This window comes from Stegostoma tigrinum, chromosome 7 (assembly GCF_030684315.1).
Source record: "Stegostoma tigrinum isolate sSteTig4 chromosome 7, sSteTig4.hap1, whole genome shotgun sequence".
Lineage (NCBI taxonomy): Eukaryota > Metazoa > Chordata > Chondrichthyes > Orectolobiformes > Stegostomatidae > Stegostoma > Stegostoma tigrinum.
In genome coordinates, this window is record NC_081360.1 from 104,301,051 (window position 1) to 104,361,998 (window position 60,948).

At 44.1% G+C, this 60,948-nt stretch overlaps 2 protein-coding genes across 3 annotated transcripts; both read left to right on the top strand.

The window, feature by feature from the left end:
• The first annotated feature begins 11,913 nt into the window (after positions 1-11,913).
• LOC125454203 (C-X-C chemokine receptor type 2-like) lies at positions 11,914-48,000 on the top strand. Of its 2 annotated transcripts, none has more exons than XM_059647605.1 (5): positions 11,914-12,035; positions 18,573-18,735; positions 27,516-28,868; positions 31,531-31,636; positions 47,968-48,000. In XM_059647605.1, the coding sequence occupies exon 3, from the start codon at positions 27,519-27,521 to the stop codon at positions 28,575-28,577; it is 1,059 nt and encodes a 352-aa protein (XP_059503588.1). In that variant the 5' UTR covers positions 11,914-12,035; positions 18,573-18,735; positions 27,516-27,518; the 3' UTR covers positions 28,578-28,868; positions 31,531-31,636; positions 47,968-48,000. The 2 variants fall into 2 exon arrangements, with proteins under 2 accessions (XP_059503588.1, XP_059503589.1); XM_059647606.1 differs by having other exon boundaries at positions 11,922-12,035; positions 18,551-18,735.
• Positions 48,001-48,034: 34 nt separating this feature from the next.
• LOC125454201 (C-X-C chemokine receptor type 2-like) lies at positions 48,035-57,545 on the top strand. Its single transcript, XM_048534728.2, has 2 exons — positions 48,035-48,160; positions 54,530-57,545. Exon 2 carries the CDS (start codon positions 54,532-54,534, stop codon positions 55,609-55,611), a length of 1,080 nt encoding a protein of 359 aa, XP_048390685.1. The 5' UTR covers positions 48,035-48,160; positions 54,530-54,531; the 3' UTR covers positions 55,612-57,545.
• Positions 57,546-60,948: the final 3,403 nt, after the last annotated feature.

Consider the following 60,948-nt stretch of genomic DNA (forward strand, 5'->3'; position numbering starts at 1 on the left):
CAGTGCGGCGCTCCCTCAGTACTGACCCTCTGACAGTGCAGCGCTCCCTCAGTACTGACCCTCCGACAGTGCGGCGCTCCCTCAGTACTGACCCTCTGACAGTGCGGCACTCCCTCAGTACTGACCCTCCGACAGTGCGGCGCTCCCTCAGTACTGACCCTCTGACAGTGCGGCGCTCCCTCAGTACTGACCCTCCGACAGTGCGGCACTCCCTCAGTACTGACCCTCCGACAGTGCGGCGCTCCCTCAGTACTGACCCTCCGACAGTGCGGCACTCCCTCAGCACTGACCCTCCGACAGTGTGGAACTCCCTCAGTCCTGACCCTCTGACAGTGCAGCGCTCCCTCAGCACCGACCGCCGAAAGTGCGGCACTGCCTCAGCATTGACCCTCCGACAGTGCGGCACTCCCTCAGCACTGACCCTCCAACAGTGTAGCACTCCCTCAGCACTGACCCTCCGACAGTGCGGCAATCCCTCAGCACTGACCCTCTGACAGTGTGGCACTCCCTCAGTCCTGACTCTCTGACAGTGCAGCGCTACCTCAGCACTGACCGCCGACAGTGCGGCAATCCCTCAGCATTGACCCTCCGACAGTGCGGCACTCCCTCAGCACTGACCCTCCAACAGTGTAGCACTCCCTCAGCACTGACCCTCCGACAGTGCGGCACTCCCTCAGCACTGACCCTCCGACAGTGCGGCACTCCCTCAGTACTGACCGTCTGACAGTGCGGCACTCCCTCAGTTGTGACCCTCCGACAGTGTGGCCCTCCCTCAGTACTGACCCTCCGACAGTGCGGCACTCACTCAGTACGACCCTCCGACAGTGCAGCGCTCCCTCAGCACTGACCCTCCGACAGTACGGCACTCCCTCAGTCCTGACCCTCTGACAGTGCAGCGCTCCCTCAGCACTGACCCTCCGACAGTGCAGCACTCCCTCAACACTGACCCTCCGACAGTGCAGCACTCCCTCAGCACTGACCCTCCGACAGTGCGGCGCTCCCACAGTACTGACCCTCCGACAGTGCGGCACTCTGTCAGTACTGACTCTCTGACAGTGTGGCACTCCCTCAGCCCTGACCCTCTGACAGTGCGGCACTCCCTCAGCACTGACCCTCCGACAGTGCGGCACTCCCTCAGCACTGACCCTCCGACAGTGCGGCACTCCCTCAGGACGACCCTCCGACAGTGCGGCACTCCCTCAATACTGACCCTCCGACAGTGTGGCCCTCCCTCAGTACTGACCCTCCGACAGTGCGGCACTCCCTCAGGACGACCCTCCGACAGTGCGGCACTCCCTCAATACTGACCCTCCGACAGTACGGCACTCCCTCAGTCCTGACCCTCTGACAGTGCAGCGCTCCCTCAGCACTGACTCTCCGACAGTGCAGCACTCCCTCAGCACTGACCCTCCGACAGTGCGGCACTCCCTCAGCACAGACCCTCCGACAGTGCGGCACTCTGTCAGTACTGACTCTCTGACAGTGTGGCACTCCCTCAGTCCTGACCCTCTGACAGTGCGGCACTCCCTCAGCACTGACCGCCGAAAGTGCGGCACTGCCTCAGCATTGACCTTCCGACAGTGCGGCACTCCCTCAGCACTGACCCTCCAACAGTGTAGCACTCCCTCAGTACTGACCCTCTGACAGTGCGGCACTCCCTCAGTACTGACCCTCTGACAGTGTGGCACTCCCTCAGTCCTGATCCTCTGACAGTGCGGCACTCCCTCAGCACTGACCCTCCGACAGTGCGGCACTCCCTCAATACTGACCCTCCGACAGTGCGGCACTCCCTCAGTACTGACCCTCTGACAGTGTGGCACTCCCTCACTCCTGATCCTCTGACAGTGCGGCACTCCCTCAGCACTGACCCTCCGACAGTGCGGCACTCCCTCAATACTGACCCTCCGACAGTGCGGCACTCCCTCAGTACTAACCCTACGACGGTGCAGCACTCCCTCAGCACTGACCCTCCGACAGTGCGGCACTCCCTCAGCACTGACTCTCCGACAGTGCGGCACTCCCTCAGCACTGACCCTCCGACAGTGCGGCACTCCCTCAGCACTGACTCTCCGACAGTGCGGCACTCCCTCAGTACTGACCCTCCGACAGTGCGGCACTCCCTCAGTACTGACCCTCCGACAGTGCGGCACTCCCTCAGTACTGACCCTCCGACAGTGCAGCGCTCCCTCAGAGCTCATCATTTATTGCTGAATCAGAGGTGGGAGTTTCGTTCAGCCAGACATTTCCGAAACCATTTGCTTTCAGAGGTCGGATTGTGGCTGCCTACCTTAATAGTGCCTCCCTCAGACAATTAGTGAATCCTTCAGAAACACTGTGGCGTTGAAACTGGGAGGGACTGTCCTGTTTTATGTCTGTAAGATTGACACCTATTGGCCAGGCATAGCAGGACAAGTACATGTGTTAATGTCATGATCGAGTGGTGCCAAATGCCACGTTGGACAGTGATCCACACCGAAGTGAATCTTTGGAAAATAGGATTGTGTGTGGGCCATTCAGCCAGTTAATCCTCTTCCTGTATTCCCCATGATCACAGCTGATCATTCACTTCAAAGCCTTTTGACTGAACTACTCCCTTATCTCTATACATAATTATTATTTCGAAATCTTTCAATTTGTACAAGCTGGATGGGATCCTGCTGAACAGGAATATGCCCAATATCCTTGCTGGGATGTTTGCTGATGCTATTGAGGACATTTTAATCTCATTTGGCAGAGATTTGCAGCACGGAGTAGATGTCAGCATCGGGAGCAAGGTCCAATCAGATACATGAGGAATACTAGGATTCTTTTGCAGTAGGAGAAGACATGGGATATGTCTGAGGATAAAATACAGCACACGGTAATGGGGAATTATACTCCCCATTTCAAACAAACATCAAAGGATCAATTACACTCAACTGTGAGGAAGGACATACTTTAAAATCTCAGCTGCGAAAGCAATTCTGACAGTGCAGCACTCTCTCGGTACTGACCCTCCGAAAGTGCTGAGGGAGAGAGCCCTGTCATAGGGTCAGTACTGAGGGAGTGCCACACTATCAGAGGGTCAGTACTGAGGGAGTGCTGCACTGTCGGACGGTTAGTCCTGAGGGAGTGCCGCACTGTCGGAGGGTCAGTACTGAGGGAGCGCCTCACTGTCAGAGGGTCAGTACTGGTCAGTACTGAAAGAGAACTGCACTGTCAGAGGGTCAGTTCTGAAAGAGTGCTGCACTTTCAAAGGGTTCGTACTGAGAGAGTGCCGCACTGTCAGAGGGTCAGTACTGAAGGAGTGCTGCACTTTCGAAGGGTTAGTACTGAAAGAGTCCCGCACTGTCAGAGAGCCTGTACTGAGGGGAATGCAGCTCTGTCGGACAATCAGCCATGAAGGAGTGCAGCACTCGCCAAGTCCATGGTTGAGCATTTCATTGAGATATCAAAACTGTACCTTATACTCAATAAATAGATAAATATTTACAGCAGAGGAAGTTCTGAAGTGAAAGCAAAGAAATTGTGTCAGTTTCAGCTTGCTCCAGTGAGGACCTGCCCACATGATGAAGGGTCTCTTGTGGGGCCATGGATATTTAAATTTTGATGAGTAAATTCAACATGGAGGAAATTATGAATGATGGCATTATGCGTAATGGCAACCTCTGTGATATTCGAAATTGTTGTAGAAATTGCTGTGAAACCATTTGTTCCAAGCAAGACCAGAGAAATGCACTCCGTGGTCGCAACATAAAGATACATTTCCTAGCGTATAGGATGACCAATTAGAAACTAGACTGACATTAGGTTTTTAAACAGAAATCTCTCTTCCTTGCAGGTTCCTTCATGGGCACAATAATCAATTTATTATGAAAACAAAACATATTCAATTCTCTTTGAATCATTGATTTATATACATAGGCATATTGAAGCATAAATGCTGATCCCTGCGATTATTTCCAAAACCCACCTGCAAACAATACTCAAACACAGATAACTCTTTTGTTGAAGAGAGAAAATAAAATCACATCTCTTGGCAGAGGTTTGTTTTCTGAGAAAGCGCTTTGGCCAATTACTTATTTGGAAGAGAAAAGGATTAAGTGTAGATCAGTTTGGAATGTGTTGTGCTGATGTTCAGGAAATGCAAACCTGAGGTGTGCTTGCAATCATTTTTCTAAAGAACAAGTAGGTTTCACCCTGAGCTGATAGAGAGGACTTTTGCTTCAGAAATGGGCTGAGATCAGCTGGGAATATTCATTCAGAATTGCTTTCTCGGCTGAGGTTTTAAAGTATGTCCTTCCTCACAGGTGAGTGTAATTGATCCTTTGATGTGTGTTTGAAATGGGGGGTATCATCCCCAATTGCCATGTGCTGCATTTTATCCTCAGTCCAGCTGACCGAAGTTCATCCTTTTCAGCTGCACAAGCCAAACAGAGACATGCCAGGGAATTCCTGGAAGCCTGGTATTCCAAATGGAACTCCATCAACAAACACTTTGAATCAGACCCTGTGTCTCACCCCTGAGGTACACCGCTCACTGCATCTTGCCAGCCTGAAAAAGGCCCATTTATGTCTACCCTTTTCCTGTTAGCTAGCCAATCTTCTTCCACTGTTAATATGCTGCCTTGGCACCATTCGCCTTTATTTTCTGAAATAACTTTTCTTGAAGGAACTTATGAAATGCCCTCTGAAAATCCAAGTCACTAATCTTTTAAGGCAGAGGTAGATATGTTCCTGGTAGACAGGGCCATCAATAATTATCAGAAATAGGTGGGAATTCAGAATTTGAAATGCAAACAGATCAGCCACAGTTGTATTGAATGACCTGGTAGGCTTGAGCGGCCAAATGTTCTATATCTGCTCCTATTTTGTACTTTCATGCGTACACCCACAAGGTTCTCTTTATCCACGTCACGTGTTACCTCCTGAAAAACTCTAATAGGTTGATCGTACATAATTTCCCGTTCACAAAACCATGGTGACTCTGAATGATTATTTTGAACTTTTCCAAGTGCCCTGCTATAACTTCTTGAACAGTGGCTTCAGATTTTTACCTATGACAGATGTTAAGCCTATAGTTTGCTACTTTCTGTCTTCAATGTAATGAGACTATCCCAAATCAAGTGAATTTTGAAAAATTAAAACCAATGTAAACAACCATCTCTTCAGCCACGTCTTCTAAGACCCTAGGATGAAGTCCAACAGGACCCAAGCACTCGTCAGACCCCAGCTCCAACAATGTACTCAGAACCATTTTCTAGTGATTATGATTTTCTTGAGTCATAGTGTCATAGATTGATACAGCACGGAAACAGACCCTTCAGTCCAACTTGTCCACATCTCAATCTAACCCAGTTCCATTTTCCAGCATTTGGCTCAAATCCCCCTAAACCCTGCTTGTTCATGTACCCATCCAGATGCCTTTGAAATGTCACTGTACCTGCCTCACCACTGCCTTTGGCAGCTCGTTCCACACACACACCACACTCTGTGTGATAAAGTTACCCCTTGTGCCCTTTTTAAATTTTTCCCTTTTCACCTTAAACCTGTGCCCTCTAGCTTTGGATTCTTCCACCCTGGGAAAAAGACCGTGGCTATTTACCTTATCCACACCGCACATGATTTTATAAACCTCTATAAGATCACCTCTCAGCCTTCGACCAGTTCCTCTGCCATTTCTATTTTTATAATTTATTGATGCTTCTTGGGGTGTCACATGCATCCTGTAAGGAAAAGACTGGTGTAAAATACCTGTTCAAGTCATCTGCCATTTCCTTACTTTCCATTACTAATTCTCCAAACTCACTTTCTACAGACCAGTGCTCACTTTGCCAATTCGTAGACATTCTGACAGTCTTTTTTTAAATATATTTCTGGCTAGCTTTCCTTCCTACTCAAATTTTTCCCACATTATTAGGTTTTTGGTCATTCTTTGCTGATTTTTGGATTCTTTCCAATCTTCTGACTGGCCACATGTCTTCTGCACAGGTTCCAAAACATAGGAATCACCTATACTATAAGAAATGGTGATGACTGTGGGAGATGGAGATATATAATCACACAAATATGAAGGAGGTGGAGTGGTGTTAATGTCTCTGATCTCGCAATCTAGAATCCGAGGTTAATGTTCTGGGGAGTATGGTTTCAAATCAATTTATGGCAAAATGTGAAATTTGACTTCAATAAGAAGCTGGCTGAATGATGGCCATGTAGCCACTGTCAATTATCATAAAAATCCATCTGGTTTACGAATGTTCTTTAGGGAAGGAAATCGGCCGTTCCTTATCCTGGCTCACATATGACTCCAGATCCCCACTCTTAGCAATAAATGTCAACTTAGCCATCAAACTCCACATCCTGGGAACAAATATTAAAAAAAGCAGTTTATATTTTCAACAGGGCCTCACCAAAGACAGCTTTCTTTTTTGAAGAGAGTGTAATGTATGGCACAGGACATGGGAGTAAGAAAACCATAATGGTACAATTACATTCCAGTCATATCTGTCAATGTCCCAGTATAACCAATGCACCCAGCAACAGCACTGCTGTGGAAAGTAATAATTTACGCCCATAAAATATCAGCTATCACTTTGTTATCTTCAGTTTTGGTTGTGATGGTCGTTTCATTTCCACATATTGGGTCCAGTCTCCAATGGCAGGAGCAAATTGGTCGAGATTTCCAAATAAAGGTATGATGCCAAAAATGATTACTCCAACTGAAAGAGTTTGTTACAAGCAAATTTCCTTCAGGAGCGCGCTGTTTCCTATCGCTGCCGCTGAAAGAATTCCACAGAGGCCGGTATCCTGTCACCAAATCACCCTATATTTATGCATGCACAGTACATGGACTCTGACCAGCTAATTCGGAGCCAGCATCTAGAGTGAGGAGAATCCCTGGTGATATCTGTCAGCCAGAGCTTCCTGAGTGGCCCCAGGTTAACAGCCTCAATCAGGAACTCAGAATCAATGACACCCACCTGGCCAACCTCATTCCAATCACCACAGGTCTGGTCACTCATCAGTAGGGGTCATCATTCCAAAACAATCATGCGTCTGGGCCATAGTCAGTCCTGGGTGTCTGCAGTAAACAAGTTGGGGAAATCAATTCTGGGAATTGGAGGCAGTGCATTAGGAAGCAGAGAAGGCAATAATTGTAATGGTGCAATTGTAATTGTGCAACTCAACATATAGGGTGGCAGACAATACTGCACGGGAGAACGTGGGATAGGGTTACTGCAGAGGGGCTGGTAGTCATCGATAGTTAATACCAATTCAGTTTTGACAAGTGGCAGAACATCAAGATAATCGACATAAATGACTTGTAGGCCCAGTGCTCAGGAGTAATGTTGGGAGATGAAGACTGTCGTAAAATAGTTGGATAGAAGTGTGGGAAATTGATAGATTTGACAGGAAGTGCAAGGAAGAAAGGACCATGAAACTTTGGAAGGTCACCTACCTTAAAAAGCAGAATCTGAAACTCACTCTACAAAATGCAAACAGTGCTGCCTTCCAGTGTCATCCCAATTACAGGAGTCCTCTGGAAATAAGAAATCATAGAACCCTATAGTGCGGGAAAAGGCCATTTGGCCCATCGAGTCTGCACCAACCCTCAGATCCCTACTCTATCCCTGTAACCCTGCATTTACCATGGCTAATCCACCAAGCCTATAAATTCCTGGACATTACAGAGAATTTAGCATGACCAATCCACCTAACCCGTGCATCTCTGGACTGTGGGAGGAAACCAGAACACCCAAAAGGGACAGGGATAACATGTAAACTCTACACATAGTCAATGAAAGATGGAATTAAACCTAGGTTCTTGGCGCTGTGAAGCAACAGTGTTAACCACTGAGTCACCAAGACACCCTATTGTTTGCCACTACACTTGGAGTGGGTATAGTAGGGTGTTTTTTTTTCCCATTTGAGGATACAGGCTCTCCTTTTGCATGCTGTGAGGCCCTTCGAGGTACAAGTGCATTGATCAGATATAGGATATCTGGAAGCATAGCATTCTGCATGTGGAGTAGAAATCCTGACCACGAGCTATCTTGGCCATCTCATCAGTCTTTATAAATTGGCCATAGACTTCTCCATGAAACAGGTGACCTTAAAAGTTTCAGCTGTGAGCCATAACTCACAAAGACAATCCAGGATTGCATTAGCTTACATGGGCATAGAGCTGATTTCCTCTCACATTGGCTGTAATCAACATTCTCTTAAATGCATCTCTGCCTTTCTGGGCAATGTTGTGGGGAGATGATGAGAAGGCAGGAAAAGGTGGTATCAGTTAACAGTCTTACAGGAGTTACAATCACCTAGTATATCTGGCTGACATGGCTTCAACTACATACATTGGAATGAGATTATAGATTCATACAGCAAGTAAAACATGACCCTTCGATCTAACTCATCCACGGCCAGCCAGAAAGCCGAAATTAATCTAGTCCCATTTGCCAGCATTTGGCCCGTATTTCGACAAACCCTTCCTATGCATATACCCATCCAGTTGTACTTTGTACCAGCCTCCACCACTTCCTCTGGCAGCTTGTTCCATACACACACCACCTTCTGCATGAAACGGTTGCCCCTTGGATCCCTTTAAAATCTTTCCCCTTTAACCTTAAACCTATGCCCTCTAGTTTTTGACTCTCCTATTCCCTGGGAAAAAGTCCTTGACTATTGACCCTATCCATGTCCCTCAAAATTTTATAAACATCTAATAAACATATAAACATCAGTTAACTCAGCCACATTAGGGGCATTTAAACAGTCCTTGGATAAGCATATGGATGATGATGGGATAGTGTAGGGGGATGGGCTTAGATTAGTTCACAGGTCGGCGCAACATCGAGGGCCGAAGGGCCTGTCCTGTGCTGTATTGTTCTATGTTCCATGTTCTATCAATAATGTCACCCCACAACCCTCGATGACCTAGGGAATGTAGCCCCAGCCTCTTTAGCCTCTCCCTGTAGCTCAAACCCTCCAATCCTGGCAACATCCTTGTAAATATTTTTTGGCACTCTTTCATGTTTAACATCTTCCCTATAGCAGGGAGACCAGAATTGAATGCAGTATTCCAAAAGTGGACTAACCGTTGTCCTGTACAGCCGCAACACAACATCCCAACTTCAATACTCATTGCACTATGTCAAACCCAATGTAAGGCGTTTCATGAACCACCCTATTAATTGAGACATATAAAATAATCAGAGGGTTAGATAGGGTGGATAGGGAGAGCTGTTTTCCTAGGATGGTGACGGCGAGCATGAGGGGGCATAGCTTTAAATTGAGGGGTGAAAGATATAGGACAGATGTCAGAGGTGGTTTCTTTACTCAGAGAGTAGTAAGGGAATGGAACGCTTTGCCTGCAACGGTAGTAGATTCGCCAACTTTAGGTACATTTAAGTCGTCATTGGATAAGTATATGGATGTACATGGAATAGTGTAGGTTAGATGGGCTTGAGATCGGTATGACAGGTCGGCACAACATCGAGGGCCGAAGGGCCTGTACTGTGCTGTAATGTTCTATGTTCTATGTTCACTTTCAGAGTCTTCCATCTCCCATTGTATTAAGGAATCTGCTAAATTATTCATTTGTGAATGATGCAATGGTTTTTCTACTTAATAACTAAGTGCTTCGTGTCTGATAGGGTCCTTTTAGGAAATTATTGTGCAAGATTAAAGCACATGGGATTGGGGGAAGTGTATTGAGATGGATAGGAAACTGGTTTGCAGAGAGGGAACAAAGAGTTGGAATTATTAGATAACAAAATGTGCAGCTAGATGAACACAGCAGGCCAAGCAGCATCTCAGGAGCACAAAAGCTGACGTTTCGGGCCTGGACCCTTCATCAGAAAAGGGGGATGGGGAGAGGATTCTGAAATAAATAGGGAGAGAGGGGGAGGCAGACTGAAGATGGATAGAGGAGAGGATAGGTGGAAAGGAGAGTATGGGTGGGGGCGTGGGGTGAAGATAGGTCAGTTTGGGGAGGACGGACAGGTCAAGGGGGCGCGATGAGGTTAGTAGGTAGGAAATGGAGGTGTGGCGTGAGGTGGGAGGAGGAGATAGGTGAGAGGAAGAACAGATTAGGGAGATGGGGACGAGCTGGGCTGGTTTTGGGATGCAGTGGGGGAAGGGGAGATTTTTAAGCTAGTGAAATCCACTTTGATACTATTGGGCTGCAGGGTTCCCAAGTGGAATATGAGTTGGTTCCTTTTCAAATTGGCAGGCGGTAACTGGTGAGGTTACCCTTACTGACTGAGCCTGAAGTTAGATTCTTCACCCTTTCTGTACTCTCTGTCCTATTACTTGTTTGAAAAACTTTAGTAATGTCTGCCAAACCCTCCCCCACTTTCACATTTTCCATACTTTTCTATACAATTTAATCTATTCCTCCACTCCACCCTGCACCATTTAGTTTAAAGCCCTGATCGGAGCCCTCATTATACGATTTACCAGAACTCTGGTCCCAGTATGATTCAGGTAGACTCCATTCCCTCCTTCCCAGTACTGGTGCTGCAGTCCGATGAATTCAAAGCCATTTCTTCAAAACCAATCTTTCAGCTGTGCGTTTACCCCTTTAATCTTCTTGGGCCAATTAATTCGTGGATCGGGTAGTAATCCGGGAATTACCATCTTTTTGTTTCTGCTTTCTAATTTAGCACCGAGCTGCTTGCCTTCCCTCAGCAGAACCTCTTTCCTCTTTGTACCCATGTCGTTGGTAGTTACGTGGACCCCAACAATTGGATCTTTCCTCTCCCACTACAAGTTTTTCTGCAGCCCAGATGAAATATCCTGAACATAGGCACCAGGTTGGCCTTTGGGACTCTCAATCCTGGCCACAGAGAACAGAGTCTAGTTCCCTGATTATACTATCCCTGATTACACTATCCCTGATTCCTGTTGCATTTCTCTTGAATATTGAATGGTGAAGCAGGTTTGAAGGGACAAATGGCCTACTCTTGCTTAAAAGTTCCATGTTTTTATGTACTCTAGAGTATTTATCCAGTCTTTGGATTGCTGATACTGGGAACATAACCCATACACTGTTGTCCTCAAATGGTATACCATGTAAAAGGGAGTTCAGAACAAGGTTCACAAGAGGAAAAATCAGCAGATTTGTCAATTTCATAGGAAATTACATTCGGTAACAAACACACCTGAAGTTAATAAACACACTACAGAAGGGACATCCTTCACCATATGATTTTATTTACAGCACACAGCAAAACATAGTACATAGAACATAGAACATAGAACAATACAGCGCAGAACAGGCCCTTTGGCCCTCAATGTTGCGCTGACCTGAGAGCTAATCTAAGCCCCTCCCCCTACACTATCCCATCATTTACTAGGGGTCATGAGTTCAAAGTGAGAGGAGGAAAGTTTAAGGGAGATATGTGTGGAAAGTTCTTTACACAGAGGGTGGTCGGTGCCCGGAACGCGTTGCCAGCGAAGGTGGTAAACGCAGACACATTAGCGTCTTTTAAGATATATTTGGACAGGTACATGGATGGGCAGGGAGCAAATGGACACAGATCCAGAGAAAATAGATGACAGGTTAGACAGAGGATCTTGATCGGCGCAGGCTTGGAGGGCCGAAGGGCCTGTTCCGGAGCTGTAGGTTTCTTTGTTTCTTTGTATTATCAAGACTGTTTAAATGCCCCTAATGTGGCTGAGTTAATTACATTGGCAGGCAGAGCGTTCCACGCCCTTACCACTCTCTGAGTAAAGAACCTGCCTCAGGAACATATTCTCGCAGAATTTTTCCCAGACCTCTTGAGTCACTTTTCTTTTAGATTCTGCATTTTCTTCTTTAAATTTCATCATACCTTGCAACACTCTTCCCATTTTACAGAACATCGATTGCAATTTGACAGGAGTCACACTGGACACCACTTGTTATTACACAAAGTTGAGCTGGTGTCAACAAACATTGTAGAAACATTCTCGAAGCCTATGAGTTGTTTTCCTGCTTGTGTCTGGCATGCTAAATGGTGAAGCAAATCACTTTACCAACCTACAGATAACATCAATCATCTTGTGAGAAGGTATGTATATTTAATCGAATGTTCAATCCAATGCCATTGACAGACTTTTTTTTGCTTTCTGTGCAATGTTTGTTGGAGAATTCTGCAAATATGTTGACATTTTCTGATTTGATTTAATTTGGTTTAGAGATGGTTGGTGGATCAGTGACAATATATAAGATTAAATAATTAAATATATTAGAAATGGAGTGTAAAAATATTTCTGAAGAGAATCAAGAGAATAAAGAAAATGTCCTTATGCTCATAAGATGATATTTTTTGGCACTGCATACTGGATCTAAATAATAAATATTTATTCATACTGTTCTACTTCCATTTTGACTGAAATATGAGAAAAAAAGAAACTTAGGTTAATCCATGTCTTTTGTAATTCTCAATTCATCCCTGACAGCCTTACAAGAACATTATTACATTGAGAAAAAGACACAATGTTGCAGATAATGGAAATCAGGCAAAGAAGTACAAAATGCTGCAAATACTCAGTAGGTCAGGTCGCTTCTGTGGAGGGATTGACAGAGTTCAAGTTACATATTGGTGATGTTAACTTGTTTCTCTTTTCGAAAATGCTGCCTAACCTGCTGAACTCTAGCATTTTCTGTTTTTATTAAGTGTATGTACGAGCAAGGAGCAGGTCTCGGCTATTCAGCCCTTCAAACCTGCTTGGCTGTTCAATAAGATCATAGCTGAACAGAGAAAGTCCATGGAAAGTCTTAGTCTCAATTCCCTGCTACACCCAATAACCTTTCATCCCCATTTTTAATTTGTTACATTGACAACCAAAGCAATATGCACAACAGTGAGATAAATGACCAGTTTATGGCTTGCAAATTGTTTTCAAAATAACTAGGAGGCTAATGTTACTGCTGTGATCAAAGAAAGGTTGGAATAATGGCAGGCCAGTCAGTTTGGCCTTGGTAGCGGGGATGCTTTTAGAAATCATTAATCAAGATAACCTTAACGTCACTTGGGCAAATACAGGTTAATTAAGGAAAGTCAATATGTGACTTTTTCTGGACAAAATGTACTTTACTAACTTGCTTGAGTTTTTAATAAGGTAACTGAGATTAATGTAGATGACCTGATGTGCAAAGTGTATGTTCCCTACACAGAAGAAGTGCGCTGTTATAGGAGCTAGCTGCTGAGATCTAGTTGCATATGTGAGTTGTACTCTGACAGAGGGAGTTTAATTTGAATAAATGTGAGGTGTTGCATTTTCTTGAAACAAACCAGGGCAGAACTAATATGTAAGTGGCAAGGCCCTGCAGAGTATCATCAAACAGAGAGACCTGAGGTTTAGGTACTTAATTCTTTGAAAGTTGCATCGAAGGTAGTCAGAGTGGTTGAGAAGGCATTTAGCACGCTTGCTTCCATTGCTCAGACATTGATTGCAGGAACTGGGACATCATGTTGAGGCTGTGCAGGACCTAGGTGAGGCCACTTTTGGAGTAATATGTACACTTCTGGTTGCTTTCCTACAGGAAGGATATTACTAAATTGGAGACGGTTCAGAAAAGATTCACCAAGATGTTGCTGGGGCTGAAGGGTTTGGGTTATAGGATAGGCTGAGATTTTTTCACTGGAGTGTCAGAGGTTGAGGGGTGACCTTATCGAGCTTTATAGATAAGATGAATAGCAAAGGTCTTTTCCCTAGGATGGGGTTGTGGGGGTTAAAAAGTGGATGGCATTTGTGTAAGGTGAGAGGTGAAAGATTTAAAAGGAGCCTTAGGGGCAACTTTTCCACACAGATGATAGTTTGTATGTGGAATGAATTGCCAGAGGAAATGGTAACTGCAGTTAGTTAAAACATTTATGATATATTTTGTCTGATACGTGGATAGGAAAGGCTTAGAGGGATATGGGCCAAACACAAGCAAGTCGAACTAATTTAGTTTGGGAAACCTGGTCGGTATCGATGAGTTGGACGAATTAGTTTCTGTGCTGTATGACTCTATGAATCTATGACCCTATTGAACTTTATCTATCACTACTCAGCCTACTTGCCCAATTTATTGAGATCCTTGTGTAATCTTAAATAATATTCTTCACTGTCAACGACATCACCAATTTTGGTGTCACCTGAAAACTTACAAACCATTCCTCCTCAATTCTCATCCTAATGTAATTGACAAGCAATGGTGAACTGATTCCTGTGGAACACTGCTGGTCACAGGCCTCTGGTCCAAAACAGAACCCTCCACCACCACCCTCTGTCTCCCACCATCAAGCCAATTTTGTATTCAATTGACAAGCTCAAATATATCACTGCCCAAATATATCAGTTCACCCACCTTCTGAGAGAGCAATGTGACCGATCCCACTCAGCTCTGCTGCTGAAATGAAGAATTTACCTTCTCGGCAGCCCCCTGGTCCTCACTCTCACTGCTCCCGCTGATGCTGCAAAAATGGAGGTCAAGACAAGTCTCTGTGGCGTGTTGATAAGGAAAGGCTTTTCTTTTTCTTTTTTTCTATCAACACAAATTATTAAGTCAAATTCTAATTCCAACATTTCTGTTCTGTTCTAATTTAAGTATGATTTATATAGTGGAGCATTTTGAGATCAGTGAACATAATTCCATATGTTTTAAGAGATTTATGGATAGGATCAGACAGGCCCTTGAGTGAAAGTGCTAAATGGGGGGATGGTGAATTGTAACAATATTCGGCAGGAGTATGAGAAATTAGATTGGGGATGGCTGTTCGAGGGTAAAACCACATCTGACATGTGGGAGTCTTTTAATGAATACATGATTTTTGTTTTTTGGTTGTGTTTTTGATTTTTGTTATCACATGTATTTTACAGTAGGGATACAATGAAATACGGTGAAAAGCTTTCATTTGACTCCATGATTGGGTGCCATTTTGAATGATTTAAGAATAATGGGAAAAGAAGAAAGATCTATGTTAAAGAGGGTCCGTCAGCCCTGAACCAGTTCCTTATCATCACCTACCCAATTATCGTCAACACTGAACCCAATCAACATTAAAGTTGCCGATTCTCAACACTGCTGGGCCAATAGGCCTCCACCACCAGTTTGCTGCCACATGTGCTGGGCCAATTAATATCAGAGTTGTGTCTCTCGCCACTGACCCCACCTCTTCAAGCTGCCCTGATGCCTTTCCATCACTGCTTCACCACCACTCGAGGTCCCTGTAGCCCTTGATTCCTTGTGAGATCAAGAATTTGTCGATCTCTGCCTCGAAGGCATCCAACGTCCTGGCCTCCACTGCACTCTGCGGCAATGAATTCCACAAGCCCACCACTCTCTGGCTGAAGAAATGTCGTCTCATTTCAGTTTTAAATTTACCCCCTCTAATTTTAAGGCAGTGCCCACGGGTCCTAGTCTCCCCGCCTAATGGAAACAACTTCCGAGCGCCCACCCCTTCTAAACCATACATTATCTTGTAAGTTTCTATTAGATCTCCCCTCAACCTTCAACCTAAGACATACAAGATAATCAGAGGATTAGATAGGGTGAACAGTGAGAGCCTTTTTACTCGGATGGAGATGGCTAGCACGAACGGACAGCGCTTTAAATTGAGGGGTGATAGATAAAGGGCAGATGTCAGAGTTAGGTTCTTTACTCAGAGAGTAGTAAGGGTGTGGTATGCCCTGCCTGCAATGGTAGTAGACTTGCCAACTGTAAGGGCATTTAAATGGTCACTGGATAAACATATGGATGGTAATGGAATAGTGTAGGTTAGATGGGTTTCAGATTGGTTTCACAGTTTGGCACAACATCGAGGGCCAAAGGGCCCGTACTACACTGTGATGTCATATATTCTATAGAGGATGGAGTATTATTACAGGAACAAGAGTGATTATCTCAAGCATAAGTTGCTGCCAGATACTGGCTGAAATCCACCAGGACCATCTAGGACTCACCAAAATGAAGATGTTGGTGAAAATTTATATCTGCTGGCCAGACTCAGAATCCAATATAGCTTTGCTAGTTGGGCAGAAAGTCAACAAGGACAGAAAGTATCACTAGCAGCTTTCCCCCAGACTTATGACAATAGCTGGGTAAACACTACACTTGGTTATGCTTGGACTATGTAGGTCCTTTCACGGGGTCAATGCTCTTAGTCATTGTGACTGCCAATTCAGAGTGATTGGACATGTATAGAGCTCATTCATCAAACATGGGAATGATGATAGAAAAACTGTGAGCACATTTTGCAATACTCGGACTCCTGGAAATATTGGTCACAGGTAATGGGCCACTGTTGACCAGCAGGAAATTTGAGTATTATCTATAGTCAAATAGAGTTTGACATATAAGGACAGCTCTATTCCATCCATCATCCAATGATCCTGCAGAAAGAACAGTTCAAACTTTAGAGGTAGACTTGAAGAAGCAGCCTACAGCTACTAGTTACCAAACTGCCTCAGTTCGCATTTGATTATAGGACCACACCTCACGTAACTACGGGGATACCTCCAGTTGTGGTGCTAATGGAGGGAAAACTCCGCACCAGGTTAAATCTAATCTTCCTGGATCTTGGGAGGGTGAAATGGCATCAGGAACACCGATGTCAGGCACAAAACTCCTCTAAGAAAGAGAGACAGTTCACTGATGAGGATGAATTTGGGTGCAGGAACCATGGGAATGGCCCCGCGTGTGTAAGAGGATTAGTCAATGCAAGTTTAGGATCAGTAATGTGCAGAGTTCAGGTAAGAGTGATGGTCCTGAATGTGCATGTGGATCTATGTATGTTGCAAAGTCACTGACGTTCTCGAACAAAATGTGACCAGCTCCTCGGAACAGTTCAAACGACTGTCGAACCGGTGAGTTCTCTGTTTTTGTCAAGTGTTGAAAACACTTCTGAATCTGAGATGGACATGGTGGATCTCACCTAATCGATGTCCTTGCTGCTGGAAGAAGCATGACTTTCTCTCAACATGCTCTGGGCACCAGAAGTGAGCTCCTGCCTGTCATGTACCACCTGTACCCAACGCAGAGAAATGTCAGACATTCAAGAGCTGGCTCCAATGGAGCTGGATTACCATTAAGCACTTACCACGTGTAATTAAAGGGTGAGTTGGTGGCAGAATACCAGCCTCTGGAGTTATTTCAATAAGGTTAGGGACAGGTATGCTGATATCAAGAAGGAAGAGGTGGTTTGTGCCTTGAAAAACAAGATCTGATTGGATGGTCTGTTTGGATGTATCTCAGGATACTGAAGGAGACCTGGTGAGAGATTGCTGGGCACTGACAGAGATATTTATATCCCTTTTTAGCCACAGGTGAGGTCCAAGACACTGGAGGTTAGCCAATGTTGATCCTTTGTTTAGGTGGAGCAACAGGGAAAATACAGTAAATTTTAGGTGATTGAGCTTTACATCAGAGATAGGGAGATTATTAAGAACAGAATCTACTTGCATTTAGAAAATAATTGATTTATTAAGTATCGTAAGGGTGGCTTTGAGTCGGGAGGTCTTGTCTCTCAAAGTTGCCTAAGTTTTTTAGAGGAAGCGATGAAGTTAATTGATGAGGATAGGGAAACAGAAATCATCTCCATGGACTTTACTAAAGCATTTGACAAGGTCTTTCATGGTAGGGATCCATAGCCCGTTGGTGATTTGAATACAAAATTGGCTTGGACATAGAAGACGGAGGATAATTGTGGAGACTGTTTTTCTTACTGGAGGTCTGTGACCAGTGGCGTTCCACAAGGCTCAGTTCTGAGACCTCTATTGCTTGCAGTATATACAAATGATTTGGGCAAAAATGTATGTGGTATGATTATTAGGTTTGCAGATGATCAAAAAAATGGTGGAGTTGTGGACAGTGAGGAATGTTGTCAAAGGATTCAGCAGGATATAGGTCAGTTGGAAAGTTGGTGGGGAGAAATGGCAGATGGAGCTTAATCTGGCTAAGTGTAAGGTGATGAATTTTGGGAGGTCAAATGCAAGAGGATCTTGGGTGGAAGTGCAAGCTTCATTGGTTGGGGCATTGGGTATAAAAGTTGGCAAGTTATGTTGCAGTTGTATAACGTTTAGTGAGGTCACATGTGGAGTATTGTGTGTAGTTCTGGTCATCACGTTATAGGAAGGATGTGGAGGATTTGGAGAGGGTGTAAATGTCAAAGATTAGGGACATTGGTTTAAGTGAGGAAGGAAAGTTTAAAGGAGATGTTCAAGGCAAGATTTTAGAGAGAGAGTAGTGGGTGCCTAGAAATTGTTGCCAGGGAAGGTGGCAAAAGCAAATTTGATAGAAAGGTCAAAGAGGCATTTAGACAAATCACATGAGCAGGCTGATAACAGAGAGATATGGACCATGTGCAGGAGCATGGGATTAGTTTAGAATAGTATCTTGATTGGCATTGACATGATGGGCTGAAGGGCCTGTTCTTGTGCTGTACTGTTCTATGTTCTATATTTTATGATGTTGCAAGTCGTCATTTATGGTAATTTGCCCAGTTTTATTAAGAGCCCTTGAGTCAGTTCTTACGTAGATTCTGCATTTGTTACTTTAAGTTACGTAATATGTTGTGACACACTTCATCCTTTACAGAGCACCCAATTCTATTTAACAGGACGCACTCCGGACACTTCTGTCACTCTGTGGCAATATCTGTGTTCATGTCTCCAAACATTATAGAAGCTCTGAGCGAGCCGGCTGGTGTCTAGCAAGTTAGATGGTCAAGAAAATTATTTTTTCAGCTTACTCACGGGAAACATCATTCACTGTCTGAGAAGGTATGTCATTATAAATCAGAAGTTTAATTGAACTGATATTGTGAAAAAGATTACTTGTGTTCATCTTTTTTGGTCCCTGTTTTATACAGTAACGTGAGTGGGCAATCAATAGGAAAGTAAATAGAATCATGAAATGATTAAAACTCAAAAGGAGGCCATTTGACTTATTATGTCCTCGCAGCCTCACTGAAAGAACAACTCATGTTCCCCGATAGATTGTTTCACCTTTGATGCTTATCCAGTTCCCTTTCCAAAGTCATGGTTGAGTTGATCTCCATTCCACTTTCAGGCAGAACATTTCATTTCTTAACCAATCACTACGTAAAATAACTTTTCCTCATGTCACTTCTGTCACTTTTGGGTGGCACGGTCGCTCAGTCACTCGCACTGCTGCCTCACAGCACCAAGAACCGGGGTTTGATTCCACCCTCGGGTGACTGTCTGTGTGGAGTTTGCACATTCTCCCCGTGTCTGCGTGGGTTTCCTCCCACAGTCCAAAGGTGTGCGAGTTAGGTGGATTCGCCATGCTTAAGTTAGGGGTGGAGGTTTAGATAGAACGTAGGATGAGGGCAAAAGTTCAGCAGAACATTGTTGTGCTGAAGGGTCTGTACTGCACTGTGCTGTTCAATGTTCTAAATTTGCCAGGACATAGATGCTTCAGGCGGGAGAGAGAGAGAGCGAGTAAAAGGGGTGGAGGAGTTGCATTACTGGTCAAAGAGGAGATCACAGCTGTGTTGAAGGAGGGCACTATGGAGAACTCGAACAGTGAGGCAATTTGGGCAGAGCTCAGAAATAGGAAGGGTGCAGTAACAATGTTGGTGCTGTACTACAGGCCTCCCTACAGCGAGCGTGAGATAGAGGCACAAATATGTAAACAGGTAATGGAAAGGGGTAGGAGCAACAGGGTGGTGCTGATGGGAGATTTTAATTTTCCCAACATTGACTGGGATTCACTTTGTGTTAGGGGTTTAGATGGAGCAGGATTTGTAAGGAGCATCCAGGGGGATTTTTGAGAGCAGTATGTAAGTAGACCAACTCAGGAAGGGGCCATACTGGACCTGGTGTTGGGGAATGAGCCCGGCAAGGTGGTTGAAGGTTCAGTAGGGGTTTACTTTGGGAATAGTGATCACAATTCCGTAAGATTTAGAATACTGATGGGAAAAGACGAGAGTTGTCCTAAAGGAAGTGTGCTGACCTGGGGGAAGGCCAACTATAGCAAAATTTGGCAGGAGCTGGGGAATATGGATTGGGATCAGCTGTTTGAGGGTAGATCCACATTTGATATGTGGGAGGCTTTTAAAGAGAGATTGATTAGATTGCAGGGCAGACATGTCCCTGTGAAAATGAAGGATAGAAAGGGCAAGATTAGGGAATCCTGGATGACAGGTGAAATTGTGAGACTAGCAAAGAGGAAAAAGGAAGCACACATAAGGTCTAGGTGGCTGAAAACAGATGAAACTTTATAAGAATATCGGGAAAGTAGGACCAATCTGAAACGAGGAATTAAGAGGGCTAAAAGGGTTCATGAAATATCTTTAGCAAACAGGGATGGGAAAATCCCAAAGCCTTTTATTCACACATAAGGAGCAAGTGGGTAACTAGAGAAAGGGTTGGCCCGCTCAAGGACAAAGGAGGGAAGTTATGCGAGGTGTCAGAGAAAATGAGTGAGATTCTTAATGTGTACTTTGCGTCGGTATTCACTGCAGACAAGGACAGGACGGATGTTGACGTTAGGGATAGATGTTTGATTACTCTAGGTCAAGTCGGCATAAGGAGGAGGGAAGTGTTGGGTATTCTAAAAGGCATTAGGGTGGGCGAGTTGCCAGGTCTGGATGGGATCCATCTCAGTTTACTGCGGGAAGCAAGAGAGGAAATACCTGGGGCCTTAACAGATATCTTTGCAGCATCCTTGAGCACAGGTGATGCCCCAGAGGACTGGAGAATTGCTAATGTTGTCCCCTTGTTTAAGAAGGGTAGCAAGGATAATCCAGGAAATTACTGACCGGTGAGCCTGACGTCAGTGGTGGGGAAGCTGCTGGAGAAGATTCTGAAGGATAGGATTTGGTTACCTTTGGGAGAAAATGGTGTTATTCGTGATAGGCAGCATGGTTTTGTACAGAGAAGGTCATGTCTTAGCAACTTGATAGAATTCTTTGAGGAAGTGACAAAGTTGATTGATGATGGAAGGGCTGTGCATGTCATATACATGGACTTCAGTACGGTGTTTGATATATGGCAGGCTGATGGAGAAAGTGAAGTCGCATGGGGTCCAGGGTGTGCTAGCTAGATGGATAAAAAACTGGCTGGGCAACAGGAGTCAGAGAGTTGCAGTGGAAGGGAGTTTCTCAAAATGGAGACCTGTGACCAGTGGTGTTCCACAGGGATCTGTGTTGGGACCACCATTGCTTGTGATATACATAAATGATCTAGGGAAGGTGTAGACGGTCTGATTAGCAAGTTTGCAGATGACACTAAGATTGGTGGAGCAGCAGATTGTGAAGGAGAATGCAGCAGAATATAGATAGACTGGAGAGTTAGGTGGAGAAATGGCAGATGGAGTTCAATCCAGGCAAGTGTGAGGTGATGCATTTTGGAAGATCAAATTCAAGGGCGAACTATACAGTAAATGGAAAAGCCCAGGGGAAAATTGATGAACAGAGAGATCTGGGTGTTCAGGTCTATTGTACTCTGAAGGGGGCAACACAGGAGGATAGAGTGGTCAAGAAGGCATATGGCATGCTTTCATTCATCGGATGGGGTATTGAGTACAAGAGTTGGCAGGTCATGTTACAGTTGTATCGGACTTTGGTTCAACCACGTTTGGAATACTGCATACAGCTCTGGTCGCCACATTACCAAAAGGATGTGGATGCTTTGGGGAGGGTGCAGAGGAGGCTCACCAGGATGTTGCCTGGTATGGAGGGCGCTAGCTATGAAGAGAGGTTGAGTAGATTAGGATTATTTACATTAGAATGGCGGAGGTTGAGGTGGGACCTGATTGAGGTCTACAAAATCATGAGGGATATAGACAGGGTGGTTATCAAGAAGCTTTTTCCCAAAGTGAGGGGCTCAGTTACTAGGGGTCATGATTTCAAGGTGAGAGGTGAAAAGTTGAAGGGAGATATGCGTGCAGAGGGTGGTGGGTGCCTGGAACGCGTTGCCAGCGGAGGTGGTAGAGGCGGGTATGATAGCGTCATTCTAGAAGTATCTAGACAGATACGTGAATGGGGCAGGGAGCAGAAGGATACAGATCCTTGGAAAGTAGGCTAGATAACAAAATGTGGAGCTGGATGAACACAGCAGGCCAAGCAGCATCTCAGGAGCACAAAAGCTGACGCTTTGGGCCTAGACCCTTCATCAGAGAGGGGGTTGGGGAGAGGGAACTGGAATAAATAGGGGGAGGCGGACCAAAGATAGAGAGGAGAGTATAGGTGAGGAGGTAGGGAGGGGTTAGGTCAGTCCAGGGAAGATGGACAGGTCAAGGAGGCGGGATGAGGTGGTAGGTAGGAAATGGAGGTGCGGCTTGAGGTGGGAGGAAGGGATGGGTGAAAGGAAGAACTTCCTCCGTTACATTGATGACTGTATCGGCGCCGGCTCTTGCTCCCCAGGGGAGCTCGAACAGTTCATCCACTTCACCAACACCTTCCACCCCAACCTCAAGTTCACCTGGGCCATCTCCAACACATCCCTCACCTTCCTGGACCTCTCAGTCTCCATCTCAGGTAACCAGCTAGAAACTGATGTCCATTTCAAGCCCACTGACTCCCACAGAGATCTAGAATACACCTCCTCCCACCCACCCTCCTGCAAAAATTCCATCTCCTATTCCCAATTCCTCCGCCTCCGCCGCATCTGCTCCCAGGATGAGGCATTCCACTCCCGCGCATCCCAGATGTCCATGTTCTTCAAGGACCGCAACTTTCCCCCCACAGTGGTCGAGAATGCCCTTGACCGCGTCTCCCGCATTTCCCGCAACACATCCCTCACACCCCGCCCCCTCCACAACCGCCCCAAGAGGATCCCCCTCATTCTCACATACCACCCCACCAACTTCCGGATACAATGCATCATCCTCCGACACTTCCGCCAACTACAATCCGACCCCACCACCCAGGACATTTTTCCATCCCGACCCTTGTCTGCTTTCCGGAGAGACCACTCTCTCAGTGACTCCCTTGTCCGCTCCACACTCCCCTCCAACCCCACCACACCCAGCACCTTCCCCTGCAACCGCAGGAAGTGCTACACTTGCCCCCACACCTCCTCCCTCACCCCCATCTCAGGCCACAAGATGACCTTCCATATCAAGCAGATGTTCACCTGCACACATGCCAATGTGGTATATTGTATCCATTGTACCCGGTGTGGCTTCCTCTACATTGGAGAAACCAAATGGAGGCTTGGGGACCGCTTTTCAGATCACCTACACTCGGTTTGCAATAAACAACTGCACCTCCCAGTCGCGAACCATTTCAACTCCCCCTCCCATTCCTCAGACGACATGTCCATCATGGGCCTCCTGCAGTGCCACAATGATGCCACCCGAAGTTTGCAGGAACAGCAACTCATATTCCGCTTGGGAACCCTGCAGCCCAATGGTATCAATGTGGACTTCACCAGCTTCAAAATCTCCCCTTCCCCCACTGCATCACAAAACCAGCCCAACCTGTCTCTGCTTCCCTAACCTATTCTTCCTCTCACCCATCCCTTCCTCCCACCTCAAGCTGCACCTCCATTTCCTACATAACACCTCATCCCGCCTCCTTGACCTGTCCATCTTCCCTGGACTGACCTATCCCCTCCCTACCTCCCCACCTATACTCTCCTCTCTACCTACCTTCTTTTCTTTCCATCTTCGGTCCGCCTCCCCCTCTCTCCCTATTTATTCCAGAACTCTCACCCCATCCCCCTCTCTGATGAAGGGTCTGGGCCCGAAACATCAGTTTTTGTGTTCCTGAGATGCTGCTTGGCCTGCTGTGTTCATCCAGCTTCACACTCTGTTATCTTGGATTCTCCAGCATCTGCAGTTCCCATTATCACTTGGAAAGTAGGCGACAGGTTTAGACAGAGGGCCTGGATTGGCGCAGGCTTGGAGGGCCGAAGGCCCTGCTCCTGTGCTGTAATTTTCTTTGTTTTTTGTTTTATGTAAAATTGCCCATAGTGTTCAGGGATATGTACATTAGGGGGATGGATCTGGATGGGAAGTTCTGAGATTCATTGTGGACTTGTTGGGCTGAAGGGCCTGTTTCCTCACTCTATGGGTTCTGGTTCTTATACCTGAAGTTGGTACCTTCTGGTGTCCTTCCACCAATCAAAACAATTCCTCTCGATCAACCCTGCCTGGACCCTTCGTGAATATGAAGATTTTGGTCAAACCTTCTCACCACCATCTCTCATAGAAGGAGTGTATCAAAAACCTTTCCAATTGATCTCCATTAACTGAAATGGTACATTGCTGGGATCATTCTCATAAAAGTTTAAAACATTTCCATCCTTCTTAATGTGTAGTGCCCAGAATTAGACAATACTTCAGCTGAGGTTGAACAGCTTTTTATTAAGTTTCACAGTGCCATCTTTGCTGTCGTAGTCTGTACTTCAACTTATCAAAACCTGGGTTCTGCCTTTTTAACAGTGTTCTAAATCTTGCCTGTCACTTTGCAATGACTGGTGCAGAAATACCATCAGATCCTTCTGCTTCTGCATCCATTGTAAGTGAAATGAACTGCCAGAGGATGTAATGGATGCAGCTACAGTTACAACATTTATAAGGCATTTGGACAAGTAAAAGGATAGGAACGTTTTAGAGGGATATGGACCAAATGCAAGCAAATGGAATTTGTTTAGTTTAGGAAATCTGGTTGGCATGGATGAGTTGGATGGAAAGTATGTTTTCCAAGCTGTGACTCCATGAGTTTATTTCATATTGCCTCGCCTTGAACTACCCAACAAAATGCATCATTTCACATTACAGTTCAAATGCTCTCTCTGTCCATTCCACCAAATAGTACATGTTATTTTGCAATCCATCACATTATTTCCAAATGTTGTAACACCTGCAAATTGTAAAACTATGTCCTGCACATACAAATACCGCTCATTATCTGTATCAACAAAAGCAGGGATCGTGCCAATAATCCATGGGAACACCATTACCTGCATGTACTTTTATCCAGACCGAAAAAAAGTTCACTGCCACTCTCTGTTTCCAATTATTTATCTAATTTCTGGTGAGCTCTAATTCCTAACCTTTTAATTTTTTGCTGACAAATCTACACATCATGTCATCAAATATCTTTTGGAAGTCCATACACAACGTCATCTGGTTCATTACCCTGAGCAGGTATCTCTGTTACCATAGCAACCCATGAGAGTTCAGCGTTCACAGTCACAGTGATTTGGGGTGGCACGGTGGCTCAGTGGTTAACACTGCAGCCTCACAGCGCCAGGGACCCGAGTTCAATTCCACCCTCAGGTGACTGTCTGTGTGGAGTTTGCACATTCTCCCAGTGTCTGCGTGGGTTTCCTCTGAGTGGTCTGGTTTGCTCCCACAGTCCAAAGATGTGCAGGTTAGGTGGATTGGCCATGCTATATTGCCCATAGTGTTCAGGGGTGTGTCAATTAGGTACGTTATAGGCAGATGGGTCTGGATGGGATGCTCTGAGGGTTGGTGTGGACTTGTTGGGCTGAAGGACCTGTTTCCACACTGTAGGGATTCTGTGATAACCCTTGTGTATAGCTCAGATATTGATAGCTTAAAAAATTGTAAATAGAATAAAATTGGGAAAATGTGAACCATAGAATCCCTACAAGGTGGAAAGAGGCCATTCAGTCCATCAAATCTACACCAACTCTCTGAAGAGCATCCCAAACAGACCGAACCCCCTAAATTATCCCCGTAACCCCACATTTTACAATGACTAACCCACCTAACCTGCACATCCCTAGACACTACGGGACAATGTAGCATCGCCAATCTACCTAACCTGCTCACCTTTGGACTGTGGGAGGAAACTGGAGCACCTGGAGTAAACCCATGCAAACACTGGGAGAACATAAGATTGTTCATTTTGGAAGGGTGATCAAAAGGACAGGGTATTATTTAAATGGAGAAAAAGTGCAGAAAGCTGCAACACAAAGGGATTTGGGGGGAGAGAGGTAATAGAAATTGCAGACGCTGGAGAATCTGAGATAACAAGGTGTAGAGTGCTGGATGAACAAAGCAGGCCAAGCAGCATCTTAGGACCAGGAAAGCTGACATTTCGAGCCTAGACCCTTGGGGACACTTGTGCACAAAACACAGAAAGCTGGCATGAGGGCTCAGGTAATCAGGAAAGCTCATGGAATGTCGGGTCTATTTCAAGGGCCTTGGAGTGTAAGAGTTGGGACCTCTTGCCACAACTGTATGTCATTTCACTTGTTAAAGGAGCAGATGGATTTCAAATAAACCTGTTGGGACTATAACCTGGTGTCATATGACTTCTGAATTTGCATCTGTACAAAGTGTTAGTGAGACCACATTTGGAGTATTGTGAGTAGATTTGGTACCCATATTTAAGGAAAAACATAGTTTCATTGGAGGACGAGACAGGGTAGATGCAAGAAGCATGTTCTAATGCCAGGGAGTCAAGAGCCAGGGGAACATAGTCTAAGAATTTAGGGTAGGCTAAGGCAAAGAATTTACTACCACAGAAATTTGACCCATCTTCTGTCTATATGTCCACTCAGTTTGCCTATCTATACCTTTTTACAGCCTTTTTGTTTCCTACTTACATGTCACATTGCAACTTAGCGATAGGATGAACCCATGGGAAATGTTTCAATCATATTGTGTTCAATTCTGGTGACCATATTACAGGGAGGATGTTGAGGCTTTGCAGAGGGTGCAGAAGAAGTTCACCAGGATATTGCCTGGATTAGAGTGTATGAACTATAAGGAGAGGCTTGTAAAGCTACAGTTGTTTTCTCCGGAGCGGCAGGGGCTGAGGGGAGACTTGATAGGAATCTATAAAATTATGATATTCATAGACACATTTGACAGTCAGAATCTTTCTCCGTGAGCTGAAATCTCTTATACAAAGGGGCTTGCATTTACAGTGAGAGGTGAAATGCTCAAAGGAGACGAAAGGGGCAAGATTTTTTGCAGAGATGGTAGCAGTCTGGTACACGCTGCCAGGGATGGTGGTGGAGTCAGATACGACAAAAGTGTTTTAAGGGGCTTTTAGATAAACAATGAAAATGCAAGTAATGGAGGGATATGGGCCAAGGGCAGACAGAAGGGAATAGTTTAATTTGGTGTCATATTTGGCAAAACATTGTGGGCCAAAGGGCCGTTCCTACTCTACGTTCTATTCAACGGACTTGAGAGTTATGCAGAGAGAGTGGGAGGGGAGAGAGAATGACGCAAACAACAAAATACACTTAAGACCACAACCCAATCAGCCATGACCTTATTGAATGGCAAAGCAAGTTTCGAGGGCCAAATGGCCTACTCCTGCTCATTAGCCCTTTGTTCCTGGATGCCTTTAGTATTCTCTTTGTGTGCCTAGTTGCAAATTTCAAAAAAAAATCATAATTTGGCTTAGTTCTGTGTCTTTAGCTGCAGCTGCTGTCTGCTTTCAGAAAGAGATTTGGGACAAATCAAACAACCTGTTTGACAATTATGCTGATCATGGTGAAGTTGACGATGACCTAAACACATTTTCCATGGAAAACTAATCAATCCACACAACACTGGCTATTGTCTATATATTGTCCTCACTGCCTGACTTTCTTTCTTTCAGAAAATGGACAGCCAGAAATTTGAATTTGGCGATCTCGACTTTGATAATATGTTTGAAGATTATACAAATGCTTACGACTACATTATTGACCCAGACGTGTCGCCCTGTTACTCTGAAGTGAATGAATCAATCAACACAGCTCTGGCTGTTATCTACAGCCTGGTGTGCTTCCTCGCTGTGACAGGGAACATTATTGTAATGATTGTCCTACTTTATGATCGACGTACCATATCATCCACAGACACCTACCTGCTACATCTGGCAGTGGCTGATCTGCTCTTTGCTGTGACCCTGCCTTTTTGGGCAGTGGATGCTGTATCTGGCTGGGTGTTTGGTGATGCCATGTGTAAAATTATCAGCATGTTACAGGAGATTAACTTCTACAGTGGGATTTTATTGCTGGCTTGTATCAGTATTGATCGTTTTCTGTCCATCGTCTACGCTACACGGGTCCACATGCGGAAGAGTCCATTTATATGTCAGGTGGTTTGTGCTGCTGTTTGGTTGATGGCTATTATCTTATCTTTACCAATTTTGTACAAAGGTGAATTTACTCCACCTGGTTCCAAAAGACTGATGTGTTATGAGATGCTTGATGCGGAATCAGCACCAATTTGGAGAGTAACGACCAGATTTTTGCGGCATTTTATTGGGTTTGTCATCCCTCTCGCTATCATGATTTTCTGCTACAGTGTGACAATCCAGAAACTGTTTCAAACGAAGGGATTCCAGAAACATAAAGCGATGAAAGTTATCATCGTGGTGGTGTTGGCTTTTCTCATTTGTTGGTTCCCACACAATATTACTGTGTTCTTTGACACACTGATGAGGAGCAAACTCATTGCTGAGACTTGTGAGAAGCGTAATCATATTGATCAAACTTTATTTGGAACTCGAAGTTTGGGATTCCTGCACAGCTGCATTAACCCATTCGTATATGGGTTTATCGGGGTAAAATTCAGGAGGAATCTGTTCAAGCTCTTGGCTTCAAAAGGCATCATGAAGCGAAGTTCTGATTCACGATATACGAGGTCTTCATCGTCTTCCTCATCTGGCATGTAAAGTCTTTGTGACATTGGTTGATGTCTATCAGCAAAATGACAAATTAAGAAAAAACCAAATGAGAAAGAATGAGTGACTTTGTAACTCATTGATGAACAATACAATTTTGAACTTTGTTTTTAAGCTTTACTTACAAAAGCGATCAAAACCGACAGCTTTGAAGATGACTATTCCACCACTTTGGCTGTAGAGGGCCCACTCCTTGGTATTTGCTGCATTATTTATCTCTGCACGAATGCATAAGGGGTTTGTACGGAAGCTCCACCTGAGTTAACAAGCAGTTATTGAATGGTATGTCACTTAAGAAATAAAAATTGAATTCCTTCAGTGTGATTCCTTGTGTTCTATGCCATTTGATGCATTATTGATATCAACGTGTTCTTGTTGTTTTATCTCTGAGCACTTACGTAATGCTGACGCATAAAGCCACTGAGGTCAGTCACAGTGAAACAACAGTGGTTCAATCCTATGGAACAAATATGTAGGATCCCCCAATGATACTTCAACCACTTGTCAGCTTTGTTATCTAAAACTATATCGAGGGCCACGTCCTCTCTTGTAGGGCCTTCTCTTTACTAACTTAAAAAGCTCTCCTGGATGGATTTTAAGAATTCAGCTCCTGCAAACCTTTCACATAATGACTACCCAAGTTAATGATGGGGAAGTTGAAATCCCCTTCTATCACTATTCTATTATTTTCACACTTGCATGAATTTTTCCTAAACTCTGCTCTTCTAAAAACCAAAAGAAGTGCAGATGCTGTAAATCAGAAATAAAAGCAGAAGTTTCTGGAAAAGCTCAGCAGACTGAGCAGCATCTGCGAAGAGAAATCAGGGTTAACGTCTCAGAACTGAGAAAGGCTCATCGGACCTGAAACGTTTACTCTAATTTCTCTTCACAGATGCTGCCAGACCTGCTGAGCTTTTCCAGCAACTTCGGTTTTTGTTTCTGCTCTTCTATTCCTCTCAGATTGTTAGAGGGTTTATAATACACTCAAGATGCCACCATTGACATAATTTGAGAAAGTGTCAAAGGTAAATGTTTCCTTCTCATCCTTCTTGACTTGGCTGCAGTCTTTGACAAGTTAGACTTGGAAAACATTTCGACAACATCCAGGACTGGGCTGACAAGTGGCAAATAACATTTGTACTTCGTGGCTGTCTCCAAAAGAGAAAATCTATCCATCATCCCTTGACGCTTGATGGAATTGCTTTCATCGAATCTCTGACTGTCACAGCTTGAACGGTTACCAACGACTAGAAACTGGACTGGACTAGCCATATAAATGCAGCAGTTGCAAGAGCAAGTCAGAGGTACGGGATTCTATCGTTAGTAACTCACCTTCAGCCAAAAGTGTCAAGGTTATGCTGATGACAAAGAGCTGGGCAGAAGATGGAGTAAGTGATCAGGGGAGATGGAGCCCGGAGAGAGAGAAAGAAAATTAGCAGACAAAAGAGATGGTATTTTGGGATGGTATCACTGATCTCTTTGGTTGCCTAATTTTCTTTCTCTCCATCCGGGCACCTCTACCCCATATTGCTTACTCACCTGCAGCCACAGAAACGCTATCCGTTCCCCTAATTAACAAATCCCCATCACTGTTGCCCCTGCTTTCTTCTTCCTCCTCCTCCCTGTTGTGATGCCAGAAACCTGCCTCTGACTGCACTCCCTTGAAATACCAGTGCGCTCCTCAGCTTCCAAAATGGAAAGGTGATTAGTGAGCAGGACTATAGGGAAGTTCTTTGCTACCTGCCTGATTCTTCTGAACCCAGCTCACTGTTATCAATGCGATCTTTTCCGTAATTTCTACATTCTCTTCCTGCAAACATCCTTAGATGCATCTCACCTGGTCCTGGTATCTTGTTGACTTTAGAGGTCAACAATCTATCCAGTACTTCTTATTAGTTTTAAATCCATTTAGTAGCAGAGTTTACTCCTCTATCACTGTGGCTTGGGCAGCATCCTCCTCCTCTGTAAAGACATGTGCAAAATATTCATCTAACATCTCACTCATCCTCTCTGCCTCCATTTGTAAATCTTGTTTTGGCCTCTGATTGGCTCTGCTCCATTAATCACTCTTACCATATACATGATTATTTGATTTGATTAATCAGTGTCACATGTACTGAGATACAGTGAGAAGTATTGCATACTAATCTGAAAAATCGTATCTTATATAAGTACATCAGAGTGATAGAACAGAAAGCAGAATGTAGAGTTATAGGAACAGAGAAGGTGCAGAGAAAGATCAACACATAAATGAGAGGTCTGTTCAAAAGTCTGATAGTAGGAGGGAAGAAACTGTTTTTTTTCTGTTGGTGTGTGTTTTCAAACTTTTGCGCTTTCTGCCTGATGGAAGAGGGTGGAAGAGAATATAGCCAGGGTGGGAATGGTCTGTTATCATGTTGTCTGCTCTCTAAAGGCAGCAGAAAGTGTAGACAGTGTCATAGAGTCATTCAGCACAGAAATAGACCCTTCGGTCCAATCAGCCCATGTCAACCATAATTGCAACCTAAACTAGCTCCACCTGCCTGTACTTGGCCTATATCCCTCTAAACATTTTTTATTCTTGTACTTCTATAAATGTCTTTTAAATGTTGTAACTGTACCCACATCCACCACTTCCTCAGGAAGTTCATTCCACACGCCAACCACTCTCCGTGTAAAATAATTGTCCCTGATGTCTTTTTTATATCTTTCTCCACTCATCCGAAAAATACACCCTCCAGTCTTTAAATCCCCCACCTTGGGGGAAAAGACCTGTGCTATTCACTTTATCTATGCCCCTCATGATTTTATAAACCTATATAAGGTCACCCATCAACCTCCTACTCAAGTGAAAAATGTCCCAGCCTATCCACCCTCTCCTCATAATTCAAACCCTCCATTCCTGGCAACATCCTCATAATTTCTTTTGAATTTTCTCCAGCTTAATAATATTCTTTCTATAAAGGTGAGACCAGAACTGGACATAGTATTCCAGAAGAGGCCTCACGAATGTCCTGTACAACCTCAGCATGACTTCTCAACTCCTGGACTCAAAGACCTGCAAAATGAAGGTAAGGATGCTAATCACCTTTTTAACCACTGCATCTATATGTGATGCAAACTTCAAAGAATTGTGAACCCCTAGGTCTCTCTGTTCTACAACACTATCCAAGGCCCTGCTTTTAGATTAGATTAGATTAGATTCCCTACAGTGTGGAAACAGGCGTCTTGGCCCAACAAGTCCACATCGACCCTTGAAGAATCCCACCCAGACCCATCCCTGTATAACCCACATACCCCTGAACACTACAGGCAATTTAGCATGGCCGATCCACCTAGCCTGCACATCTTTGGATTGTGGGAGGAAACCGGAGGACCCGGAGGAAACCCATGCAGACACGCGGAGAATTGTGAAGTTTTTGTGATGGATTGGGCTGTGTTCACAACTCTCTGTAATTTCTTGCCACCTTGGGCAGAGCGGTTGCCACACCAAGATATGATGCATCTGGTTAGGATGCTTTCTATAGTGCATCTATAAAAATTGGTAACAGTTGTAAAAGCTTAGAGCCACACCACATGGAAACAGTCTCTTTGGTCCAAATTGTCAGCACTAACCTCACATCCCAATCTAATCTCATCACATCTTCCAGCATTTGTCTCTATTGCACTAAACGCTTCCTATTTATATACCCACCCAGATGGCTTTCAGAGGTTATAATTGTACCCACCTCCACCACTTCCTCTGGCAGCCCCGTTCTATACAGCACCACCCTCCAGGTTCCCCTTAGGTCCTTTTTAAAACTTTCCCCTCTGACCTTAAACCTCTGGCTTTGAGTTTTGGACTCTCCCCGCCGGAATAAAGACCTTGGCTGTTCACCCTATCCATGCCCCTCATGATTTTATAAACTTCTATAAGGTCACCCTCAGCCTCCGACGCTCCAGGGAAAACAGCCCCAGCTTGTAGAAGGGTGACATGGTGGCTCAGGGGTTTGCAACGCTGCCTCACAGTGCCAGGGACTTGGGCTCAATTTCACCGTCAGGCGACTGTCTGTGTGGAGTTTACACATTCTTCTTTGTATGGGTTTCCTCTGGACTTTTTGGTGTTCTCCCACAGCTCAAGGATGTGCAGGTTAGGTGGACTGGCCATGGTAAATTGCCTTGGGATGTGTAGGCAAGTTGGAATTGCTATGGGAAATGCAGGATTACTGGGATAGGATGGAGGGATGGATCTGGGTGGGATGTTCTTCGGAGGGCCTGTGTGGACTTGATGGTCGGCATGGTCTGATTTCACAAAGCAGGGATTCTATGAATCTATGATTCAGACAGTATAGACATGCTGAATTTCATTAGCCTTCTGAGGAAGTAGAGGTATTGGTGTGCTTTCTTGGCTCTAGCTTCAACATGGATGGGCCAGGACAGATTGTTGACGATATTTTCTCCTGGGAAAGTGAAGCTCTCAGCCACCTCAGCCTCAGCACCATTGGTACAGACAGGGGCGTGTCCTCCACTCCACTTCCTAAAGTCGATGATCAGCTCCTTTGTTTTGCTGACATTTAGGGAGAGAATGCTGCATTTATACCATGCCACTAAGTTGTCTATCTCTTTCCTGTACTCTGTCTTGTCGTTGTTTGAGATCCAGTCCACTAGGGTGGTGGCATCAGCAAATTTATAAATGGAGTATGAACTGAATTTGGACAAACATTCATGGGTGTATAAGGGGTATAGTTAGAGGCTGAGTACGTAGCCTTACAGGGCAATGGTGTTGAGGATTACTGTGGAGGAGGTGATGTTGCCTGTCTCTATTGATTGCGGTCTATGGGCCAGGAAGCCAGGGATCCAGTTGCAGAGGGAGGAGCAGACTCCTAGGTCTTGGAGTTTGGAAATGATTATTAGGTTGTTAAAGGTGGAGCTAAATCCAATTATTGGAGACTGATGAAGGCGTCCTTGTTATCCAGATGTTCCAGGGATGAGTGTAGGGTCAGGCAGATGGCACTTACTGTGGACTTCGAGTGACAGTAGGTGAATTACAGTGGATCAAGGCAATCTGGGAGGCTGCAGTTGATGTGTGCTATTACTAACCGCATGATGCACTTTCTAATGATGGAAGTCAGAGCCACTGAGCAGTGGTCATGAAGCCACGCTGCCTGGTTTTTCTCTGACACCGGGATCATGGTGATCATCGTGAAGCAGGTGAGACCCTCCCAATGTAGTAAGGAGAGGTTAACGATGACTGTGAATGCTCTCGCCATCTGGTCCATACAGGATCTGAGTGCATGGCCTGAGACTCCATCTGGGCTAATTGCATTCACCATTGAGAAGCCCGAACTGATGTGTGCTGTGGTGACTGGGCATTGGTGTGCTTGAGGCTGTTGGAGCAGGTAACAACATTTCACTGACGTACCATTCAAAATGACCATAGGATGCATTGAACACATCAGGGAGGGAAGTATTGTTGTTAGTGATTCTACTCGACTTTGTTTTATGGTCCGTTCTACCGTGTAAGCCTCTCCACAGGCTGCGTGTGTTTGCGTGGTTCGCCTGGTGCTCGAGTTTGGTCTGATATTGTCACTTGGCATCCCGGATGGCTTTGTGAAGATCACACCTAGATTTCCTGTATCGGTCAGGGTCACTCAGCCAGAACAGCTCAGACCCGGGCTTCAGTAGGGAGGGGAACTTGCAGTTCATCCACATCTTCCCGTGGGGGAACATTTACATTAACTTCAGAAGCAAAAGATAGACATTGCTGGAAAGCTTAGCAGGTCTGGCAGCATCTTTGAAGAAAAATCAGGGTTAACGTTTCAGCTCTGGTGACCCTTCCTCCAACTTCCTTGGAGTTTGGAAATGATTATTACTGGAATTAGGTTGTTAAAGGTGGAGCTAAATCCAATTATTGGAGACTAAAACGCTAACTCTGATTTCTCTTTACAGATCCTGCCAGATCTGCTGAGCTATTCCAGCAATCTCTATTTTTGTTTCTGATTTACAGCATCCACCGTTCTTTTGGGCTTTACTCAGATTAACTTCTTTGACATCTGATCCCCTACACACATGTTGATGAAGTCACTGATGGCAGTGATGTTGATATTTAAGTTGGCCGCTGAGTTCTTGGACATGGACTAGTCCACCGACTCCAAACAGTCATGGAGGAGCATGTCTGCGACCAGCACTGTATGACTCTCTGTACTGATCCTCACGCTTCAGTTTCTGCTTATAAGCTGGGAGAAGGAGTACAGCTTTCTCAAAGCACTGAGCAACAAGCCAGAGACCGAGACATTGACCAACAGCCAGCGAGAGCAGAGCGTAAATGTTCTGAGCAGCAGTCACCCAGTCTATGCCTCGTTTCCCCAATGGTCTCAAGAAAGACCCTGAGCTACCTGTTGCCTGCCAGTTTAACGTACCACCCTGTTCCCTGCCAACATCTCGGGTCCAGGCCCGAAATGTCAGCTTTCCTGCTCCTAAGATGCTGCTTGGCCTGCTGTGTTCATCAAGCTTCACACTTTGTTATCTCGGATTCTCCGGCATCTGCAGTTCCTATTAGCTCTGCGTCTGGCTTGCTGCAGTGTTCCAGTGAAGCTTAGCCCAAGCTGGAGAAACAACATCTCATTTTCCGCTTGGGGACCCTACTGCCCGCCGGACTCAATATTGAGTTCAATAATTTGAGGGCTTAAACTCTCCTATGTCCCAGCCCCATTCACCACACACCAGGCCCTGTTATCACATAGCCTGCCAGTACACACTACACATTTTTAGTCTCTAACAGTCCCCACTAACAGCTATTCACCCTCCCACCCTGATCATTATCAACTCCTTCGTCTGTCCAACTGCTCTTCTCTCTCTCAGGCTCTATTCTATCGTTTACTTCCTACCCAACCCCCTCCCTGTTTTCTATACATAAATTTACATTTTCCCAGCTATTGTAGGAGTTGCCGATGCTGGAGAATCTGAGATAAAAAGGTGTAGACCTGGATGAACACAGCATCAGAGGAGCAGGAAGGCTGACATTTTGAAGGAAGCAGTGCAGGGATTCCCTGTGGCCGTTCCCCTCAATAATAAATATACCATTTTGGATACTGCTGTGGGGGTGACCTACCAGGGGAAGGCCATAGCGGACAGGTCTCCGGCACTGATCCTGGCCCTGTGGCACAGAAGGGAATGGGGGAGAATAGCAGAGCAACTGTAGTGGGGGATTCGATAGTAAGACGCACAGATAGGCGGTTCTGTGGACGCGAATGAGATAAAAGGATGGTATGTTGCCTCCCGGGTGCCAGGGTCCGTGATGTCTTGGATCGTGTCTTCAAGATCCTTAAGGGGGAGGGTGAGCAGCCAGCAGTCATGGTATCCCTGCTCTGTCTGCCTATTTCCGTTTCCCATTCCTGACAGTCACCCAGCTACCTTTTTCCTGTAACTTGGCTGTGACCACCTCCTTGTAACTCTTCTCTATCACCCCCTCAGGCTCCCGAATGATCTGGAGTTCATCCAGCTCCAGCTCCAGTTCCCTAACACGGTCTTTGAGGAGCTGGAGTTGGGTGCACTTCCTGCAGGTGAAGTCAGAGGGGACATGGTACACATCGGTACAAATGACATGGTTAGAAAGACGGCAGAGAATGTGAAAAATGAGTACAAGGAGTTAGGTTGGAAGATGAAGTCCAAAACAAACAGGGTAGTTATATCTGGATTACTATCAGTGCCCCGTGATAATGGGGTAAGAAACTGGGAGAGAGTGCAGCTAAACATGTGGCTACAGGGCTAGTATAAGAGGGAGGGCTTCCATTATGTGGATATTTGGAGCACATTCTGGGGAAGGTGGACCTGTACAGTAATGATGGGTTGCACCTGAACCGGAAGGGTACAAGTATCCTGGGAGGGAGGTTTGCTAGAGCTGTATGGGATGGGTTAAACTTGTTTGGCAGGGGGTGGGGAACTGGATTTATAATTCAGAGGATGAGGTATTCGGCCTTCCAACAGACACAACAGGGAGTGAGGTGGTTTATAAAGACATGTGGTCGATGGAGCGTAATTGCGGACACCGACATGGTTTGAGGTGTGTATACTTCAATGCCACAAGGATCAGAAATAAAGTGGATGAGCTTAGAGCATAGGTCGGCACCTGGAACTACGATGTTGTGGCCATTACAGAAACTTGGGTACTTCAAGGAGAGGAATGGTTGTTGGAAGTTCCAGGGTTTAGATGCTTTAAAAGAAATAGGGAGGGTGGTAAAAGAGGTGGGGGAGTGGCATTGTTCGTCAGGGAGAGCATAATAGCTACTAGAAGGCAGTTTGAGAATGATATGTCTACAGAGTCAGCTTGGGTTGAGGTCAGGAACAAGAAAGGAGCAGCCACTTTGTTGGGGGTATTTTACAGACTCCCTAATAGTTACAGAGAAGTAAAGGAGCAGGTTAGGAGGCAGATACTGGAAAGGTGCAGAAGTCACAGGGTTGTAGTCATGGGTGACTTCAACTTTCCAAATATGGATTGGAAACATTTTAGTTTAGATGGAGTAGATTTTGTTCAGTGCATTCAGGAAGGATTCTTGACATAGTATGTAGATAGACCAACACGAGGAGAGGCCACTTTGGATTTGGTGCTTGGCAACGAGCTGGGCCAAGTGTGAGACCCGTTGGGAGGAGAGCATTTTGGCAGTAGCGATCATAACTCTGTTCCTTTCATGACAGTCATGAATAAGGATAGGTACATACGGCAGGGTAAAGTTTGTGGAGAAATGTGGAGGTTGTTTGAGGAATGCATACTGCATGTGCTTGACATGTTTATCCCTAGCAGGCAGGGAAGATGTGGTCGAGTGAGGGAGCCATGGTTCTCGAGAGAGGTCGAACGACTGGTTAAGTGGAAGAAGGAGGCTTATATAAGGTTTTGGAAAAGAGGAACAGAAAAGGCTTTAGAGGGATACAAGTTAGCCAGGAAGGAGCTGAAGAAAGGGTTGAGGAGAGATATAAGGGGGCATGAGAAGACCTTGGCTGATAGGATCAAGGAAAACTCCAAGGCTTTATACATGAATGTGCAGAACAAGAGAATGACCAGAGAAAGGGGAGGGCCGATCAAGGATTGTGAACAGAATTTGTGCACAGAGCCTAAAGAGATAGGAGAGGTCCTTAATGAATACTTTTCTTCAGTATACATAACCTAGGGGGACCTAGTTGTAGAGGAGGACGTTGTTTATACAGTCAAGAAGGCTAGAGGAGTTTGATGCTAGTCAAGAAGATGTGCTAGGAATTCTGAGGAAGTTGAAGACTGAAAAGTCCCCCGGGCCTGATGGGATTTATCCAAGGATTCTATGGGAAGTGAGGGACGAGATCACAGGGCCTTTGGCGATGATCTTTTCGTCCTCACTGTCCATGGGAATAGTGCCAGAAGATTGGAAAGGGGAAAACATCTTTTCCTTGTTCATAAAAGGGAACAGGATAACCCTGGAAATTACAGACCAGTTAGTCTTACGTCAGTGGTGGGCAAATTATTGGAAAAGGCTCTGAGAGGCAGGAGTTTTGAAGAGGTGACCAAACACGTGGATGAAGGTGGAGCAGTGGATGTGGTATACATGGATTTAAGTAAGGTGCTTGATAAGGTTCCCCATGATAGGCTCATTCAGAAGGTAAGGAGGCATGGGATAGGGGGAAATGTGGCAGATTGGATTCAGAATTGGCTGACCCTTAGAAGATAAAGGGTGGTAGTGGACAGAAAATATTCAACATGGTTATGCGTGGTGTACCACAAGGATCTGTTCTGGGTCCTCTTCTATTTGTGATTTTTGTAAATGATTTGGATGAAGGAGTGGAAGTGTGGATTAGCTAATTTGTGGATGATTCGAAGGTGGGTCACGTTGTGGACAGTGCGGAGGGCTGTTCTAGATTACAAAGGGACATTGATAGGATGCAGAGCTGGCAGATGGAGTTTAACCCTGGAAAGTGTGAGGTGATTCATTTTGGAAGGACAAACTTGAAAGCAGATTACAGGTTTAACGGAAAGATAACCCTAGGCCAGAAACGTCGGCTTTTGTGCTCCTGAGATGCTGCTTGGCCTGCTGTGTTCATCCAGCCTCACATTTTATTATCACAGAGGTATAGATGGAGTAGACAGCCAGATACTTTTTCCTAGGGTGGTGGTAGCTATTACAAGGGGACATAGTTTTGAAGTGAAAAGAGATAGACACAGGGGAAATGTCAGTCGTAGGTTCTTTACTCAGAGTGGTGGGGCGTGGAATGCACTGCTGGAGAGGGTAGTGGAGTTGGCCTCATTAGGGGCGTTTAAGTGGCTGTTAGACAGGCAAATGGATGGTAGTATAAGGTTAGATAGATTAGGTTTCAGGTAAAATTTCAGCACACCATGATGGGCCAAAGCACCTGTACTATGCTGTACTCTTCTGTCTTCTATGTTCTATGTTCTAAGGGTGTCAGTGATAATCCAGGAAATTATAGGCCTGTGAGCTTCACATCAGTGGTAGGAAAGTTATTGGAAAAGATTTTCAGGGGCAAGGCACGTATGCTTTGAGAAGCAAATTGACTTATTAGTGACAGGCAGTGTGGTTTTGTGCAGGAGAGGCCATGCCTCACTAACTTGATTGATTTTATTGAGGAGATGACAAAGTTGATTAATGAGGGGAAAGTGGTTGATGCTGTCTACAGGGACCTCAGTAAAGCCTTTGACAAGTTCACTCGCGGAAGACTGGTACGAAAAGTGAAGTCGCATTATATCAGTGGTGAGCTGCCAGGATGGATACAGAATTGGCTTAGTCATAGAAGACAGAGGGTACCGGTGGAAGGATGCTTTTTGGAATAGAGGGCCGTGACTAGTTGTGTTCCATGGGGACCAGTGCTGGGACCTCTGCTGTTCGCAGTCTATGCAAATGATTTGGAGGAAAATGTGGCTGGTCTAATTAATACGTTTGTGGATGATACAAAGATTGGTGGTATTGCAGATAGTGAGGAGGGTTGTCAGAGGATACAGCAGGATATAGATCACTTGGAGGCATGAGCGGGTAAATGGCAGATGGAGTTTCATCTGGACAAATGGGAGGTGAGGTATTTTTGAAGGACAAGTAGAGGTGGAAATTATACAGTGAATGGCGAACCCTTAGGAGTATTGATATGCAGAGGGATCTGGGTGTGTAGATCCTCAGATCACTGAAGGTGGCAGTTCAGGTAGATAAGGTAGTAAAAAAGGCTTATAGAGATAGTAGGAATTGGTGATGCTGGAGAATCTGAGAAAATAAGACGTAGAGCTGGACGAACCCAGCAAGCCATGCAGAATCAGAGGAGCAGGAAAGTTGACATTCCTGAAGAAGGGTCTAGGACCGAAACGTCAGCTTTCCTGCTCCTCTGATGCTGCTGGCCTACTATGTTCATCCAGCTCTACACCTTGTTATCTAAAAATGGCTTACAGCATGTTTGCCTTCATTGGAAGGGGAATCAAGAAGAAGGATAGATAAGTTATGCTGCAGATTTCTAGAACTTTAGTTAGGTCACACTTGGAATATTGCTTACAGTTTTGGTCACCACACTACCAGAAGGATGTGGATGCTTTGGAGAGGGTACAGAAAAGGTTTACCAGGGTGTCGGGTATGGGGAGATTTTAGCTATGAAGAAATGTGGGATTGAGTGGGTTTGTTTTCACAGGAGCTCAGGAAGTTAAAGGGCAATCTGGCAGAAGTTTACAAGATTGTGAATAACATAGATAGAGTGGAAAGTCTGAGGCTTTTTCCCAGGGTGGAGACGCCAATTACTAGGGGACACAGGTTCAAGGTATGAGGTGGGAAGTTTAAAAGAGATGTACAGGGCAGGTTTTTCACACAAAGGGTAGTGGTGTGTGCCTGGAACCTGCTGTCTGAAGAGGTGGTGGAAACAGACACAGTAGCAGTGCTTAAGAAGCACCTGCACAAATACGTGAATTAAAAGGGAATAGAGGGTATGGATCATGCAAGTGAAAATAGGGTTAGTGTGGAAGGGCAAAATGTGTCAGTGCAGGCCTGGAGGGCTGAAGGCCCTGTTTCTGTGTTGTTTTTTGTTCTTTATTTGACCTCTCAAAATGCACTGGGGGAGGCAGTGGCAGAGACTATTATCGCTCGACTATTAATCCAGGAAACACAGCTGAACATTCAGAGTGTGAAGATAGATAAGTCCCCTGGGCCGGATGGGATTTATCCTCAGATCCTCTGGGAAGCCAGGGAGGAGATTGCTGAGCCTTTGGCATTGATCTTTAACTCGTCATTGTCTACAGGAATAGTGCCAGATGACTGGAGGATACCAAATGTGGTTCCCCTGTTCAAGAAAGGGAGTAGAGACAACCCTGGTAATTATAGACCAGTGAGCCTTACCTCAGTTGTTGGTAAAGTGTTGGAAAAGGTTATAAGGGATAGGATTTATAATCATCTAGAAAAGAATAAATTGATTAGGGATAGTCAGCACGGTTTTGTGAAGGGTAGGTCGTGCCTCACAAACCTTATTGAGTTCTTTGAGAATGTGACCAAACAGGTAGATGAGAGTAAACCGGTTGATGTGGTGTATCTGGATTTCAGCAAGGCGTTCGATAAGGTTCCCCACAATAGGCTATTGTACAAAATGTGGAGGAATGGAATTGTGGGAGATATAGCAGTTTGGATCGGAAATTGGCTTGCTGAAAGAAGACAGAGGGTGGTGGTTGATGGGAAATGTTCATCCTGGAGACCAGTTACTCGTGGTGTACCGCAAGGGTCGGTGTTGGGTCCACTGCTGTTTGTTATTTTTATAAATGACCTGGATGAGGGCGTAGAAGGATGGGTTAGTAAATTTGCAGACGACACTAAGGTCAGTGGAGTTGTGGATAGTGATGAAGGATGCTGTAGGTTGCAGAGAGACATAGATAAGCTGCAGAGCTGGGCTGAGAGGTGGCAAATGGAGTTTAATGCAGACAAGTGTGAGGTGATGCACTTTGGTAGGAGTAACCGGAATGCAAAGTACTGGGCTAATGGTAAGATTCTTGGTAGTGTAGATGAGCAGAGAGATCTCGGTGTCCATGTACACAGATCCTTGAAAGCTGCCACCCAGGTTGACAGGGTTGTTAAGAAGGTATACAGTGTTTTAGCTTTTATAAATAGAGGGATCGAGTTCCGGAACCAAGAGGTTATGGTGAAGCTGTACAAAACTCTGGTGCGGCCGCACTTGGAGTATTGCGTACAGTTCTGGTCACCGCATGATAAGAAGGATGTGGAAGCTTTGGAAAGGGTGCAGAGGAGATTTACTAGGATGTTGCCTGGTATGGAGGGAAGGTCTTACGAGGAAAGGCTGAGGGACTTGAGGCTGTTTTTGTTAGAGAGAAGAAGGTTGGGAGGTGACTTAATTGAAACATATAAAACCATCAGAAGGTTAGATAGGGTGGATAGGGAGAGCCTTTTTCCTAGGATGGTGACGGCGAGCACGAAGGGACATAGCTTTAAATTGAGGGGTGAAAGATATCGGACAGATGTCAGAGGTAGTTTCTTTACTCAGAGAGTAGTAAGGGAATGGTAGTAGATTCGCCAACTTTAGGTACATTTAAGTCATCATTGGACAAGCATATGGACGTACATGGAATAGTGTAGGTTAGATGGGCTTGAGGTCGGCACAACATCGAGGGCCAAAGTGCCTGCACTGTGCTGTAATGTCCTATGTTCTATGTAATCTCTTTTGAACCCTCTCCAGTTTAGTAACATCCTTCCTTTAAGAGACACAAAGAAAGATTTAGAATTTGTGCATCATTGTGGATGACTTCATGATACAGGTTCTTTATTTAACTGAGGGCACATTGCATTGTTTCAGCTTTTCATTTCGAGAAAAGTGTTGGAGTAGAATTGGATCAATTGGACCATGGAGTCTGCTCTGCCATTCAGTCATGGATAATATTTTTCACAAACCCCTTCTCCTGCCTTCTCCCTGTAACCTATGACCCCCTTACTAATCAAGAACCTAGCTATCTCTGTCTTAAATACATTGGATGACTTGGCCCCCATAGCCCTCTTTGGCACTGAGTTCCACAGATTCACCACCCTCAGGCTTAAGAAATTCCTCCTCACACCAGTTCTAAAGGGTTGTCCCTTCACTTTGAAGCTGTGCCTTCAGCTCCTGGACTCTGCAACATCTTTTCCACATCCACTCTATTCATACCTTTCAATATTCTGTAAGTTTCAATCAGAACCCCCTTCGTCCTTCTAAACTGCATCAAGTAGAAACCCCAAGTCTTCAACCAATACTCACCTGAAAAGCCCTTCATCTGCATTTTAGTAAATCTCTTCTGGACTCTCTCAAAAGCCAGCATATCCTCCTTTAGATATGGGGCCAAAACTGCACTGAATATTCTAAATGCCATCTGACCAGAGCCTTATACAGCCTTGAAAGTACATCTCTGCTCTATATTCTAGCCCTCTTCACATGAATGCTAACATTGCATTTGCCTTCTAATTGTCAATTGAACCTCCATGTCAACCGTAAGAACCCAGAACTAGGACTTCAGGTCTTTGTGCTTTCTAAAGCCTTTCCTTGTTTTGGAAAATAGTCTATTCTTCCTACCAAAGTGAATAACCTCTCACACTCTCCCTCAACACTCAAAACTCTACAACAAATGGTTTTTTTTACATAGAAAGTGGAATGAACTTCCAGAGGAAGTGGTGGGTGTGAGTACTTTTACAAGACAAGTTTAAAAGACATTTAGATAAATACTTGAGTAAGAAACGCTTGGAGGGATGTGGGCCAAACAGAGTTCAATGGTACTAGTTTAGTCTCACTTCTTTGCCTATTCATCTAGCATTCCAAATCCTCTGCAGCCTTCCCACTTCATCAACAAGACCTGTCCCTCCAACTGTCTTTGTGTCATCTGGAAACTAAACAACAAAGCCCTCAGTTGACTTGTCCTGGTCCTTAGTGTATAATGTGACTAGTTGTGTTCCCAACTCTGACCCTTGCAGAACACAACTAGTCACCAGCTGCCATCCTGGAAAGGCTCCTTCATTCTTATTCTTTGCCTCTGCCACTCAGCCAATCCTCTATCCATGACAGCACCTTGCCCTTAACACCATGGGCTCGTATCTTATTTAGCAGCCTCCTGTGCGGCAGCCTATCAAAAGCCTTCCAGAAATCAAAATAGATCAGGTCCGCTGAGTCTCCTTTGTCTAACTTGTTAGCTCCTGAAAGAATCCTGACAGATTAGTCGGACATGACTTCCCCTTGTTGAAGCTTTGCTGACCTAGTCTGATCTTACTGTGCACTCCCAAGTAATCTGCAATCTCATCCTTCTTAATGAACTCCAAAATCTCACCGATGACAAAAGTCAGGCCAACCAACCCAAAACTTCCCATCTTGTCCCTCCCTCCCTGATTAAAGTGGGTGTTACATTAATCATTTTCCAATCCTCTGAGGACCTTCTTGACTCCAGATCATTACCAACACTCCTACAATCTCCTCAGCTCCTTCAGACATCTGCGAGTGTTGTCCATCTCATCCAGGTCCACCTTCAGTCCTTTCAGCTTCCCCAGCACCGTCCTTTTGATGATGGTCACTACATTCACCTCTGCCCCCTGACGCTGTTGAAGCTGCTCGTGTCTTCCACTGTGGAGACTGCTGCAAAGTATTCAGCTCCTCTGCCATTTCTTTGTTCCTCAGTGCTGCTTTTCCAGCCTCATTTTCCAGCAATTCAGTGTGCACTCCTGCCAGTCTCTTTTATACATTTTATATATTTAAAAAAGCTCTTGCAATCTTCTTTTGTATTATTAGCTACTTTACTCTCGTATTTCATCTTCTTCCCCAAAATTGCATTTTAGGTATTCTCCAATGGTTTTTAAAGTTTTCCCAATCCTCTGGCTTCCCACAGTGTGGGCTTCTTCTTTTGCTTTTCTACTGCCAAAGACATCCTTTGTCAGCCAAGGTTGCCTCATCCTTCTCTTAAATATGTTTCTCCTTCCTTGAGATGAATTTCTGCTGTGCAACCTGAATTACCCACGTAAACTCCTGCCATTGCTGCTCTGCTATCTTCCTGTTAGTGTTCCCTTCCAATCAACTCTGGCCAGCTCCTCCCTCATGTTTTGTAGTTACCCATATTTAACTGTAAAACTGTTACGTCTGATTTAAGATTCACCCTCTCATTCTGCAGGGTGAATTCTATCATATTATGACATTTCCCTCTCGTGGTTCCTTCACCCTAAGCTCCCTAATCAAGATTGTCTTATTACCCATCACCAAATGCAGAATTGCCTGTTTCCAAGTGAGTTCTACTACAAGCTGCTCTTACACACTCCACAAATTCCTTTCCATTAAATCCGCTACCATTCTGATTTTCTGAGTGCACCTACATTTTGAATCCCCATGATTCTTAAAATAGTGCCTTTCTTACGTGCATTTTCTATTTCCTGTTTTACTCTCCTCCCCACATCCTGACCAATACGAGGACCCTGTACACAACTCCCGGCATGGTCTTTTTCACTTAGCCGTTCCTCAACTCTATCCACAAAGATTCTATGTTTTTCAGCTCTATACCACTTCTTCCTATTAATTTTATTTAATTCTTACTAACAATGTGACCCCAACCCATGCACATTCCTTTCTATAGGATATATATCCTTGGATATTTAGAAACATAGAAACATAGAAAAGTACAGCACAGTACAGGCCCTTCGGCCCACAATGTTGTGCCATGGAATATTCCTAATCCAAAACTAAAATAACCTAACCTACAGTCCCCTCAATTCACTGCTGTCCATGTGCACGTCCAGCAGTTGCTTAAATGTCACTAATGACTCCGCTTCCACGACTACCACTGGCAAACTATTCCATGCGCTCACAACTCTCTGGGTGAAGAACCTCCCTCTGACGTCTCCTCTATACCTTCCTCCTAACACCTTAAAACTATGGCCCCTCGTGACAGTCAATCCTGCCCTGGGGAAAAGTCTCTGGCTATCGACTCTATCCATGTCTCTCATTACCTTGTACGCTTTGATCAGGTCACCTCTCTTCCTCCTTCTCTCCAGAGAGAAAAGTCCAAGTTCCCAGCTCCAATCCCCTGCCAGCCAAGTTTCTGTGATACCCACGACATTGTTCTTGCCAATTTCAAGTTATGTTACAAGCTCATTTTCCTTGTTTCACATACTGCATGCATTCAAGTACAACAGAGTCAGTCCTGTGTTGAGTGACCCCTTCTCATGTTTGCCCCCTTACCTGCTAAGCCTGAAGTTAGATTCTTCACCCTTTCTGTACGTTTGAAAAACTTTAGTAATGTCTGCCAAACCCTCCCCCACTTTCACATTTTCCATACTTTTCTATACAATTTAATCTATTCCTCCACTCCACCCTGCACCATTTAGTTTAAAGCCCTGTCCGGAGCCCTCATTACACGATTTACCAGAACTCTGGTCCCAGTATGATTCAGGTAGACTCCATTCCCTCCTTCCCAGTACTGGTGCTGCAGTCCAAAGAATTCAAAGCCATTTCTTCAAAACCAATCTTTCAGCTGTGCGTTTACCCCTTTAATCTTCTTGGGCCAATTAATTCGTGGATCGGGTAGTAATCCGGGAATTACCATCTTTTTGTTTCTGCTTTCTAATTTAGCACCGAGCTGCTTGCCTTCCCTCAGCAGAACCTCTTTCCTCTTTGTACCCATGTCGTTGGTAGTTATGTGGACCCCAACAATTGGATCTTTCCTCTCCCACTACAAGTTTTTCTGCAGCCCAGATGAAATATCCTGAACATAGGCACCAGGTTGGCCTTTGGGACTCTCAATCCTGGCCACAGAGAACAGAGTCTAGTTCCCTGATTATACTATCCCTGATTACACTATCCCTGATTCCTGTTGCATTTCTCTTTTCTCCCCCACTCACCGTTGAATAGTTCCCTGTACCACGGTACTATGGGTCAGTTTGCTCAAAATTTCTACAGCCCTCACTCTCATCCACACTGGGGCAAGTAGCTCAGGTCCATTCGACAATCTCAAGGTTTGAGCCTCGTTCAGCACTACCTCCTGGATCCCTCTAACTACCTCACTGGCAGTCACACATTCCTGTCCTTGACTGCATTCAGGTAATTAATCTAAGGGGTGGGGCCTGAAAAAAATATGCATCCAGGAAACTTTCCCCCTGCCTGATATGTCAGTACTTGAAGCTTAGATCCCAGCTCATCAGCTCTGAGCTGGAGATCCTCAAGCAACCGCAACACTTGCTGTGGATCTGGTCACTATGAAGCACCATGGGATCTACTGACTCCTGCATCATGCAGTGACAGAACATTGTCTGGCCTGGCTTCACTATTTTAATTATTCAGTCCTTAATTTGATTTAAAATAAATTATACTGGTTTTTTCGTCTGCAACTTGTAAACACTTCCCCAATTTATTTTCACTCTAAAAGTAATCTATAATAAATAGTCAAATTAGTAATCAATCAAAGCACATTGCCTAATAGTTGATCTCATTTTTGTTTGATCTGGCTTCAACAATTGTTTATGTAACAATAATGACTGCAATTTGAAGGCAACCTATTGCTCATAACTTAAGTTAATGAGTTTATGGGAATATTAACTAAACTTTCATAATTTCTTTATGACTTTTGATTTTCTTAAATAGTTTTATTTGAAGTGCACAATGTGTAAGTGAAATGATTACCATACCCTTTCAAACCAGCTCTAATTGTGCGTGCCTTATTGTGGCCATTTCAACAGGCAGTACAGAGACAAACATTTTTTTGTAGGTAGACACAACATATTGACGAGTTGAGCACATCAAGCTTCTTTCCATTGGATATTAGTCAAACGATTGTTTTCATCATTCATGATACAAGGGCTTTATTTCCAAATTCTCTTTACAGTTGTCAGTTTGCCAAATTTCATCAGATTTCAACTCTACAGGATTGCATTTTGAGTGAGTTAAACTTGAGCATATGATTCTTAAGGCTAAAGGGATCTAAAGGTATGGGGAAAATGTAGGATCAAGGGATAGAGTTATATGACTATCATTGATAATATTGAATGGTGAAGCAGGCTTGAAGGGAAAAATGGCTTTCTCTGGCTTAAAAGTTCTATGTTTTTATGTACTCCTTTAATGTACTTTTTATGTATTTATCCAGACTTTGGATTGCTGATACTGGGAACATACACTGTTGACCCAAATGGTACACCATGTAAAAAGGAGTTCGGAACAAGGTTCACAAGAAGAATAATCAACAGATTTATCAATCTCGTAGGAAATAACATTCAGTAACAAACACACCCAAATTTAATAAACACATTGCATAAATGGACATCCTTCATCATATGATTTCTGATTATGACCTTACTTTTACAGTACATTGCAAAACATATTCTCGCAGAATTTTTCCCAGACCTCTTGAGTCACTTTTCTTTTAGATTCTGCATTTTCTTCTTTAAATTTCTTCATACCTTGCAAAACTCTTCCCATTTTACAGAACTTCGATCGCAATTTGACAGGAGTCACACTGGACAGCACTTGTTATTACACAAAGTTGAGCTGGTGTCAACAAACATTGTAGAAATATTCTCGAAGCCTATGAGTTGTTTTCCTGCTTGTGTCTGGCATGCTAAATGGTGAAGCAAATCACTTTACCAACCAACAGACAACATCAATCATCTTGTGAGAAGGTATGCATATTTAATCGAATGTTCAATCCAATCCCATTGACAGACATTTTTTGTTTGCTTTTTGTGCAATGTTTGTTGGAGAATTCTGCAAATATGTTGACATTTTCTGATTTGATTTAATTTGGTTTAGAGATGGTTGGTGGATCAGTGACAATATATAAGATTAAATAATTAAATATATTAGAAATGGAGTGTAAAAAAGTTTCTGAAGAGAATCAAGAGAATAAAGAAAATGTCCTTATGCTCATAAGGTGATATTTTTTGGCACTGCATACTGGATCTAAATAATAAATATTTATTCATACTGTTCTACTTCCATTTTGACAGAAATATGAGAAAAAAAGAAACTTAGGTTAATCCATGTCTTTTGTAATGCTCAATTCATCCCTGACAGCCTTACAAGAACATTATTACATTGAGAAAAAAACACAATGTTGCAGATAATGGAAATAAGGCAAAGAAATACAAAATGCTGCAAATACTCAGTAAGTCAGGTCGCTTCTCTGGAGGTATTGACAGAGTTCAAGTTACATATTGGTGATGTTAACTTGTTTCTCTTTTCGAAAATGCTGCCTAACCTGCTGAACTCTAGCATTTTCTGTTTTTATTAAGTGTATGTACGAGCAAGGAGCAGGTCTCGGCTATTCAGCCCTTCAAACCTGCTTGGCTGTTCAATAAGATCATAGCTGAACAGAGAAAGTCCATGGAAAGTCTTAGTCTCAATTCCCTGCTACACCCAATAACCTTTCATCCCCATTTTTAATTTGTTACATTGACAACCAAAGCAATATGCACAACAGTGAGATAAATGACCAGTTTATGGCTTGCAAATTGTTTTCAAAATAACTAGGAGGCTAATGTTACCGCTGTGATCAAAGAAAGGTTGGAATAATGGCAGGCCAGTCAGTTTAGCCTTGGTAGCGGGGATGCTTTTAGAAATCATTAATCAAGATAACCTTAACGTCACTTGGGCAAATACAGGTTAATTAAGGAAAGTCAATATGTGACTTTTTCTGGACAAAATGTACTTTACTAACTTGCTTGAGTTTTTAATAAGGTAACTGAGATTAATGTAGATGACCTGATGTGCAAAGTGTATGTTCCCTACACAGAAGAAGTGCACTGCTATAGGAGTTGGCTGCTGAGATCTAGTTGCATATGTGAGTTGTACTCTGACAGATGGAGTTTAATTTGAATAAATGTGAGGTGTTGCATTTTCTTGAAACAAACCAGGGCAGAACTAATATGTAAGTGGCAAGGCCCTGCAGAGTATCATCAAACAGAGAGACCTGAGGTTTAGGTACTTAATTCTTTGAAAGTTGCATCGAAGGTAGTCAGGGTGGTTGAGAAGGCATTTAGCACGCTTGCTTCCATTGCTCAGACATTGATTGCAGGAACTGGGACATCATGTTGAGGCTGTGCAGGACCTAGGTGAGGCCACTTTTGGAGTAATATGTACAGTTCTTGTTGCCTTCCTACAGGAAGGATATTACTAAATTGGAGATGGTTCAGAAAAGATTCACCAAGGTGTTGCTGGGGCTGAAGGGTTTGGGTTATAGGATAGGCTGAGATTTTTTCACTGGAGTGTCAGAGGTTGAGGGGTGACCTTATCGAGTTTTATAGATAAGATGAATAGCAAAGGTCTTTTCCCTAGTGTGGGGTTGTGGGTGTTAAAAAGTGGATGGCATTTGTGTAAGGTGAGAGGTGAAAGATTTAAAAGGAGCCTTAGGGGCAATTTTTCCACACAGATGATAGGATTTTTAGAAAGGATTCTGAGGGATAAGATTTATGACCATCTGGAAGAGCATGGCTTGATCAAATACAGTCAACACGGCTTTGTGAGGGGTAGGTCATGCCTTACAAACCTTATCGAGTTTTTTGAGGATGTGACTAGAAAGGTTGATGAGGGTCGAGCTGTGGATGTGGTGTATATGGACTTCAGTAAGGCATTTGATAAGGTTCCCCATGGAAGGCTCATTCAGAAGGTCAGGAGGAATGGGATACAGGGGAACTTAGCTGCTTGGATACAGAATTGGCTGGCCAACAGAAGACAGCGAGTGGTAGTAGAAGGAAAATATTCTGCCTGGAAGTCAGTGGTGAGTGGGGTTCCACAGGGCTCTGTCCTTGGTCCTCTACTGTTTGTAATTTTTATTAATGACTTGGACGAGGGAATTGAAGGATGGGTCAGCAAGTTTGCAGACGACACAAAGGTCGGAGGTGTCGTTGACAGTGTAGAGGGCTGTTGTAGGCTGCAGCGGGACATTGACAGGATGCAGAGATGGGCTGAGAGGTGGCAGATGGAGTTCAACCTGGATAAATGCGAGGTGATGCATTTTGGAAGGTCGAATTTGAAAGCTGAGTACAGGATTAAGGATAGGATTCTTGGCAGCGTGGAGGAACAGAGGGATCTTGGTGTGCAGATACATAGATCCCTTAAAATGGCCACCCAAGTGGACAGGGTTGTTAAGAAAGCATATGGTGTTTTGGCTTTCATTAACAGGGGGATTGAGTTTAAGAGTCGTGAGATCTTGTTGCAGCTCTATAAAACTTTGGTTAGACCGCACTTGGAATACTGCGTCCAGTTCTGGGCACCCTATTATAGGAAAGATGTGGATGCTTTGGAGAGGGTTCAGAGGAGGTTTACCAGGATGCTGCCTGGACTGGAGGGCTTATCTTATGAAGAGAGGTTGACTGAGCTCGGTCTCTTTTCATTGGAGAAAAGGAGGAGGAGAGGTGACCTAATTGAGGTATACAAGATAATGAGAGGCATGGATAGAGTTGATAGCCAGAGACTATTTCCCAGGGCAGAAATGGCTAGCACGAGGGGTCATAGTTTTAAGCTGGTTGGTGGAAAGTATAGAGGGGATGTCAGAGGCAGGTTCTTTACGCAGAGAGTTGTGAGAGCATGGAATGCGTTGCCAGCAGCAGTTGTGGAAGCAAGGTCATTGGGGTCATTTAAGAGACTGCTGGACATGCATATGGTCACAGAAATTTGAGGGTGCATACATGAGGATCAATGGTCGGCACAACATTGTGGGCTGAAGGGCCTGTTCTGTGCTGTACTGTTCTATGTTCTATGTTCTATGATAGTTTATATGTGGAATGAATTGCCAGAGGAAATGGTAACTGCAGTTAATTAAAACACTTTCGATAAATTTGGTCGGATACGTGGATAGGAAAGGCTTAGAGGGATATGGGCCAAACACAAGCAAGTCGAACTAATTTAGTTTGGGAAACCTGGTCGGTATCGATGAGTTGGACGAATTAGTTTCTGTGCTGTATGACTCTATGAATCTTTGACCCTATTAAACTTTATCTATCACTACTCGGCCTACTTGCCCAATTTATCGAGATCCTTGAGTAATCTTAAATAATATTCTTCACTGTCAACGACATCACCAATTTTGGTGTCACCTGAAAACTTACAAAACATTCCTCCTCAATTCTCATCCTAATGTAATTGACAAGCAATGGTGAACTGATTCCTGTGGAACACTGCTGGTCACAGGCCTCTGGCCCAAAACAGAACCCTCCACCACCACCCTCTGTCTCCCACCATCAAGCCAATTTTGTATCCAATTGACAAGACCTCCCTGAATCTCATTTGATCTAACTTTGTTGGGGTAGTATATTAGCATGCATAGAGATTGGTTGACTCATAGAAAACTGAGAGTTGGCATGGGGGGAGTGTTGCTTTTTAAGGTTCAGAACCTGTGACAAGTGGTGTTCCATACAGATCAGTGTTGGGGCCACAATTATTTACAATATATTGACATGAGTGAAGACAGGGAATGGTAAGTTTGGGGATGGCATGAAGAATTTTTTTTGGAATATTAGTTAATTGATTCAACAAAACCTTGACAGATGGAATATAATGTAGGATAATGTGAGGTTATGCACTTTTGCAGTAAGAATCATGGGGTTGAATATTAATCAAATAGGGAAAGACTGCAGAAGGCTATAGCGCAGAGAGATTCGGGAGTCCTCATCCATGAATCACCAAAAGCTTGCACTCCAAGTTCAGCAGATAATTGAGAAGGCAAATGTAAGGCTGGCTTTAATTTCAAAGGAATGGAACATAAATATAAGGAGGTCTTGTAGACTGGGCTTGGAGGCATTTCAGAGAAGGTTGATTATGTTGGATCTGGGATGGAAAGGATTGTCTTATGAGGAAAGGCTCAGTAGGTTGGTCCTGTGCTCGTCGGAGTTTAGAAGAGTGACAAGCAACCTTAATGAAACATACAAGAATCACAGGAGAATAGGCTGAGTAGATGCAGCAAGATCGTTTCTCTTTGAGGGAGAGTCTAGAACCAGAAGGCATAATCTCAGAATAAAGGGTCACCCATTTAAGACAGAAATGAGGAGAATTTCTTCTCTCAGAGGGAAGTGAATCTGTGAAATTCTTTACCACAGAGGGCTGTTGAGGCTGAACCATTTAGTCTATTCAAGGGTGAAGTAGATTGGTTTTTAATCAGTAAGGGAATTAAAGGTTCCCGGGATAAGGCAGAAAAGCGGAGTTGAGCATTATCAGCCAGGATTTTCTTGAATGGTGGAGCTTGATGGTCTGATGGCCAAATTCTGTTCCGATGTCTTATGGTCTTAGTGTTGATAATGCCTTCCATCACCTTGCTGGTGATCAAGAGTAGGCCAATGGGCCAGTACCAACATCAGAAATTGCTGGAAATGCTCAGCAGGTCTGTAACCATCTGTGGAGGAAAAGCAGAGTTCATGTTTTGGGTCCAGTGGCCCTTCTTCAGAACAGTTCTTCTGACCTGTTCTGAGATTTTCCAGCAATTTTTCTGATTGTGTTTTGGATTTCCAGCATCCATAGCTCTTCGGTTTTCTGATGGGGCAGTAATTGGTTGGGTTGGATGTGTTCTGTTTTTTATGTAGAAGACATACCTAGGCAACTTCCTCGTTGTTGGGTGGATACCAGCATTTTCGCTGTGCTGGAACCGCTTAGCCAAATGGAGCAGCACGTTCTGAAGCATAAGTCTTCAGCATTATTGTCAGAGTGCTGTCAGGGCCCATAGCCTTTGCAGTATTTAGTATCTCCAGCTCCTTCTTTATTTCATGAGGAGCGAATCAAATTCACTGAAGTGCTGAGGATATGTAGATGAGACAGAGGAGGATTATCCACTTGTTATTTCTGGTTGAAGATGCTGGGAATGTGTCAGCTTTTGCACTGCAGTTGTCCGGTTTGTCACAGGCGTATCTACAGTGTATCTGCACTGGGATACTGATCAACATGGTATCATACAGCTATGACAAAAGTGATGATTGTGGTGTCGGCCTCTCAGGATGATTTGATGTCTGCTCTGTGCATCAGTACCATGTGGATCATGGTGACATTCTCTCCCAAATACCTACATCTGAACAGCTACCCACCCATTACTCCAGTAAGAAACATGAGCGACCTTTAAAGGGCCAGCTATTGAACCTGTAATTGAGGATCTTTTGTCTCACATTCACTCTTGCGAAGTTTGCACTGGTGATTTGTTGAATTTGCAGCAACCTGACAAGGAGGGAGAGGAGACCGATAGTAGGAACTGCAGATGCTGGAGAATCCGAGATAACAAAGTGTGGAGCTGGATGAACACAGCAGGCCAAGCAGCATCTCAGGAGCTTTCACTCCCCAGTTTCTGGAAAATCTGCAAAAGATGTGAGGGCTAAAGTTGACCAAGGGCAAAACCTTGGCCTGAAAACATGATGGCCGATCACAGTGGAGACAGGGAAAGCTGTGCGCAGAGGTGTTTACTTTTGCTGCTCAAGTTATCTCTTGCTAACACGAGTCAGCTGTCAGTATTGAAATATGGACATCAGATAAGGATGCTTGATCACAACTACAGAAAGTTCCTGATAACTGGTGGTGTAACTTGGGGAAAATCTCATTAACATCATGTTTACTAATGTCACGGGAAAGATACTGAAATATATATCTCCCAGAAAAAGTATGGTCATCAATGAAACCTTTGCACAACAATTCTGCTTCAATAAATGTAACCCAGACTTTTCTTTCTGTCAACGAACCCATTTTCTACTCAAACTAGTGTTTCCTTCCATTTAATACGTTTGAAATTTACATTCAGCCTCTAATTAAAATCCATATACTGAAATGCAGTTTGTTTATGTAGCTGATCATTCACTACATCAAAAATCTCTAGTAACATTTGTCAAATAGGACAAGGTCGAACTTGTAATTCTTGATCAAGGCATTCCTTTCCTAATTCTCACCAACAATAACAAGGATTTCAGATAAAGAATTTGGGGTCAGCCTGAATCACATATCCTTTGCAGCATTTTTCAAAATGTGTTAATGTTTGAAATGATTTTACTCTCGATTATTGATCTGCTTTTTGTTTCTTTCAGAAATGGAGAACATAGCCTTTAATTTGTACGATATGAACTTCAGTGATATATTTGAAAACTACAGCAGTGACTGGTACTCTTACATTGATCCTGACATAAGGCCCTGCACCCTCGTAATTAGTGGCAATTGGATCAACACGTTTCTGGCTGTTATCTACAGCCTGGTGTGCTTCCTCGCTGTGACAGGGAACATTATTGTAATGATTGTCCTACTTTATGATCGACGTACCATATCATCCACAGACACCTACCTGCTACATCTGGCAGTGGCTGATCTGCTCTTTGCTGTGACCCTGCCTTTTTGGGCAGTGGATGCTGTATCTGGCTGGGTGTTTGGTGATGCCATGTGTAAAATTATCAGCATGTTACAGGAGATTAACTTCTACAGTGGGATTTTATTGCTGGCTTGTATCAGTATTGATCGTTTTCTGTCCATCGTCTACGCTACACGGGTCCACATGCGGAAGAGTCCATTTATATGTCAGGTGGTTTGTGCTGCTGTTTGGTTGATGGCTATTATCTTATCTTTACCAGTTTTATACAAAGGCAAATTTACTCCACCCGGTTTCACAAGACAGATGTGTTATGAGATGCTTGTTGGGGAATTGGCTGAAAAGTGGAGAATAGTCACCAGGTTTTTGCGGCATTTTATTGGGTTTGTCATCCCTCTCGCTATCATGATGTTCTGTTACAGTGTGACAATCCAGAGACTGTTTCAAACAAAGGGATCACAGAAATATAAAGCGATGAAAGTCATCATAGTGGTGGTGTTGGCTTTTCTCATTTGTTGGTTCCCACACAATATTACTGTGTTCTTCGACACACTGATGAGGAGCAAGCTTATTGCTGAAACTTGTGAGAAGCGTAATCATATTGACCGAACTCTATTGGGAACTCGAAGTTTGGGATTCCTGCACAGCTGCATTAATCCAATTATATATGCATTCATCGGGGTGAAATTCAGGATGAATCTGTTCAAAATTTTGGAGAGTAAAGGAATTATTAAACAAAGAAGAATGGCACAATATAGGAGATCTGTATCTTTCTCCTCTGAAGTTGGACTAATTTCAAGCAACATATAGAATCCTTATGATCTGGTTACTGTGACCAATCAGTGAGATACCAAGTATAAATAAATAAGGTGAATATCAAAGGCTCAAGGGTAATGATGCTGTGCAGTGTTCAGAATCGACCAGAATAAATTGACATATCCTGCATTGTTTATTGTTTTAATATGAAATGTGAAATGCTTAGAAATAAGGCTAACCTCTTTCCAGTGTAGAAGTTCTGGATCTGATGGTGCACCAATCTTCATCACATATTCTAATTAACTTTTAAAAAACTTAATTGATAGGATGTGGATGGTGCTGTCTGCTGCTGGAAATTCATTCCATACACGAAGCACTCTGTGCAAAACAATTGTCTGCATGTGTTATTAAGATCTTTCCCCTCTCACTTTAATTGTCCAGAGGCTGGTTAAGAGTCAGCCACACTGCAGTGATTCTTGAGCCAGATGTAGACCAGATCAGATAAGGATAGCAAATTGCATTCTGTAAAGGGAACTTTCTTAAGGCAAGAACAAATTAATGTGAATACTGGATGTTGAAAATAGAAACAGAGAAGATTGGAAGTTCTCAGCATGCCTAGCAGCAATCATATTCTGAAGAAATGTCTTCAACCTGAAATGGTAACTCTGTGTTACTCTATTGTGATGAAAGGTGTATAGTGCATTATATTTTGAGTTTTGTTTTAGAAATAGAAGGCAAATGGATATGGATAAGTTCTGAGAATTAAGTATTTTGAAGCAGGCCAGAAGTTATTTTCTTCAGCATAGAGTCATAGAATCATATAACATGGAACTAGACCCTTCAATCAAATCAGCCCATGCCAATCAGAATCCAAAATTAAACTGGCCCCACTGCTTGTGTTTGTCCCCATATCCCTCTGAATCTTTCTTCTTCATGTACTTATCTAAATGTCTTTTAAACACTGTAACTGTACCAGCATCCATCACTTCCTCTAGACGTTCATTCCATACATGAATCACTCTGTGTGAAACAATTGCCCGCATATGTTTTTTAAGTCTTTCTCCTCTCACCTTAAAATTATGCTCTTAAGTCTTGAAATATCCCACCCTTGAAATAAGTCCCAGCCTATCTTTATAACTCAAACCTTCCATTCCTGGTAACATCCTGGTAAATCTCTTCTTAGCCCTTTCCAGCTTAATAATATCCTTCCTATAACTGGGTGACCAGAACTGGACACAATACTCCAGAAGAAGCCTCATCAATATCCTGTACAAACTCAACTAACATTCTACATGTAAATCATTTGTATAAATGTCAAGCAAAAGTCAGCCCAAAACCAATCCCTGTGTAACACCACAATTTCCTCCCCAACTTCCCCACATGCCTTCCCAGAGGTTTATCCACTTTATATTGTAATAAAACCCCCAGACCTTCCTCTTTAGTAATGTGAACTATTTTCATAACATTGACATTTATTGTCTTGAATTCTCTATCCTCCATTTCTTTCTCTACAGTAAAAATTGCAATGAAATATTCATTGAATATCTCTCCTTTCACCTGAGGTTCAACGCAATGATGATCTCTTTGATTTTTAAAGGGCCTTACTCTCTCTCAAGTTGCTCTCTTGATCTTAACGTACTTGTAGAAACTTTTTAGATGATCCTTGACCTTAATTGCCAAGGCTATCTCTTGTCCTCTCTTTGTCTTCCTGATCTTCCTCTTAGGAATGCTGCTACACTCTCTACACTGTTCAACAGCTTCATTTTAACCCAGTTGTTTATAAATAATATAAGATTCTTCTTTATTCTCAACAAGAACTTTGATATTCATCTGGTGCCTTTTAAGCCTACCAACAACCTAACTGCATCAATTTTAAAAAAGCATGTTAGTGGGGGCGATAGTCTACTGGTATTATTGCTGGACTGTTAATCTAAAGACACAGATAATGTTCTGGAGAGAGATAATGGGAACTGCAGATGCTGGAGAATCCTAGATAACAAAGTGTGGAGCTGGATGAACACAGCAGGCCAAGCAGCATCTTAGGAGCACAAAGGCTGACGTTTCAGGCCTAGACCCTTCATCAACCTTTTCTGATGAAGGGTCTAGGCCCGAAACGTAAGCCTTTGTGCTCCTAAGATGCTGCTTGGCCTGCTGTGTTCATCCAGCCCCACACTTCATTATCTCTAATGTTCTGGAGACCCTGGTTTGAATTTGAATTCAATAAAAATCTGGAATTAAGAGTCTCATGATGACTTTGAAAGCATGCCGGAATGGTGGAAAACCCATTTGGTTCATAATGTCCTTCAGGGAAGGAAACCGCCATCCTTACCTGGTGTGGTCGATATGTAACTCCCGACCCACAACAATGTGATTGACTCTGAACTGCTCTCTGGGCAATTAGGGATGGGCAATAAACGCTGGCCTAGTTAGCAATGCCCTCATCAGGTTCCTGAGCAAGGTCTGTAAGTGCTAATTATGAAATATTTCAACCGCTGAGCTTACATTGGGCAATAAAATCCATCAGTTTTGTTTTGACTTCGGGATAGAAGGTTCAAGGTGTCCATTCATAAGAATGAGGAATTCAGGTTATATGAAAAAACAATTTATCAGAAAGGAGTTTAAGGGAATGACTGACCCTAACCAAAGAGTTTGAATTTATGAATCTTCCAAGGTGAAATTGGATAGAAATCTTTAAGTGGTTAGAACAGAAAAAAGTTTAGGATGACAGAATTACGAGAGGCCCTTAGAACATAGAACATAGAACAGTACAGCACAGAACAGGCCCTTCAGCCCACAATGTTGTGCCGACCATTGATCCTCATGTATGCACCCTCAAATTTCTGTGACCATATACATGTCCAGCAGTCTCTTAAATGACCCCAATGACCTTGCTTCCACAACTGCTGCTGGCAACGCATTCCATGCTCTCACAACTCTCTGCGTAAAGAACCTGCCTCTGACATCCCCTCTATACTTTCCACCAACCAGCTTAAAACTATGACCCCTCGTGCTAGCCATTTCTGCCCTGGGAAATAGTCTCTGGCTATCAACTCTATCTATGCCTCTCATTATCTTGTAAACCTCAATTAGGTCCCCTCTCCTCCTCCTTTTCTCCAATGAAAAGAGACCGAGCTCAGTCAACCTCTCTTCATAAGATAAGCCCTCCAGTCCAGGCAGCATCCTGGTAAACCTCCTCTGAACCCTCTCCAAAGCATCCACATCTTTCTTATAATAGGGTGCCCAGAACTGGACGCAGTTAGTGTTAGTGGAAAGAAATTGTAAAATTGTCTCTGCAGCCCAAGCAAGGGAAACTGTGATGCGTTGGTTAAAATTAAAAGGAAGCTTGAGATGAGTGAAATTTCTTTGGAATTGAATATCAGTTACGGGATAGTTTTGGGGAACTGGGTGAAGCTTTGATTTACTGCTTTTGTAAAGATTTTTCTAACTGTTTTATAAATATATATCTTTTCTCTTTTGTGCAATAAACTTATGTCTTGTTGTTAAAGAACATCTGTAGTCTCGTGTGAAAATGTTTCATTAACTATCCACCATGGCATATGTCTCTACCTAACTCTACTGGATAAAACACAAGGCCACTAGCACTCACCCCTTACAAGCACATAAAGGCAGACGTACACAAAAAAACTGCATGCTACAGGTGGAGTGAAAGCCTGCAAAAACATTGTCCACTTGATTTGCTGAGCTGATCTCTCTGTTGATTAGAATACTGCTTCTCAACCTTACACTATTTTGCAAGAGGCACAGGATGACTGGTTCAACTTGTAAAGGTCTCTGTCATATTGTTCAAAAGTCAGAGCTAACATTAAATGATGACTGGCCATAAATTAGCTCTCTTCATGTCTATGATACTCTTTTTTGCAGAGCATAAACAGTTCCTTCCCTCCAGAGGTTTGATCGCTTCTGCCTGAACATTCGAACATCGAAGCTTTTCGCCTCCCGGCGAGCCATTTGCATCATTGCTGCCAGGCAGGAGGCCCTTGCCACTGGAAACTGTTCCCTAATGCCCAGACCAATCACCTCCTCAGTGCCAGCTGGATCACTATTTGTGAACAGATCCCTGGCTCCAGCTGGTCTGCAACTAGATCATTTCCCACTGCTTGAACCAGCAGCTGTGTAAACAGCACTTACAATGAGGCTCCGGGAAGTTGCTTTTAGACAGTGCAGCAGCCCTACAATAATTCTTGGTTTTTAAACTACGTTTTTTTTCCATTTCATTCCACAATCAAAAGTAGCAGTAAGAATTAAAAAGGATTTAGTTTTTAACAGCATCACGATTGCAGCAACGTAAGATGCTCCCGCTGGAGTTTCTCTGCTCACTGGACCCTTTTCCTTTCAGTTTCTTTTTTCTCTCTTTCCTGCAGTTTTTCTTCACCCCCAACTTTTACTCTCTTAAACTGCCCTATCTGGAATGGAAAATAGAGTCTGGAGGTGAGTCCCAGAAGTAAGTCGTAGCCGGAGTGGGGAGCAGAGTGATTGCGAGTTGTGTCCCGGGAGGGATTTGCAGCCGGGGACCAAGTGGGGAACAGGGTAAGCGGGGGTGGTGGCGGGTGCGAATCCAGGAGCCATTTGCAGCCAGACCAGGGAGCAAAGCGATTGAGGGCCGAGTACTAGGGCGAGTCGCAGCTGGAGCCCGGACCAGGAGCAGAACGAACCCAAAGACAAGTTCAGAAGCGAGTCGCAGCCGGAGCCCGGGGAAGGGAGAAGGGTGATTACAGGACGAGTCCCAGAAGGGGTCACGGCCGGACTGGGAACAGAGCTACTCCAGGCTGGCTGGGGAGTTGAGTCCTGGGCTGAAGATAGTCTGCGGAGGCAGCGAGGCCTCGTGTTCTGAAGCCTGGTGGACATGGACTCGGTGAAAAACGATTACAACTGAGAGCTTTAAAGATACTTGCTATTATCATTTCAGACTTTTTAAACTTTGTATTCCATGCTTGTCTATTTTTCTACTATTTCAATTCTGTGATAATCCTTGAAAGTTAGCGAGTTTTGAGAAGATTTGTAGCTCAGGTTGAGGTTCTGGATGTGAGTTTGCTCGCTGAGCCGGAAGGTTAGTTTTCAGACGCTTCGTCACCTTTTTTTATTTGAAAAAATATACTTTATTCGTAAGATGTACAAAAAAAAAACATATTTACGCACCTACCCAGTCATGCAAGCCGCTCCGGGTTACCCAGGGGTACGTACACCAACTAAAGGAAAAAACAAAACAAAGAAGAAAAAAAAAACAAAACAAAGAAAATGCCCCGGCAGTCGTCACCCTGCACAGTCCCCGTTGGCCCCCTGACGAGTTGGGGAAGGCGCCAGCTGGGCCCAGTTACCAGATAGCGTTCTTTTTTCTATTCTGGACGAGGGGTTTCATACCGTGGTCTTTCC

Coding starts and splice junctions, on each gene's coding strand:
- LOC125454203 (XM_059647605.1), top strand. CDS start 27,519: ATGGACAGCCAGAAATTTGAATTTGGCGATCTCGACTTTGATAATATG.
- LOC125454201 (XM_048534728.2), top strand. CDS start 54,532: ATGGAGAACATAGCCTTTAATTTGTACGATATGAACTTCAGTGATATA.